The following is a 70,444-nucleotide window of genomic DNA, read 5'->3' on the forward strand; positions in this document are numbered from 1 at the left end:
AGGGGCAGAGCGCGCGCCTGCGCTGCCGCTCCTGGAGCCGAGCCACACAACGGCGGCGTTTTCCCGCGCACCCCTGCTGCCCCCGCCGCCCGCCCCGGCAGCTCTGCCGCCTTCGGGGACTCCGTCCTCCGTGTCTGCGTCAGAGGCTGCCCTGGAACCGGCGGCATGTCCGAGCTCGGACCGTCCGGGGCCGTTTGCCCTTGCGGCAGCGGCTCCAGCAGCCGGCCTCTCCTCCTGCCGAGGCGCGGCTCGGCAGCTGAGTGCGGGCGCGGCCCGGCTGCCGGCTTTCAAGCTCAGCGTTCTTGGCGGGTTGGGGGTGTTTGATCGGTGGTTTCCCTTTCGGGGTGCAAATCTCTCTGCCGCCCCTCGCGTGCCCCAGCGGCGAGGGGGAGGCGGCTCCCGAACGTTCTGCCTTTGGTCCCCAGCCCAGAGGGGGTGGGGGTGGTACCGGGAGGCAGATGGGAGGAACACATTTTGCATTTCATTGCAGAGGAAGAGGGAACGGCGGAAACCCATCAATCCTTGCTTGCTGTGGGGAAAAAACATTCCCAGAGCCGAGATGAAGATTCTCGGGGCAGCTTCAATTCCCCACTGCTGGCATGCCTCGGTGGGTTTGGGGGCAGGAAGCGTTTGGTCACCCATGCTGCGATTGCACTGGCGGCAGAGCGCTGGTCTGTGACAAGGCAGAGCCCGCCTGGCGGGCTTGGCCTGGGCTGTTTGGCTCGGTTCCCTGGGCCAGGGCCACCGCCCGGCCTCCTGCTGGGTTTGGGGGCTTCGCTTCCCCCGTCAGAACCTGCGCCGCTATTTTGTGGGCCAGGTCTGAGGTTCCTGATCCATCCAAGAGGGCCAGGGTCCCCCAGGGCCCCTCAGGCTGTCTGCTGCTGCTGCTCTTTCAGAAAAAAAAAAAAAAAAAAAAAAAAAAAAAAAAGGATTGAAATAGCTCAAAAGCATTGACGAGCCAAAATTTAGTGTCAGCCCAAGATGTTCAATAAAGGGCTGTGGCAAAGACATTCCAGAAATTCTCAAAAAAATTGCTTGAAATTGTTTGATGACTGTCAGTGGATTTTTGATAACTATTGATGGATTTTTCTGTAGCATTTGGATTTTCTTTGCATTGCTTTTGTATTTTCTTATTTTGTAAGATTGTTTTAGTGATATGATAGAATTTTATGTTCTACATTCCACACCAGCACTTGACTGAGGCTTTGATTGGCAACAGATAACCTGTCAAGTGTTTGTTCTTTCCTCTGCATGAGCCCAGCAGAGAAAATTACAAACACTTTTCTTTTTAATTTAACTAAATAAAAAAAGGTGACATGTCGCAGACATCTTTGTGAAAATCCTTTCCTTAGGATTTTTTTTTCCTTCTGAGAAGCTCAGGCCTTAGAAACAAAATGTAACCAATGGTTATCTGCTGCTGTGGAATGCATCAGGTGGATTTTTGATTGGCCCATCTTGGATGTTTATAATTAATGGCCAATCAAGGCCGAGCTATCTCAGACAGAGTCCAAGAGAGCTGCCTTTTGTTATCATTCTTTTCATTCTATTCTTAGCTAGCCTTCTGAGAGGAAACCTTTCTTTCTATTCTTTTTACTTAGTTATAATGTAATATATATATAATAAAGTAATAAATCAAGACTTCTGAACGTGGAGTCAACATTCTCGTCTCTTCCCTCACCTGAAGACCCCTGTGACCGCTGTCACAGAGGGTCCTGATGTCTGAGGGAGGGGTCCTGAGGGGGGATCCCAGTGCATGAGGACAATGAAATTTGGGGTTCCCGGTGCTCAGGGGGGTCCCAGTGGGTGCCCAAGGGCAGTGTGTGACACAGAGAGAGACCCCGGTGACACCAGGGACCCGCACACGGGGGCTGGGCCAGTCCTGGTGATACTCAGGGGGCTCTTGGTGGCACAAGGACCCCCCAGGATCTCCTGCATGAGGTCCTGGTGACACGAGAAGCTGGTGGCACCCGAAGGGCTCTTGGTGACATGCAGCGCTGTGGCACTGTCATGGTTTAGTCCTGGCACAGAGCCAGTGACCCCATGAGAATACCCTCTCCCTGGTGTCTGCTGTGAGATGTGACCAGGAATAAGCAAAGCAGGCTCCTGCTTAGAAATAAAGAAAGCTTTATTAACTAAACTACAAGAAAAGAAGAAAGAAAAAAAAAACATAAGGAAAAAAAAATATGAAAACCTTACAAAAGCACTTTCCTCCTCCCCCCCACCAAATTTCCCAATGCAATACATTCCCCCAAAATTACCAACTCTCAGTCCGGCACCACCCTTTAGAATACTCAGCCTTCAGTTCATCAAGAGGAGAGGAGTCCTTCTTGCACCACAGGCTTCCCCTGGAAACACGTTGAAACCTCGTGTGCTCCCATGTCACTCAGCACCGCCCGGAAAGTCCTTTGCCATCGTGACATCTTCCTTCCATGCCCAGTGCTCTCACCACTGTGCATGGACCAGAGCTGCTTCTAGGGTTGTCTTTCAAGAGTGCCTTGTCTCACTCCAAAAAGGCACAGTCTCTCCTTTGGGACATCTATCCCCCCCCAGTTTTTCACCCCCTGGGGCCGAGGGGTCCCCACACTGAACCCTCCCGGTTCTGAGGCACTGCCTCCCCCTAAATGCAGTCTCTGTGTCACAGGAAAAAAACTGGTTCAGTCTATGGCCACACAAGGAAAGTCCAGCCAGAAGGCCACTCTGTCATCTCTCCCCCCACTCAGTCAGTTTTCTCCACTTCCTTCAGGCCTATCTTTTCTTATCCCATCTCTTATCTCTCTTCTCATTCAGCTCCAGGAGGATCAGCATTTTGCAATGTCTCAATCATGCAAGAAAACGGTTAAAAATTTCAGTCTCTGCCTGTCCCAGAGCTCTGGAACTCCCACCGGAACTCCCACCGCTGTTCTGGCCAGGCACTCCCCCCGCTTCTCCTGCTGGGCCAGCAACGCTATCGAATTCAGACACCACTATCGAATTTAGACGCTGCTCTCTCTCTCTCTCTTCCCTGGGGGGAGCTGCCTGATGTCTCTTCCTCTTGGCACTCCTCCATCCTTGGGCTGGGCCTACCTCATGGCCGCGTGGCTTTTCCCCTCCCCCTGCCCAGCCGGCAGCTGGGACAGGGGGAGAGATCCAAAGCCTTTCCCAACGGAAGTCCAAAGAGAGCTTGCCAGGGGTGCAGCACCCATTGGCCTGATGGTAGTGACCACAGCATCCCAGAAATCCCATTTCCGGTCCAACCACCACAGGCACTCAAGGAGCTGGTGGCACTCAACTGTCCACAAGTCTCTCCAGTGACATCACTGCACCGATGACATCACAGTGGTGACATCACTGTCTCTGCAGCAGCCTCGGGATGTCCTTGATGGCTTTTTGGCACCGCTTGGCCACTGCGCGGCTGCCGGGGCCACCCAGGCCACCGGGGCCACCTGGGCCAGCATAGGGACTCAAGAGGAGGTTGTGGATATCCCACAGCGTCGGCAGCAGGTGATGTGTGGCTAGGCGGGCGCTGCCCTCCCAGAGACGCTCAAACTCAGCCACATCGGCCACCAAGGCCTCAAGGATATTGGGGGACATCTGCTCTGGCCACTTCAGGGTGTCCTCAATCTCCTCGAGCTGGGTCTGCATGTCCCAGGTGAACTCCATGGCTTTGTCACACGCGTCCACCAAACGCTTCAGCGGCGCCAGGGCCACCACTGCCCAATGTCCCCACCAGGTGGCCGCCCTCGCCCGGCTGGTGGCCACCACGGCCTCATCCATGGCCTCGCTGGTAGCTTCCTCTTCCTCACTGGTGGCCGCTGCCACCTGAGCATCGTGCGTGGCCCCTGCCGAGGCCCCCTCGACCCTGTCCAGGGTCTCCGGCAGCCACCAGGGTGTGGCCTCCAGGCTGTCCCCAGGTTGTCCCCTCTCCCTGAAGGTGGCCTTTAACCACAGGTGCTTGGCGCAGGAGGGGGTCGCGTCCCAGCAGGTCTTGCGCAGCTCATCTGCCTCCTCCTGCAGCCGGTCCCATCTCTCCCTGAGCGTGGCCACCAACTCCTGCCAGGCCTTGGCCGCGGCTCTCACATCGGCCCAGTTGGTCCCAGGGGTGGCCCAGAGGGCGGCCAGGGCCTGGCCCAGGGAGGGGACACCACGGTGGCCCATGGAGGCGACATCGCCGTGGTCCAGGGTCTCACGGAGGCTCTGGGTGAATCTCCTCAGGGCCGCGGGCAGGAACTTTGGCGACACGCGCTGCCGCACGTCCCTGTGTGACCCGGTCACGGTGGCCGCCACCTTGCCCAGGGTGGCCACCACGGACACCAGCGCCTTCAGCAACTGGGGAGGGGACAGGGGACGTGTCAGGGACCTGGGGGCACTTGTGGCCGCCTGCAGGGGCCCCTGTGACGTCCTGGGGTCCCCTCTGTCCCTTTGTCATCCCCTCGTCCCCACTGGCACCCCCGTGTCCCCCCCGTCTCCCACTGCTCCCTCCTCCCCCGTGCGCCCTCCCCCCACCGTGTCCTTCTCTCCCCACCCCCGCGCCCCCGGTCGCACCTTCTGGTTCTGCTGGCTCATTGGTGACCCGGCGGGGACACCTTGGGGACGCTCCGGTGGCGAAGGAGGCCCGGGACAGGCGCCGGCCCCGGCCCAGAAACGGCCCCGGCGCTCGCGGAAATGCCCGAACGGGATCGGGAGGCGCCGGAAGGGGCCAGGGCCAGAGGGACTGACGTCACCGTCCCGCCCATCACAAGTACCGCCCCAATCCATGGGAAGCACCAGATTGGATTCGGGAGCTTTTTAGGCTGAATCCCAGGGGGTTTAGGCTCCATCCCGCCATTTCCAGGCGGATTAAATCCGCCATTCCCGGCTGGATTAATGAGGGAACGCGGAGGGCTCTGAGGAGCGGGCGGAACTGCCCTCAACCAAGATGGCGGCGCTGCTTCTCTCGCGAGACCTCTGGCGAGAAGCGGGGTGGGGGCGGTTGGGAGGGGATTTGGGTGGTCCTGAGGGAGAATGGGGGGTCCTGAGGAGATTTGGGGGGATTTGAGGGGATGTGGAGAGTTCTGAGGGGGTTTGGGGGGTTCTGAGGGGGCGTGAGAGGGTTTAGGGAAATCCTGAGGGGATCTGGGGGATCCTGAGGGGATTTAAGGGGATCTGAGGGGAGATTGGGGGGGTCCTGAGAGAGAACTGGGGGCGCTGAGGCGATGTGAGGGGGTTTGGGGTTCGTCAGGGAGAACTGGGGGTTCTGAGAGAGAATTGGGGGTATCTGAGTGTTATGAATAAGAAGCTTGACTAGGCCAATATTCAAGCAGCAATCAATTTAGTAATTAATATCGTAAAGTATGAGCAATACAGCGCTGGGTACAGTGGGGGAAGTTTTCCCTCCAACTGCACACCAATAGTTGAGGGTTACAGGTATTTATAGGGGTACTCATAAGCTTTCTCACCAGTTTCTATTCCAATTTTTACTCATCAGCAGTTTCTACTCCAAATTTTTACATCACAATTCTATACACTATTGTGATTTAGTTTTTCTCAGGATGTATCCCAAAAGGATTATCCCCAGATGGTGGTGGTCCAGTTTCCGAAAGAAGAAAGATGTATCCCATATGGTGAAGTGCAGCTCCCCAGGTGTGGGTCCACCCTTTAATTGCAAAGACTATAAATCTCATAACAGTGATGTTCAGCTTCCCTTGGTCGAAACTATAAATCCTTCAGTTGATGTTCATCTTCCTTTCTCAAGCTACTTTTCTCTGCTTTATTAAGGCATGAGATAAGCATGTTTCCTTTATATATATTCCAAAGCTATAGTTTCAAGGATACACGCAATGTTCTAAAATTATACTTCAAAAGTTTATTTTTGCAGAAGTCTTTGAGGATTAACTACAAGCAAAAAGCAACATCCTTAACACTTTAATTCCAATGCTCCTAAATCAACCAAGGTTAATTGCAAAAAAAAGAGAGGTTCAAAGGCCTTCTTCCATGCTTTACTTTCCTCAGTTATTATTAGAATTCACAACTGTTCCATTGTCGGTCTCCACACATAGCACAATCACAAATACACACATTGCCTGTATGTACCTGACACGAAGCACAGCTTTGTATTTCACACCCTGACAATAATTGCCCCATCATAAGAATCGCAGAATTTGCATCTCCAAGCTCCCACCTGAGGTTTCCACCTGCAGTTACATCCCAGGCCTGTTTTGCTACATCTGGAGACCAAAACCTATTAAAAAGGGTTCTAGTTCCATTCTGGTGTTGCCGCTTCCACTGATACTCACAGACTACATGTGTCCTACTTGTGGAATTATCTTGGGGGCAGCTTAAAAATAAGGCGTCAAAAAACTTATCCTTCCCCCCTGCTTTACAGCCTTCAAAATCCTTTTGGTAATTATGGAAGGAACACCTTACCCAGCTACCATTAGTGAGCTTAACATGTGTTTGATTCCATCTGCCTTGATATCTGGAACGATCATAAGGAGAGCAGCTGGGGGTCCAACAATCTAAACCTAAAGTCTAGTCACAAACGCTTTTCCACCACATACATGTTTCCTATTCTATTTTGGACAATAAATGCCTCTTTCAGAAGAATGAAGCTGCCATGGGCTTCCTTCTGCATCCCAAAATCCTGTTCCATTATGGACCTCACTCAGGGTACTGACCCACCATTTAGGCTCGACTGGGCTGGCCACCCATGGCCAGCAGACCCTCCGCAGACCCTGGCCCTCTGCAGACCCAACAATTGCTAAGGTTAAAGGTTCTTGCTGCTTCTTCTCCCAAGGTTAAAAATTATTTTCCCACTTTTGCCCCCAACCTAACTGACAATATAAGTGTAAGATTATTAAGAGAAACATTCTAAATGTGTAGTCTAATCTCCTAACGGAATTTTCACTTTCTCATTGTCTTCCACACCACCTGTGGTGAGAGAAGGCACAGAAACAGCTTAACATAAAAACAACCAATGACAGTGAGGATTGGCCCCCAGTGACTGGAGATGGGAGAGGAGGGATGCCCACACAAACTGTTTCAGCAGGCAGCCTGTGGGGAGGCACACAGGGCTTCCCCCGATGTTGCCGCAGTGGCTGCTGCTCCATTCCGCCCCTGCGGAGTGTCGGTCGCGGCTTCCCATTCTTCTCCTCCAGCTGAGATGTCCAAACCTCCAGGGCCTCAGAGACCTTGACCCGAGTGTGATGGGTCCACCCGTGTTCAGCTGCCTTGATGGCTGTTTCTGTGGTCAGCAACGCTTGGAAAGGTCCACGCCACTTCACCACCAGGGTGCTTCTTTCCACTCTTTAACTGGGACCCAATCTCCCGGCTGGATGTTGTGAACAGCAAAGTCCAAAGGCAGGGTCTGTGCCAGCTGAGCTTCCTGTAGAACAGATTTCACAAGAGACAGTATCCTGGCCACATATTGTTTCAAATATACATCACTTATCTCTATCCCCCCACTAGGCTGGGAACTACAAGGGTAAGGAATTCCAGACATTAATTCAAAGGGAGATAATTGAATATCTCCCCTGGGTCTGGCCCTTATTCTTGCCAAAACCAGTGGCGAGGGCCATACCCACGGCATCTTAGTTTCTATCACCAGTTTCAGGAGGTGTTTCTTTATCTCTCCATTCATCCTCTCAACCCACCCGAACTCTAGGAGTGACAGGGGGTATGGAGGCTCCATTGTATCCCCAAACCAGTCATAACTCCTTGAAGAATTTTTCCTGTAAAATGAGTTCCCCTATCTGAGTCTATTGCTTCCACAATCCCATATCTTGGAATTATTTGTTCCAAAAATACTTTAATAACTGATCCTGTAGTTGCTGAAATGGCTGGAAATGCTTCCGGCCACCCTGTTAACTGACACACTATTACCAGAAGATATTTGAACCTTGCCACTCGAGGCATTTCAGTAAAATCCACCTGGCATCTCTGTAAGGGAGGTACAGCCCAAGACCTCCCTCCCCTGGCGAGTTTCTTTGTAACTCTGTTATTGGTTTTAGCACAAATCAAACAACCCTCAATAGCTTGCTTTAGCCAGAATAAAAAGACCCACAGCAGCACACGTTTTGAGGAAGGCTTCTGCCAGTCCTCGGGAGCCCCAGTGACTCTTCATGAAGTTGTTTTAACAATTGCAGGGCCAGAGCTTTTGGTATCCACTGCTTACCATCCCTTGTAAACCAATTATCCTCTCTTTCCTCTGCCCCACTCTTTTAAATTATCCCAAGTTCCTCTGGTGGAAAAGACAGTTTATCTGGCAGTGGTGCAGTTACTGGGAGCAAAGGGAGCTCTTAGAGCTTTTTGGCAACAATGCAGCTTTCCCAGCTTCTTCATCAGCTCGTCGGTTTCCTGTTACCTCTTCTGAGCACCCTGCCCCATGCCCCTTGATGTGTATTATTGCTAACATTTTTGGCAAGTTCACCACCTCCAATAGGTGAGAGATTAAGTTCTCAAGAGATAATGTCTTTCCCCTGCAGGTTAATAAACCTCTTTCTTCCCATAATTTTCCAAATGCATGTATCACCCTGTTATCTTTGCCCATAAAAAACCCCCAAACAATGTTTAAGGTAGCAATTTAATTCAGTAGCTTAGAAAAAATATAAAATTGGATACACTTGAAATATTGGCAATATAATTTGATTAAAAATAAGGGATAATTCAGTTCCAATAGTAGCGCATAAGCAAAACAAAAATAACCGCGCCGGGTACGGAGTACAGGGTTCTGGGACCCTTGCCACTCACGTACAAACTTGCCAGGTGAAAATTCCCCCTTTTGTGCCATATGTCAATACTATCTTCTACCAATTTTGATTCATCACACTTCTACCTCCACCCTCATCACCACCTTTACCGCGCATGCTCCGCCACTCTTTTGGTGGTCACACCCGTCTTTGGGGGTCGTTTTGGATGAAGACCTCTCCTCTTCCTCTTTGTCTTTTAATTCAACTTTGGGCTCACCTGCGCACCAAGCCAGTACAATGTAAGCCAAAACTATCATAATATAATATTTAAGCATCAAAGCAATAAATCTCTTACAGCGAGCATTTTCCTGGGACCCAACCAGATTTTCCTTTCTTTCTGTTAATTTTTAATAACTGTTATCTCATGCTTTTTCCTGCCTTGAACATCTGCAGGGGAGGGCGGGGAATGGAAACCCTGCTCTCCCTTTCTTGGCATCACACCTTTTAACTGTTTTATTATTTCCAAATATTAATTACTGTATCAATATAGTTTACTGTTTCCATTTTGTCAGCACGAAACATACCTATTACCCATACTTCTCATTATCCTGCTCTGAGTTTTTGGAGTTTTCCCCCAGAAATCTCTCCCCTCCCCGACTCATACACAGGGGTTTGGAGTGGTTTTCCCTTTTTGGGGGAAATCAAAGCGATGCCCTGGTGCTCCTAATTGCGGACAGGAGAAGTGAGGCTCCAGGGCTTCCCGCTCAGCCGGAGCCACCGGAGCCGCAGTGCCGGGAAAGCCGTGGCGGGAGGTGCGGAGAAGTTTGTTTGTGTTTTCAGCTCAATCCCCCTCGGGCCCGGGCCCGTTCCAGGGCTGTTCCTCAGCTCCGGCTCTGCCCTCACGCAGCCCGGGGCGCCCTGAGAGCGCGGGGCGGGGCTGTGCCGTGTGCAGAGCCCGCCCCTGGCTGGGATTGGGCGATGGTGCCGTCAGTCGAGGTTGTGGCGCGCTGATTGGTGGGAGCGGGGCGGAGCAGGGCCCCGGTGGCGGGCTGAGGGCGGCCGTGGCTGGGCAGCGGCGGCGTTGTCGGAGCGTGTGTGCGGTGCCGTGAGCGGCGGCAGCGGCCGGAGCGCGGTGAGGCGGCGGCGGAGCTCGGAGGCGGCCGCAGCGCAGGTGGGAGCCGCTCTGGGTTGTGCGGGGGCTCGGGGCCGGCTGCGGGCCTCGGGGGCGGCAGGGGGCTCGGGCGGGTTCGTTGTGCCGTGTCCGGCGCGTGTTGCCGCTGGCGTGAGGGCGCTGCGGGAGCGGCTGCCCGCGGTCTCCTTGCGGCCGCTGCCTCGGCAGGAGCCGCTGCCGGAGCAGCGCTGGCTCGGCCCGGTTGCTGTGGCTGGGACAGAGGGGGCTGCCCCGTGCCCGGGGCTTTGCGGGGAAATTCCCGTGGCCGGAGGTTTCTGTGCGCAGAGGAGACAGAGGAGTCCTGTAAAAGTGACTTTATTGCTGAGCAGAGGGAGAGGCCGTGGGGCATTTGCCGTGCGCTCTCTGCCATTGTTGTAGATCGCAGCCTCCTTTTTATCCTCATTTTCCCGCCTGTGTCTCCGTCTCCCTTTGCCCACTGGCTGAGGTGCTTGGAAGGTTCAGACTTCCCGATCCGTCAACTGCATGTCCTCGTTAATGTGCGCCCTCACTTATGCAGAACAGCCGATATTCATGGCTCTGTTAAGTCTTTACTCTCTTGGAAGTTTAGGAAATCAGCGGGACTTTGTCTGAGTAGCAGTCCATGCTAATTAGTAAGAGTTTTTGAAACTGATGGTTTCTGCCTTCCTTATCTACGATTCCCTGACCCAATCTCCGGGAAGATTCACACAGTAAATTTTTTTTTTTTTTTTTCCTTACTGAGTCTTCTTTGGTTTTGGGATTATTCTCAGTGCCCTCATTCCCTGTCCTTCTGTAGCCGTTTCTGGATCAGAGGCCTGGCTGCCACCTGCATCCCCTCGCTCAGCTGCTGAATGAGCTGCACTCTCAAGGTGTGGAGCATGGTAAAAAGATGAGAGTTGCTGTAGCACATCAGAGGAGAAACAGCATTCGTTTAACCCATGGTCTGCCAGGGAGCCACAAAACCGTGTCCCATTCCCATTCTTTCCGCATTTGAATCCGTACATGAGCTACTTTCTTCTTTCCTTTATTATCTGTTTCATCACTTTTCCTTTGTCATCTATTTGCCAACAGCAGTTTGCGTCATTTAATTTTCCACAAACTCCTCCTTTTTCTGCTAACAGATGATCTGATCCCATCCCATGGTTAAGTGTTGTGTTCCTCATTTCAGTGGGTTGGTCAGCAGGAAGGTCAGGAGCTGGAGCTGGCTGGTTGGTTATTATTGCGAGCAGAGCTTGTAATCGAATGATGCCATTGAAATGAGAAATGGGTTCTGTGGCTCCTGATATGAATTGGTTCGGGTTCCCAGGGGCTGGTCCATGGTGTTGTAGGATTTGTTCTTGTGGCCGTTCATCTTTTCCCCATTGTGGGCGCTCCCTTCAGCCAAGACTTCATCAATTTACCACTTTTCTCTAGTTGAATCATTAAATACTTGGATTCCCAACTGATTTCCCTGAACTTGTGGCAGCAAGAACATCTGTGCTCTAATACACCCTATATAACACTGACAGTGACAGCACATGTTGGAGTGGGCAGAGGGATGATTCCTCCCCCCTTATTTATAGTGAAGTTTTCCCAACATTCTCCATTTGCTGTTTCCCTTTGAAGCTTCACCCGTTTCTGTTGCAGGGTCAGATATCCTCCCCCTGGGCTCTGCCTCGAGCTGTGCAAATTCCATCAGTGCCAGCAGGCAGAGCTTGGGGTGAGGGGCAGAGGGAATCAGCCCAATTCCTGCCCCAGGCAAGAGACCCAGGTGCATTGTCCACACTTTGCCCAGCAGTGTTCCTTTGCATTTCTAAAGCTCCTCTCCAGCCTGACTAGAACCAAAGCTTCTCTTCCAGGACAGTAATCTGGTGACCTCCTGTTCCTTTACCACCCCCCTTCCCTTGCTTTTTTTTTGATACCTTTTTTTTTTTTTTCCTTTTTTAAGCAGTATTCTGTTAACTGTCGCATCGCATTTAAATCTTTTCTAGTTTTTCAAAATGCATTATAAAGGTGAACATCGAGAAACCCGACCAAAATTGTGCCATCACTAAGAGACAAGCACACACATACCCAAAAAGCCTGTACTTCTCCTAAGAATAAAAATTGGTTCTGACACCCCTGACCCAAACCTTACGGACCAAAAGAAGGATATTAAGAAAAAAACATTCTAATGTAATCTTGTCACCAAAACGGCGGGAAGAGCCAAAACTCTGCAACATTTTCAGTGTTAGAGTGTCAAGGCATTACTTGATTCTGGCCAGGATCTGCAACAGAAATAATTTATTTCACAAATAGCCCGGCTGTGCAGAGAAAATTGTGCAATGATATGTGAGGTTTACTAGATTTTTCCTAAACTTTATGTAGTCTGGACCTATCTAAATCCACTGCTTTACTGTTCATTGCTTCCAAATTGTGTAAGTTTTTAGTATTTGGTTTCCTGTTGGACCGGGATTTCTTCCCCTCTGATGTGAATTCGGTCTCCACACTCCTGGATTTCCTTCTCAGCCTTTTCCAGCCCAGGTGTCTCCAGCTCTGCCCGGGCAGTGTCTGGGGTAGCTGTTGGTTGCTGTTTGCTGCTGGGCAATGTTGATGTTTTGTTGCTGGTCCTTATCTCTGTGGGTGTCTTTTGGGCTGTTCCCAGTGTGTTCGGATTTTAAACTCATCTCCATTGAGCAGTGTGACACCCCTTAAAAAAAACCTTTAAAATTCATTTCCCCAAGGCAAAGAAAACCAAGCCCGAGCAGAGAAATAAGGTTTAAAAGAACCAAACTCGGTACATTTTGCAGCAGTGCAATGGCAGGCAGCCCAGAGTGTGGGTGTCAGTGAGCCCCAGAGTGGAATTGTGCCGTGGTGTTCCCCAGCAGCTGTGGCAGTGCAGGCCCAGCCAGCGCTGAAGCTGCAGCAGTGGCAGCAAGGCTTGGCCCCAGTGGCTGGAGATGGAAGAGGAGGGTGGCCAGGATTGCAGAGGATTCCAGGTGAGGATCTGTGGGCAGGCGCAGGGGCTTGGCCCGCTGTGGAGCCCTGGCTGCTGCTGCGTTGCCTTCAGGGCAGGCTCAGGGGCGGCCTCCCATCCTCCTGCTGCAGGCGGGAAGTGCAAATCTCCGGGGCTTCAGAGCCCTTGAGGCCAGGCTGAGGGGTCCCCCCTGTTTTGAGCTGTGCTGGCGGCTGTTTGTGGCCTCAGGGACACTTGGCATGGGCCCCTTGGCCACCAGTGGTGCTGCTTTGCACTCCTTAGGCAGGAGCCGATGTCCTGGCTGGGTGTTGGCAGCAGCAAAGTGCCAGGGCAGGCTCAGTGCCAGCCCAGCTTCCTGTGGGAGAATGTGCCTTGATATCTGCTCCAGTGGTTGCTGAAGCAGTGAGAATTGCTTTTGCCCCCCTGTTAGGTGCCATGGTGTCAGCAGAAGATGTTGAAGCCTTCCTGCTCAGGGCATTTCAGTGCCAGGCTCTCACAAGCACCCACAGCTGCACGGGTTGAGCTGAGCATGGGTCGGTGACCTGCGCTGTGTCTGATTCCCCTTCCTTAATAACAGCCTGTCTTCTAGCTCTTTTCCCTTCTGCTGCCCTTGCAGAGCCATCCACAAACACATTTTCTCCCTCAGGCCAGGGAATATCCTATCAATCTGTCCCAGCCTGGGTCTGGAGCTCTGTCCCTTGAGTGCAGTCGTGGGTTCCTTGCCAGCCCCTCTCCAGGCTGTTCAAACAGGAGGCTGGGTTAAACCCTTGCCCTGTCCTCAGTTCTAAATCCTCCTGTGCCATTGAACAAGTTTCATACTGGAATAACTGAGCCCTGCTCATCCATGTAGAGGCTCTTTTGGTTGTCAAACCTTTACCTTGATGCCAGACTTGAACTATAGGAGATCCTATATAGAATTAAACATTTTAGCACAAGAATTCCTTTGGCAAGACACTGTTTAACATCCACCTCTAATTCAAATTATTTTACCCTGTCTGGAAGGCCCAGGCCAGCCGCCTCACTTAATCTTCATTTTAACCCTTGTAAATTCTGTGTTTCGTCCTTGTGTCCATCCAACCAGTTTGTTGACTGGCTGGATAGGAGTCTTGTAGGGAGGCATCCTTGGCTCCAAAAGCCCTGCCTTTAACAGGGACTCAATACCAAGCTGTTAGCCCTTCCTTCCGTCTCCTGGAACAGGGTATTGCTTGTTCTAGTTGCTTTACAGTAATTTGTATAGGCTCCACATCTAATTTTCCCTCTTTCCCTGGGGCTGCTCACACTTTTGGGTTCACTTCAGCGTAGGCGTTGCTAGACATTTGATACAGTGGTACCACAGAACTGGCCTCTGTATCACCTTTTATAATATTAATTTGCCTTCCGAGTTTAGCAATCACATCCCTTCCCAGTAAATTAAAATCCCAGTAAGGAGCAAATAAAACTTCATGCATTTCAAACTCATCATCTCCCAGATCTACTAACAGTGATTGAATAAAACCATACATGTTTCCCACTTATCTCCTCACTAATCAAACATATTTTTATAATTTCCCCCCCTTAGGTCTGAGATTCAGAGTGGATTGAGGGCCCCTGTGTCCATCAGAAAATGCCTCCTCTCAATGCAGACCCTGCCTGAATGTTCTCAAGGGCTGCAGTGTGGAGGGTCCCTGGTGTGATGGGAGCTGTGACAGCCCTGCCAATCCATGTGCATCAAGGGGTGGACTTGCTGGTGCTGAGGGTGCTGCTGTCTGTGCTTGCAGTGTCCTTGTGCCCTGCAGCTGGAGCCCTGGTTCCTTGCCCGGGGCTGTTTGGGTGGGCTCTCCCCTGCCGAGGAGGGCAATGCCTCTGCCAGGTGCTTGTGGCCGAGCCGTGCCCTGGGTGCTGGGGCCCCCTTGGGCCCTGGTGTTGATCCCTCAGGGGCTGTAGGAGCTCTGCCCTGGCCTCTGCTTTCAGCTTGGCCTTTTGCTGCTCCCTTCTTGCATTCACCTGCTGTGCCTTGTGCCCAAGTGCTGCAAAGCCTTCTTGTGCCCCTCCTGCAGCCCCCCTCAGTGCCTGTGGGTGCTTGTCTTGCTTTACAAGAGAGGTGTCTGCTCGGGAAGGCAGAAAAAGCCTCTCTTGGAATGGAGAATGCAAAACCCCTCCCTCTTCATTTTTAGACTAGTAAAATCAAGGGGCTCTTAGGCAAAGATATGGGAATAGGAATACCAGTTCTTTACTAGTGTGTATAATAAAGCAAACAAACACCAACAGCTGCGGCACTGACAGCAAACAGAGCCCGGACCCAGTCCCGGCCTTTGGGCTGCGGCGCTTTGCCCTTGGGTGCAGTTCCGGGCACGGCCGGCAGGGGCACTGGTGGCTCCCGCGGGGCGGGGCAGCGCATCCCTCCCATGGGAACCTCTCTGAACGGAAATAGAGCAATCCCTTCATCTAACTCTTTCACATTTTTACCTTCTCTAGCCTTTCTCCCATGTTTTGAGAAAGAATTTGGAGAGGGCTGCCTTTTAACTGAGCTCCTAGTGTTTCGATAAGGTGCTTCCTGTAGAGAGAGAGAGTTTCCCTGAACAGCCGGAGCTGTGGTTACCGAGAGGACGTAACTCAGAGCAGGATGGGGTCAGGGGAGGATATCCTGCCGAGGCTCGGTCGCAGTGTGGGCAGGGTCTGCTGCCGGAATCGCCAGAGGGGGATCTTCCCGTGGAGCCCAAGGCGGAGCGTGGGTAGCCCCCACATGGCTGATGGCGGCTGATCCGGCAGCTGCCGGCAGAGCAAAGGCAGGTGGGAGAGCCCGGCAGCAGTGGCGGTGCCCAGCGCAGGTGGCACGGGCAGGGCAGCCGGGGATGGGATGGCTGGGACCCCCCCTGGGTGCGGTGGGCGCGGTGACCTCGGAGCAGGCGGCAGGACAGAGCAACCCCCATCTTCCCCAGCATGGCCGGCAGAGCGGCCGCGGGCCAGGCAGTGGGAGCAGGGCACACAAATTGAGCGACAGCGCCGGGGCAGGTGGAGCTGCCCTGGGCAGTGAGGCCGCACCTGGGATGGAAACCAGGGCAGGCGGAGCTGAGGCGGGCAGCGAGCCGGGACCCAGGACAGGCGCCTGGGCTGCGAACGGAGGGGGCAAGACCTGCAGAGGATGCCACTCTCTTAATGTTTTTTCCTCTTGTTCCCCTCCCTTTCACTTCCCCTTTTTCTTTTCTTGTGTTTTCTTGAGTGTTTCTGATACTTCAAAGATTTTTTATTCTCTTAAAATCTCCTGTTTAACATATGGCATATTCTCTTTCTTCTAGATTTCACGGGGTTTTTTTAACAAATGAATCCAGAACCTAACAAATCTAAACTTCTGCTTGGATACTTTGAATTGGTCAATGGTCTAACTAACGACCTCCTAATGTTGTTTTTCTCATCACCTTTTCATTTATCCTTTGGCAAATTAAGCATCTTTCAGTTATTTGATTTGCTACTCCAAAAATGCCGGTGTACCCATAGTTCCTTAAAAAATGATCACACAAAGCTTGAGTACCCCAGTTCTTTTTCTGATACCTGTCTTCTAATATTTTCCTAGTAAGGACATTTTATGACGTCATTGTCTTCCATCAAGAAGTTTCCATTTCCCTGATTTATCTTGTTCACTTCCTGTCTTGTTTAATTCTTTTTTCTCGGCTTCTCTAAACTTTGGAATTTCCAGTTTTTCCTGGTTTGGAGTTAATATTAACATAACTCTTTCCGATCTATCAGCTCATTAGGCTTCTGTGGCTTGGGGATAAGCCATGAGAGCAGGGATTTCAGAGGGATCACTGAGGGGGCCAAGGAAGTACCTTCATACTGTTTTTGGAGAGGTGCAGCTGTCAAAACTCATACTGAGAATGCTTTGTGGCTGGATTTTGCTTCTTTGCCTTTCTTGGGAGATCATGGCCATTTTCTGTTACGCAGTGTTGGCTGGAAAATTCTTCCTGACTGACTGTCCTTTGTAGCCCAGGGCCAGGTACAGCAGGATGAGAGTGCCTTGCTGCTGTGCCCCAGCCCTGCCATCAGTCTTGTGGAAATGTGGGAAATGACTTCCAAAGGCCAGTTTCATCCTGTGCTGTTTTCTGGCTCAAGCCAAGTTGTGTTGTGGCCATGCAAGGGTGAATGGTGGAGAGACTTAGAGCTGTGTGATGCTTGCTGCCTTTAGGATGGCATGCTGTCCCCTAAACTGTCACCTGCAGCCCCATTACTAGGAGTGATTCTATCATGAGTAATGGTATGTGGGTTTTGAAATCAGAGGGTCTGTGTTTGATTTCTCTAGGCCTTCAGCAATGAAATGGAGATGTGTCTTATTGAATTTAAAGAGAAACAGTCAGGGACCAGGTGTGTGGAAGAAGTTCTCACAAACTGGGGAAATGGTCTGGAAACCAAGGCAAACAAAGGCAGAGCAGCTTGGTGTGAAGAAGCTCAAGGCAGCTGGGTAGTAATCTACCTACCTGCACACTGATGAATGGAGAATGGCTGGGAAAGGGAAGCACAAGGAGATGGCAGCGGGTCACAATAGTGTGGGACATAACCAGAAGGGTCATGTAAGATAAGTACCTGAGTTATTTGAACCCCCTGAGGAGAGCCTCAGCTGCAAAACAGGTTCCAGTTTTCTCCTGAAAAGACAATGACAAATTAGAGTAAACCTGAAGACTGGCATGAGAATATTCAGAGAGGTCTGTGAAAAAAGCCGCTGGAAGGACTGGGGTTGTAGAGTGGACTGACATCAGTCTTCAAACATAAAGAACAAAGGAATATGCTTAGGAAGGGCAGGAGGTACTGAGCATTCAAGTCTCCATGTTTACTGGTCAATCTGTCTTCACTGTGGGCTTAAACTCTAGTATCATGGTGCAGACAGTTATTTAGTCTCCATATTTGACTATTGTGTACTGTCTTCTTTCCTTTTCTGCAGCCTCTGGAAGAAATCTACTCTGCAGGGGATTCCATTGTGATTCGATTCCATACAGATGACGCCATCAACAAGAAAGGATTTCATGCCTGATACATAAGTACCAAATTTCAGGATGCATTGCACATGAAAAAATAGTTTGACTGCTCCTCACAGATATTCCCCATCTGAAGATTGAGACCTTTAACTGTGATCTTTGTCTTTTATTTTTAAAGCTTCTGTGCACTTGGCCAAAAGCAGTGTACATTATTTTCTAACTAAAACTAAATCCAGTCTCAAAGGTTTGCCTCTGCAATTATTAGCATGACCCTTTCTTGTTAACCTACCCAGGACCAAAAAACTGTCTTTTAATCATACCTGCCAGGGCATAAACATTGTATTTTGCACCACTTGCTATGGGGCTGAATGAAGACTGAACTTGAATTGAGAATAGCCTTCATCTCTTGCATATCTTGTTTCTAGGTGACATTTTCCAAGCATCCACATGAGCTGTCTGGAGCAAGTGTTTTGGACAGACATCCAGTAGGATTTTTTCAAAGGACTTTGTGAGCCACACCCTACCTGCCCCAACTACTCTGTGCAATAAGAGACCAACCAGATGGCTGTGCCTGCATCACTCTTTCTGTCCTCTCTATTATTGTCTTGCTTACTTTGAGTGGAGAGCAAGGCAAGGGACAGGGACAGTCTCTTCTAGCTACTTGGATTCCAGGGAATGAGGAGGACCCAGTAGTTGGTTTGTAGTAATTGTCATGGTGTATGTTGAATGGAAATACTTCAATGCAGTGCTCAAGGCAAGGGTGGTGGCTGACAGGGAAATGTTGTGGTGAGATGCAAGACGAAGATATGTGATGGTGGCAAAGCTTAGTGTTGACAGCCTGCCCCAGTTATATCACCATGCATGGCAGCTCAGAGGGCGGTGGCAGCAGTCCAGGCCCTGTCTTAAATAAGGAGTCTCTCCTTCTCACTCCACCCATGCTTGCTTTCTCAGCCTTCTTTACACTGCTTCCTTTCCATACTACCACTTCCCTGTGAGCTCTTCCTTTACACAGTGGAGCTGCTCTCCCCAGGGCTGCCTACCACAACCTAGGAGTGCTGTGCAACTTCAGCTGGCCAGAACATCTCGCTGAAGAAAACACTGGGGCAGGGGAAGTCAGGGTGTCCCTGAGGCAGAGGGACACAGGCCATGCTACAGGTCAGGTTTGGTGATCTCTGGGAACCTGTCAAACTTGCAAGCTGCAGGTATGGGGCTAGAAATGGAAGAGTTCTGGTTTCTGCTTCCTCCCCATTTGTCACTGGTGCTGGCCCAGTCTCTTAACTTCATGGCAAGGGTGCAAGTGAGATGGTGACTTAAGAGTTATAAGGCTCAGACATGTTCTTGTTTGCCTGTGAGAGCTACCCAGCCACAGGCTTGAAGAATTAACAGTAGCTTGGTGCTTCTTTCAGAAAAAAAAAAAAAAAAGGAAAAGTATGTTTTGGGGGAACCACTGTAACTGAGCAGTTGGCATGGGAGGAAAAAAAAATACTTCATTCTGAATGTTTCGTTAAGGCACTCATGGGCAATTATGAGCTAAAAGCTGAGGTATGTTAGCTTTAATAAAGTATTTATAATCCAAGGATTGCTATGTTTACATGACCATTGTGCTGTCAGGCTTAGGAGTGGCACCTCTTCTCTTGCATATGACTGTGGAGAGGTGTGGGGCCAGTGCCACTGTCTGGCACAAACAACATTCCTGGAGATAAGGGCATTTTCAGATGGATAATAAATAGACCTAGCCCTCTCCAGAAGTCCTTGAATAGAATATGGGCCAAGTATTGTGAATACTAGGAGAAGCAAATGCATGAAAATATTTTCTTGCTTAGATCAAGAAAAGTAAAGTAATTTATGCCTACTCACAGAGGATTATTTGTATATAAAATGTGCATGTAGAAGACCAGTAGTCCAAGCCTTTAATAAGTGTAATGTGAACAATACTGTACCATGGACTGTAGCTTTATTGCAGGCTGTATAAAATCATGTTATCTCTGTTTTGATTTTGGTTTTTTGGTTTGATTTATTTTAGCTCTGCTTTGTTTATCTTTTCAAATTTTCTGGCCTTTTTACAGTTAAGACCTCTGATCTCAGGCTTTTTGACCATGCAGGTCTGGAGAAGTAAGCTCTGCTAGATGGGGTGTGCATCTCTTCTTTGCTTCAGTTCAAGCAAAATTACATTAACTCAGGTCTGGAAATAAAAGTGTGACATCAATCCCTGTGAAACAGAAGCAAAGTTTCAGGTGACAAGCAGCAGTTCCAGTTTCCTGACCTTTTAGTGGCAGCAGTGACTCTAGAGGAGAGTGAGTGTAGCAGGTTCCCATGTACTTTAACATCTTTTTTTCCATGTTCTGGTAATTTCCCATACAACCCAGACTGGTTGGATGCAGATGCTTGCAATGTCGTTTGACTGATCTATGACACTTGTTAGTGTTCATCCAGGTGTCTTTTGTGACAGTGTGTTCACAAATGTTGTTCTGTGCATTCCAACCAATGATCCATGTAGAATATTTCTGCTGTACTGACTGGACTTTACAGTCAATAATTCTAAACGAGTGAAATTTTCTTAAGAAAAACAATGTCAAACCCTCTGATTGTCAAGATGTATTCTGGTCTTTGTGTGGTTTTACATTTCACTTACTGAAATAATTTTTAGAGGGGGAGAAGAAGAGGGCGTGGGGACAATCACAAAAGTACCTGTGTCCAGAACAAGTCTCTGCATTCATTAAAGACTGTGGATTCAGTTGTGCATTCTGTTGTATACATGCATTTTCCACTTCCTCAAGCGGAGGAACTCTCTTACTGCATTCCTTGTTTTGCCAGCTGTTGTTTGGGTCTGCAGGTAATACCAGGAAGGAACTTTGCTGTGATCCTTTAGGTTTGTATTGGCTATTGCAATCAAGGGAGCATTTAGAAAGTGGGGCAGAGAAAAGTTGGCCAGCCAAAGGGCTACATTGTCGCATGTGTTGCTCACACTTTAGGGGGCCTAGATGCAGGTCTGCAGTGATAAATATCAGGGATCGGGGAATTAGTCTGAAAGCATTTTTTAAAGGATCAGCTCATTTGCTACACTACAACCCATGGCCTTCAGCAGCAGGTGCCAAAGATCCAGAGACTTGAAATTCCTGTGTGAAGGACCAGAGGATGAGGTAGATGTTCCTTACCGCAAGGTTTTAGTCCACAATCCGTGGCAGCAAAATGCTGCTAAGGCAGCACCTAAAATGTTTTTCTTCCTCTTTCTGTCTGTTGCTTGATCTCTGCCCTGCTTGCTAAGGACCATGTCTGAGTTCTTTCCCCAGCACACACCTAATTGATTAATGTTCCACTACCCAGAACAGTGCTGTGGTGTGTCACAGCTACCCAAACCTTCATGGTATCTGAATTTCCTCTCAGCTGTTCCCAAAGGCAAAGCAGGAGATGAAGTAAGGAATAAGGATCCCCATGTAGCCTCCTGCACCTGAGTACCATGGCACAGTATGGCCCAGGGGCACTACTTACTTCAAACAAAGAATCATGCCTCAGTCCAGACAGACTCATTTGTCCCAGCATCAAGCCAGGAGAAATCTTCCACTTTGTCCTGGCATTCCAGCAAATGCTCTGGCAGAGGAGGTAGTAGCCTTAGAAAGCAAAAGCAGGATTCCCCTCTGTGCCTCATAAGTGCAGTCTTAGAGCCAGAAGCTGCCTGATTTGTCATGCTGCTGTTAGAGAAGATATGGAGGCTCCAGTGCCCTGAAGCCCAGCTTCCCAGGTGTGTGCCAGAGCCTGGATGTTCTGGGACCTAGACAGTTTGTCTGAGTCAGCCCAAGAGAAATGCCATCATCTTTTCCACTTTGCAGGTCCTGCATGTGTTAGCAGGAAAAGAAGTTAATCCTAAAAGGAGCACTAACCCTGACATTGGGCAGTCTGCTGTTATTGCACGCAGAGATTTTCCACAGAGAAGCATGAAATGGTGAGTGGGAGTTGGGTCTTTGGATGGGAGCAGCAGGGAGAGGTCAGAAAGGAGGAGAGGTGAGGCACTGGACCACCTATCTATTGGTTGGAAAGCTCCTTGGGGGTGTTTAACCTCCCGTTCTCTGCCCCAACCACAGCAATCAAATTCACTCCTTCATTAGCTCTGCCTTTCCTTACCGTGCAAGAGATGGTTTCAAATACCTGCTTGGATTTTAGCATCTGCCCTCAGCCTTTCTGTCCTAGAGGTATTGTTGGGTCTTAGGGCACTTGGAGGAAAGAGGAGGCTGGTGCCCTAGATTATGAAGCAGACCTCTGCGAGGTCATTCTTGTGAGTGGGTGTCAAGAGGATGCTGTTGCATTATTGCATCCAGCTTAGGATATGTTGAATATTATCCCAAATATTATCCTTTGTGTGGTTGGTTATCCCCTGAGCATGTTCTGTGTTCTGGAGCTCTTTAGGAAGAGAACATTTTCTCACTGCCCTGTGCTTCTCATGCAGTTGTTGGTGAATTGTTGAAAGATGTTGTTTGTCATGGTTTTGTTCATTGCCTCAGATGAATCAGCATGCCAGTGGGCAGGAAGGACATGAATATGAATCATCCCCTCCAAGACCTTCAGATGTAAGCCATGTTTAACTTGTTCTGACCAAAGCACACATGCTGCTGGGTTGCAGGACTGACTCTAAGGGCAGCCTTAGACTAATGGAAACCTCAAGGTAATCTCTTCCCCACTGTGCCTGTGTCTCATACGTGACTGCTGTTTCTGCTTGCACACCTGTCCATTAGATGCAATCCCAGATGAGCAGTCAGCAATGGTTTGCCGTTGTTTTAGAGTACACAAGCAATAGAGCTGCAGTCCTCATGGGAAAGATTTGAGGAACAAGGAGGGATGGACCTGAGCTATGGGCAAATGTGATATCTCTATCAAAGTAATTCTAAACATTTCCAAAGGGAGGTAGGAATGTGGCCAGCGAGCTTCTGCCACAGTGGGAGTTCTTGCACATTGTTTTCTCTGCAGTACTCACATGGTCTCTGAGTGCTTTGTGAGAACCAATCACAGAAATTATATTTTGCCGCTATGACTTTTGTATGACCATGATGCAGGGGACAAGAAGTATCTATGTAAATGAAGATCAAGACAAATACAAAAAACTGAACACAGACACAACCAAAGGCCACAGGAACAAAGAAGCCTAGGAGAAAGTAATCTGTGGTGGAATATTTTTATGAAAACCATCTGGCCTCTTACTGAAAGAATGGCACCAAATTATAGCTGGAGGCAGAAATAAGAGACACTACCCTTTTCCTAAATGAATGAATTTTAGTAAAGAGCATCTAAATCCGTGCAGTGATACTGATGGAAGAAATGAGGTGCCAGAGAGTTGGTTGCAGTCTCCAATGCTCAGGTAAGTGATCTTGCAACAGGCTGCAAAAAGCATGAATGCGTTCTTTTCATTAGGCAGACAGGCTGCAGGACACCCTTCCCCTCCAGCACCGTGAGCCTTCCCGACTTGTGGTGTGCTGTGACTGCTCTGGAGCTCCCTGCAGGCAGCAGCAGGGAGCACAGTGGGTGACAAAGGCAGGATCCTTGCCCAGGAGGGACAGCCCTTCCCACAGGGTGCTGGCCACAGGCTCTGCAGACCTACTCTGCAGTGCAACAGCTGATGTGGGCACTGCCCCAACCCAAATTAAATAACAGCTCAAATCGTCATAAACAGATTTTTGTTTATTGGATCATGAATGTACACGCATGCAGCACTATCCGTCTGCAAAGCCAGGTCTTGGAGGGACACATGCTGTGGGAGAGTCAGGGGAGCTGTGCTGGTGAGAAAACCAAGAGTGGCTGTTTGATGCAGCCACTGCACTCAATGATCCTGTGTTGTGGTGTAGAGCATCCGTGCAAGAGGCTGCAGTGTCAGCCAGAGCCTCCTGTGGTGTGGTGGAGTTCTGGGAGGCTTCAGAGGTCTCTGCTTTGTGCCTTGTGTTTGGACTGCCTTCCTGAAGGCCTGGTAAAGGTGGGCCAGTGCTCTTGCTGTTGGTTTTAGTAAAGAACATGTAAAAGAATAGCCAGTTTCAGGACACAGGAGAGTGGTTCAGTGCTTTTCAGCGGGGGACAGCACAGAGCTGGTAGGCAGGAGGTACATTGCCTGCCCCACTCAGAGTTGGGGTAATGTTGAGCTCCTGGGGGTTGACAACAGACTTCAAAGTAAAGTTCTGCAAGATGGTGGCTATGAGTAAGAATATCTCCATTCGTGCCAGGCCCTCTCCTGGGCATATTCGTTTTCCTGAAAGTGAAAGCAGCAAATAGAACTCAATGGGAGTTTCTGAGTAGACCTGAGTTTGTGCTAAGCAGCTGTGTCACACAGCTTTGTTTACTACACACAACCATAGCAGTGAGGCAACTGTCAGAGTTACCAAGGACATTTTCAAGAGAAGAATTTGTTTGCAAAAGACCCCTGACAGTTTGGATGGGTGTGTGAAGGAAGAACAGCAGGGAAAGACAGGGTGATCACCAGAGGAGGAGGCTGACAGAGAGAGGAAAAAAGCAAACCTATGCCTTACCTGCTGAGAAGGGCATGAAGAATTTGCTCTTCTTAAAGCTGCCATTCTTATTCAAGAAATGTTCAGGATTGAACTCATGTGGGTTCGGAAACTCTTTACTGTCATGGAGGACAGAAGTGAGGACAGGGAAAATTGTGGTGCCCTGGAGTAACACAAGAAGAGCAGAACATGAAAGGCTGGCAAATGAGGTCACTCAATCTGACTGCCTGCCAAGTTGAGACTGTGCTTCCCTGTATAACCCTACATGTGCCTTTGGTTTCCCTTTGGAGACCCTTCTTTAGAGGAGGGAGATTTAGGGAGACCCTACTGAATGTCACAGCAGTTGTTGGCTGCTCTTCCTGAATTCTCCCTGTCATCTCCAAAACATTCATTCTGGCCTTGCTCTGGTCATCAGGGGATACCCCACCTAATTCTTCGCTTTCTTGGTGTTTCACAATAATTACTTTGTAGATGCACCATGTCCCTTCTTTTCTGTGAGTCCAAAATACCAAAAGCACACAAGGTTGTGGAAAAGAAGTTCCTGTGGAATTCCCCTGTCCTCACAAATTTGTCCTGCCACAATCCTCTACCTTCCCACTTCCTGGCCAGCCATTGACAGCGGCTGGAGTATTCAGCAGCGATGATACAAGAGTTCTCTGCTGATGGCTAAGCAGTTCTCTGGGTCCTGCCTGATGATTTTGCACAGAGAGCTGGAAATCACTCCACCAGCAGCCCATGTACTGCTGTTTCCCAGCTGCCCACATTCACCCAGAAGAGCAACAAGCACTGCTGCAGTGGTCCAGGCCAAGCCAGGGCTGCTCTGGCCCACTAGCCTGTCTCTGGCAGTGGCCAGCAGAGACTGCCTCAGGAAGTGTGCTAGAACAGAGCCAACAGGTTTGGCTTGTTCCATTTAATGCAAACATCACCTACAGCATTTTGTGGCTCAGTCTTTCTGTGCTCAATAACCAGCAACTGACTTTGCTCCCAAGCATGTGCCCAGGCTATCCTGGGTGGTGGTGAGCTGCTCCTCGACTTTGGTGTCTTTTGTGTGCAGAATCACTGCTCTAGTTTGTGAACCTAATGTGCTTCTGCAAATATGTAAAGCTTCAGAGCAAGGGAACAAAAGTGTTGATCAGAGCTACTGTTTTAGTGTTGGCCCACGGAGCATCAAGAAGGGAGTGCAAGTCAGCTCCAGCTGCCTGAGGATAAAACCCTCAGAAAGGACTGGGTGAAAACAAAATCACGCCACAACAGTTCTAACTTGTGGCTTGTAACTGACAGCCTAAGAACTGCTGAACTGGAGGGAGCTCACCTTAGGAATGACGTAGTCTCTGAAGCTGGTGTCTTTGGTCACAGTGTGAGGGAGAGCCAGGGGGACAAGAGAGATGAAGCGCTGGATTTCATGGACCACAGCATCTGTGTAGGGCATCTGGGTCCGGTCAGCCACACAGGGTTTTCTTGATCGTCCTACTACCTGGTCAATCTCTTCTTGAATTTTCTCTGTCATGAGAGGCACAAATCATGAAATGGGTAAATAAAACCAAACCCATCTAAATAGGTTGCTGTAAACTAGTAACAAATCTCAGATGGCAGGAGCATTAAGTTGGTTTTGATGTTGACTGGAACACAGCTAACACTTTGCCCATGCAAAGAAACTTGCATTGATTTGGCTAAATAAAGATGTGGACACAGTCAGGTCTCAGAGAGAGAAAGAGAGAGAGATATGAAGGGAAAATCTGGGACGAGGATGTGGTGTTAGTCATGTGCCCAGCCCAGGGGAACAGCTAGAGAGGAAGAGGTCACAAACTGGTACCTTGTATCTTTGGATATTTGAGAAGAAGCAGGAGCCCATATCGTACAGTGATGCTTGTTGTCTCAGTTCCAGCGAGGAACAAGTCGAAAGCACTTGTTATCAGGTTCTTCATGTGGAAACTGGAATTGGGACGATCTTTCTCCTAAGGAAAAGGCTTTGTTTTTGCTCTGGCTGAGATGAGAGAAAGTGGCCCTTTCACGTGTCATCTCAGACCTTCCTTTACTCCTAGAGCTGTGGCATTTCTCTGCTAAGGGGCCCCAGCCATCTGGGGCATTGCAATGCAGCCTTGAGCAGTAAACTCAATACCAACCTCCTTTTAGGCTGTGCACTGAATGGCACTCTACTGCTTGTCTGCTGTGTCTAATGCTTTCCAGTGAAAGAATTGCAAGACCAGACTGAAAAAGTCCCTGTGTTTTGGTGAAAGCAGAGGGAGCTCTCGCTCTCCAAACAGTAGTGGTGGCTGGTGAGCACGCAGACCCAGAGCTATAAGCTCTAACACAGGCAGTATCTGGGGTATTGTTGCTGTTTTTCCATTGCACAGCTGACTGGGAAGGGGTCGTCCCCATGTCTGTGTTACTTATGAGAGGGAAAGACTCAGCATAGGTGTGTTTGGGGACAAGCTGGGGCCATCTTCTCCTTACCTCCTGCATTTTGCTGAGGAAACAGTCGATGAAGTCCTGAGGGGAGTTGGGATCTAGGGAGGCTTGGTGCAACTTCACCTCCTCTGCTACAAAGGCTTTTAGAGCATCAAATTCTCCAAATATATTGTTGTGTGGGCCAGGCAGGTAATCCATGATATTTGAGAACATCTGGTAGAGCTGGAAGGAAAGAAACAGGAAGGTCCCTAGTATGACATTTGCCCCATCCTTTGATACTAACCAAATGCCCAGAAAAGCCACAACCCTGTCAACTGAGCCAAGCAGAAGGACTATGAGGCTGAGCAGTCTGGCAGGACTTGCATAGTAGTAGTAGTAGTAGCAGTAACCTTAGAAGTGGAGAAGAAAGTTGTCCAGGGCTATTGGGAACTATTGTACTTAGCTGGCAAAGCCAATTCCAGCTTTGGCGAGGGAGTTTGTTGCTCTTGAATGAAATGCCTTCAGTGCAGTAGAGCATTGATGGGGTCCTACTTAGAAGACTGAAATGGAACTTCATTGGGAAGGAGGCCTCCTGCTTCCCTGGGAGAATGTTGCCACTGTGAAATGCCTACTGAACCTACCTGTCCCCAGCGGGAGTTGATCATCTCAAAGATATTGTTCACGTTGTTCATCAGAGCCAGGAACTTCTTGTCTTTATAATCATATCGTTTCCCAAAGACAATGGAGCATATGACATTGGAGACAGAACAGCTCAGCATGAAGGTTGGGTCAAAAGCTCTTCCTGTGATTTCAGAAACATTACAGACTATTAAAAAAACCCCCATGAAATGTTGTATGTGTACTTATGGCTACTGTGGGTAATCTGATCTCCAGCTGTTAGTGGAAATATCAGATCAGTCTCTGAGTGACACAGAAGGGTCCTCCAAACAGAACAGGACATGATCACAAAATTATTTCAGCTTCATAATGAGGGGTGGCTGGTGCATGGACCAAATCCGTAGGAACTTCATTCCATGCTAAAGAAGTGAGCTCCCTTAATAGAGCCTATTTTTTCAAACATAAGATATATTAAAAATGGACTGTACCCTTTGTTTTGTTGATCTCTTCCAGCAAGTAGTCAGATTCCTCCTGTATCCTCTCTTCAATGCTCCTCTTCCCCATTCCAAAGTTCCGCAGAGTGGTGAGAGAAAACCGCCGGACTTCTAACCATAGTTCATTGTTGCTAAAAACAATCCCTGCAGAAGAAGAAAGAAGAGGAAAGACATGTCCTGGGCATGCTGGCTGTGAGATGAACAGTGGCTCATGGTGACAGTGAATCCTGTCCATGGAGAGCACTGACATGGCAGCGTCACAGCGTACTGTTGTTCTGTGGTCCAACTGCCTGCTTTTGGCCTTCTCCACTACATGCCCAACATCCTTGTGAATAATTCACACTCACCCATACACAATTTCCCTTGCTGCAGCTGCTGGCTGCTGCCCCTTGCCATTTCCCTGCCCATCTTTGAGAGCAATCTGGCTCCCCTTCTCTGCCACCTCCCACCCTCTGAGTTGCAGTAGCCTTCTCTGGCTTCCCCTCTCCAGGTGGATTGCACCCACCCCATGCAGTTTTCCCTCACGCAAGGTACGCTCCAGCTCTAATCTGGATCACATCCACAATCCCTTCCCTTCTCCTTCAGAAGGAGCTCAGTCAGCAAACATACCTAATCCATTGTTAGCCCTGTCTCCAATTGGCATGTGTCCCCTGGCAGCAAACTCATCTGCGCGATCGACCAAGGCTTCTTTCACCACATCGTATCCATGCAGCACCACCACTGGGTCAGAGCCCAGGTGCACTGTGAACACAGGTCCATACTCTTCACTGAGCTGTAAAAATGCAAGAGAGAACATGGCCATGGAGCAAATAGTGAGGAAGAGTGGGAAAGTCTCCTTGCTGCTGCCTCCCACAGCAGGCAGTTAGCCTCACACATTGGTAACATCAAGATTTGGGTCTCATGATAAATGTGGCTGTGCAGATGGGTCCCACTTATCAGGTCCTAAACAACATGGCAACAGCAGTGAGGGGAAGCAGCTGCAGTCCCCATGACTTTTCTGCTCCTCTGGAATTGCAAGTCATTGAGCCATAGCCACAGGCTGACCCCACACACAAGTCCCACAGATTTCTCACCCAAAGCAGAACAACAGAAGTGGCCTTACCTTCTGGAGGGTTTTGGCCAAGTTACTTGGTTTCACCTGCAGCAAGTTGCCTAGAATGGGAAGGGGAGCTGGTCCTGGAGGCATCTTCCCCTTCCCAGACCTTCCTTTCCATGCTGCAAAGGAGAGCAGGCAGGCAATGCAAACCAGGAGGACAATAGTGGCTCCTCCCAGGAGCTCCATTTTCGTCTGTGGCTCAGGAGGGAGTGACTCTGGCTGTCAGAATCTGAGTTTATATCCCAAAGGTCTGTGTTAGTTTAAGAGCAGGTTTTGAGTCACATGGCTGTCAGTCAATATTTACTAGTCAATCATTTGTTAGATTGCCCTGTGTTGTGAAACTAAGACTTTTATTGGTATTAATTATTCATTGAAGTCACACCTTATCTCAAACAACTGCAGAAGCCAACAGAGATTAGGAAATCTGTACTGTGCTCACAAAATTTGTTTTCTTTTTCTTTTATCTAGACTTAATTGTTAAAGAAATCATGGTAGGGGGACAGTGTCCTTCTGAGGCACTCACAGATATTCACTGTCACAAGAACATCTTCCAAGTACTTCAGTGACATTTGGGTTTTCTGCTCTTCTGTATTGATTGTGCAAGCCCTCAGTGCTGTGAGCCATCCTTCATTGTTCCTGAAATCTTCCTGATGTTATTAGTAAACTTCATACTGCATGTTATTTGCTAAAGGACAAGCCATTGTGTTTTCCTCAGCAATTGCACAGCAATAACCCCAGTCCCTCTCCCTAGGGGTGTCTGGCCTCACAAGAGAGGAGAGTATAAAATATCTATCCAGCAAGGCTAGAAAGGTCTCCAGACATGACAACTGACAAGAAGGGACTTGCTGGGTGAGACTAAATGAAGATGTAAGAAAAGAGGACAAAACCTTGAGACTCTGACCTCCTCAAGGGCTCCTAGAGGAAAAAAAGAGAAAAGTACAGAGAAGAGAGAAACCCAGAACTTGAAAGAGTCTCTGGGAAATGGCTTCCCAAGCTAGGACAGAGATGTACTTGTCCAAGGCCGGTATAGGCCATTGCAATCTGGCAACTTGTCCTTGCACTTACCAAAGCAGCTCACCCAACCTACAGCTGGAAGCTGGCACACACAGGTTCTTGTTTTCTTGATGTCTGACTCCACTATGAGGAACTAGTGCTCTGGAAGTTCCCTAGGTGCTCTGGGAGGCAGCAGAGCGTGTCGGCTGTGTTGCAAGGGCTTAAAAAAGAGCTGGAGGCTTCCTGCCCAAGACTGCCCAGGGCCTGCGTACCAGTGGGGTCCCAAGAGCAATGGCAGGGGCTGGTAGAAAACCCTTGTTGCTGTGCTCATCTTGTTCAGTCTGACCTTAACCCTCTGTCTCTCCTGAACTGTGACACATTTGCAGGCAAAACTGATTAGAAGGTTTTGCAAGGATAGGGGATGTGGGACTTGGTGGGAATTAGCAAGAGGCCTGGCTGAACTGAGTGCTTCGTTGGGGCATACTGTTTACTGCACAGCAGTGTGTTAAGGTGAGTTTCCCTTCCACTCAGAGGAGCTAGTGAAGATCTCCATCCCTTACAAAAGTTTTTGTACCTTCGCTACAGAAGGGAGTTCTAAGTCATCCTTGTTCTCTTGGATGGGTGCAACAATTTTCTAGTTGTTCATTTTAAATCTTATTTTACTTCTTCGAGAGCCATACTCAATGCTTTGGTGGAAAAACCAAACTGCCAACAACTTTTGGCTAGTTGCTGGTCTGCTGGGCAGAATTCCTGCATCAGCTCAGATGCTGCCAGGGCAGTTTATGGAAGTTCATGTAGGTTCATGGACTTTCATCTAATGAATGTAAAGTTTATGAGAGTTTGCACTTTGACATGAGGTAGCTGCCAGCTAGCAGCGTTCATGACCTTACCACCTTGTCTACAAAGTTCCCTGTTGCCCATGGCACTCATTGATCAGACTAGTGGTCCACAGAGAGTTTTTCTTCACCTACCTTCATCCTCTGCATGTCCTTCCTGTCTGTGGTGGTCTTGGCTGCTGTCTAAACTGGTGATTACAACTGGGTCACTGGAATGCATGAGAATGATCAAATGGGTGAGGAAAAGATTTCTGAGGAAGAGAGACTTGCTTGTTTCATTTCAGCTAGGCTGCTTTCCACTTTCCATTTTCCATAACAACTTCTTTCAAACAAAGCATTTAATTTCCCTGAAGTTCAGGCTCATCTGAAGAGCCTTCCATCCCTACATGATCAAACACAGCTATTTGGTGTCTGTGTAGGAACTAGGAAAGGGCAGTTACCTGAAACTGTTCTCAGCACAGGTACTCCTTGGCAGATCTACAGCACTTCTGGGGTTCTTTCGTGTAGAATTATTCTTCAAGTCCATGTAGACATTCTTTTTTATTATCAGAAGTAAAGTATTGATGGGTTAATGTATAATAAAAGTACTTCCCTTTAGCTCCAAAGTACTTTACTGATTTTTACCCAGCTATCAGCAGGTAATGCAGTCAAAAGAAGCATTTGGCTGTCATACAGTGATGATGTGATTGGGGCATACACAGTTCATACAGGCTTTTAAAGAGATGAAGCCTCCCTCCTTGCTGAAGTCCAAGTGTTTTCCCTGGTGTCTCTACTCTGTTGCTGCCTGGTGCCCTGGCAGGCACTGTGGGGAGCACAGTTGGTTCATGAGGGCTGCTCAAGCCTCAGCTACGCAGGCAAGCTGCCAAGATCCATTGCCTCCATCGCCTGTTGTGCACAGCTGCTGACAAAGTCTTACACTTTGTGGAGCAGCCATCCTGGCTGGTGCATGAAATTAGCAGAGGTAGGCACAGTGACCTTCTTGACCAGCTGGGATCATGGCATCTTGCACAGGTGTGCAGCAAAGATGGGCTGTGGGCTGAGGTGGAAGGGCACAGGAAATGCCTCCCTCAGACTCAGCTGCTGCCCACCCACCATGCCTGTGGTGAGGGCTGGCTGGGGCCAGGGTACTGATGCTGTACGGTGCTGTGCAGACATCAGGAGCTGGAGGATCTGCTAAAAGGCAGAACTGTAAAGACATTCACAGTTTCATGGCATGAATGCAGAAACATGCATGGAAAGATGGACTAGGAGGCATTCGCTTGGTGTGGCTGCCTGATGTGTGGCTGGGGAGGAGACTCTCCATGACACCTTGCACTTACAGGCAGGCAATGGCTGCTGGCAGACAGTTTTCTCTGGGATCACAGAAGCTCCCCTTGCCTGTGTTTCAAGCCCATCTCAGGGGCCCACCTGCCACTTTTTGGGGGTAGGGATCCCAGAGAGCATCCTGCCACTTAGCAGCCAGGTCTGAACCAGTCCTGCAACCATCCCCACACAAACACACTGCAAACAGGGCTGTAAGTCCACAATCAAGAGTGTTTATGGCGAATCACCACTGTTAGGTGTGCAAGGCCTTCTGAGCTCCATGATTTCTCACAGATTTTATGTGGAGGGCTCTTTCTGTGCTTTTGTGTCAGCAGCCTGTGTCCGGCATTTGAACATGTATAATCTTTAAAAGAATAAAAGAGCATTGTCACTGTTTCTTGCACTCATGCCATGTATTGAGCAATTAGAGCAGCAATAGGGTGCATGGGGAGAAGCAACCAGATTTCCTATGTGTTCCAGCTGTGGGAGGAACTCAGGGTAGAAAAGAAGCTTTGAAGACCCTCCTGGGGCTCTACAGTATGAATACCGACCCGTCTCTTGACATTAGTTCAACTCTTGCCCTTTGTTTTTCTTCAAAGAGCACCAGCAGACTCTGCTGAATTCAGGTGAGGGCAATGGAAGGTGTTAAACTCTTGGGCTGTGTCCACCTGGGCACTTCAGGAATTTCTGGTCCCAGCTGGCTTCACAATTTAAAAGGACTAGGCTAAGAGCCTAGCAAGAGAGCAGGATGGTTGTTGTAGGGTGGTCTTGGGCTGCATCAGGAGCTATGCTCTTCTGGGTGTTTCTTGGCCCCCTGACTTTGGTTCTGGGGGCTCCTATCAGTGTTTTTTCTGATCCTACCCTGCTGACTTGTGGCCAGAAAAGCTTACAACTCACCTTACCACAAGGCTGGGAAGGGAATGTTTCATTTGTGCTGACTACATGGGGTGAGGCAATATCAAGAGGCATTTTTAGCCATATCTTTGCCCAGATGCAGAGCTGCATGGAAGGAGAGGAAAGGAACAGATTTTGATGTGCAGTGCTGTTGTACTTTACTGAAGTTCTGTGCATCTTGCATAATCTGGGGGATGTTTATATGACACAGCAGTCAAGGACTTGGTGAAGTGCTGTGCCTGGATCTAGATGTCTTGGCTGCTGGATACTCTCACTGCTGTTCCAGACCCTAATATTGTCTAGGTCCCTATTTCCTACAGAAAGGTAGGATTGTAGTGGGTCTAATCTGCAATGTGGGACTCTGAAGCCCCTGCTGCTGTGTCCTCTTTCCCTAGATACTGAATGGAAGGCACATGCTCTGCAGAGTGACTCTGGCTGTGGGCTCTTGGTATCTGGGACTCCAGAAGGCTCCAGAAAAATACCAGTCTCTTATGCAGGCTGTTATGTCTTTGAGTGGGTGAGTGGCTTTAGGGATTCTGCTGGGACTGTAACTACTACTGCTCTGGCTGTCCTGACTGGTGTGGCTTTTCCCTAGGATCACAATTACTTTATATTGGCTGGGCTTGAAGGAATAGATGCTGCTGGGCAAAAGGTTCTTCATGAAGAGACTGCTCAGGTGCCCTGTTGACCTTCCTGGTAAGATACAAGCACCTGTCAGAATCTTCTGGTGATCAGTACCATTCCTTTCAGATGCTGCTCCTAGTCAGTTTGGGGGCTAGGAAAGTGGACTTACTGCTGTGCAGAAATTTCCATGAAAAAAGGTTTGGACATAGGGGCCACCAAATTGCTAAGGACTTGTGCCTCTCTGCAGGGTCAGCAGGTGAATATGTACATCATGTCTCCCAGCCATATTCTGGCTACATGAGTTCAGCAAGTTTAGTGAATTAACTGGAGACTAGGTACAATGGTTTTCTTAATTACCATGAGTCAATCTAGAATGCCTTATCTTGACAGATCCAATGTAGGTCCAGTTTCCTGTACATGGCCTCAGGGGAAGTCTCTGCTCCATGGAAATGCAGGTCCCTCCTGAGCAGGCTTCCATGCCAGATCCAGGCTGTGCGGCTGACCCTCACCTAACTCTCACTTCCCTTGATTTGTATGCAGAATCACCAGGACACCTTCAGCCTGTGTCCTTCATGTCTTTGTCCCCCTGCTCTTGTGCTTTATCTGCAAAGACCTGCTGGTTTTTCCAGCCCTGGATGCTCCAAGCACCAGTGTCTGTCTGGCTGTTCCCAGCCAGGACCGGCTGCCGTGTGCCTCCCTGCCCATCAGCCAGGGAGACTGTGAAGCACGAGGCTGCTGCTATGACCCCAGAGACAGGGTGAAACCTTGCTACTTTGGTAACACAGGTAAGCCTGAGCACCTGTTCTCTCTCCCTCCTGAGCTCCTGCAAAACAGGATTTCTGATTTTACTGGCAGGGCAAGCCAGTGGTGTGTACCACTCCTGCAGGTGGCTCAGGGCCATGTTTTTGGCTGCCAGGAATATCATGTCCCAGTCAAGTGTCCAGCATTTTCCACTCTATTGCAACACACCTGGTTTTATGCCCAGGATTGGTGTTGTTGTTGGAACTGGCTGCACTTGTCTTGCCATACTTAGCACTTGTTTTGTGGGTTAAAGGCAGGACATCTTGCAGGACTTGCTGGTCTTGTCTTGGTTGTGATTTTAGAGCATCCTTCCCATCTCTCTTATCTCTGAGGCTGATTCCATCTTTTTCTCCAGTGACAGCTCATTGCACATCAGATGGCCAGTTTTCCATTGCTGTTTCTCGAGATGTCACCCTGCCACCTGTTGCCCTGGGCTCAGTGCAACTGGCCAGTGGACACAGTACTGGCTGTGTCCCTGTCCTAACAAACAATGCCTTTGTTGTGTACCAGTTTCCACTCTCTGCCTGTGGCACTACTTTTCAGGTAAGAGCTGCAGCTGTTGCTAGGCTGGAAGAGCTGGAACAGCCTGACATGGCTTTGGCTGCTCAGTGGACATCCTACAGACTTGCACACGCCAAATGCTGTTCTCCAGCCTCATACTGTTCCAACCTGACTTTACCACAGTGATGGTTCCTGTCTGTCATTCCAGATGAATGCAGACCAGGCCATATATGAGAATGAGTCGGTGGCAAGCAGGGATGTGAAGACTGGGAGCCTTGGCTCTGTCACTAGGGATAGCACTTTCAGGTATTACCCTGGGGCTGATGTTGCTGGGTGTCCCTGGGTTCAATGTCACTAGAGAAATTCCTGCTTGTCACAACCTCTGATTTCACATGAGGGCCCTGGAGTAGGTTAAAGACCAGTGTATCTCTAATTAGTAAGAATAAAGCTGGAATTGATCAGTAACAATCTGCAGATTCTCTAAACACTAAAGAGAATTTCAAGTATTTGTTGAAAGGAAGTGACAGAAGAAAGGGGATATAAGTAATTAAAGCAGATGATAGGTTGCCATATTAGAGAAAGGGGATATCAGAGTGGCTTTTCTTATTTGCCTGATTTGGAGATTTCCTTTCCCACCAGGCTGTATGTCCGATGTACTTATTCCATCAGTGGGAGCTCTGTTCCCTTGAGTGTTCAGGTCTTTGCATTGCCACCACTCCCTGCTCTGTCCCAGCCAGGTCCTCTGTCTTTGGAGCTGCGTGTTGCCTCAGGTAGGAGAGGTTTGCAGGACCTGCTCAAGGCTCTCGGAGCAGGGCTCTGGTCTCTGATGTCTAACAGTGGAGTATTGATGGGTTAACCCAGCACTGCTTCCCTGCCATGGTGGGAACTTACTGATATGGCTCTAAAGGATGCCTATTCCTGCTCCTTGCTGCTCTTAAATGGCTCTTGGGTTTCTTCTGTCCCAGATGGAAGCTATACTTCCTACTATATGGACAGTGACTATCCTGTTGTGAAGGCTCTGACAGACCCTGTTTATGCAGAGGTCAAGATCCTTCAGAGGACAGACCCAGACCTGATTTAGTTCTGCACCACTGCTGGGCCAAGCACCAACCCCCAGCAACAGCAGCAGTGGCCAATTTTGGTGGATGGGTAAGTGACTTGTAAAAACTTTGGGTCGATGGAATAACTGGTTCTTTTTCATTGATTACCTTTCCAGACACGGCTGATGCCTCCAAGTTTCACCTCAGGACTACTGTTGCCCTCTCATTACCAGGGTTTCACTCTCTACACATTCACCTCTGTGGACTCCACTTCCCATGAGAAACTCTCTGGGCTGGTAAGATCCTGTCCTGCCTGCCTAGTTTCATACTGAAGTAAAATGTGTGAGCAATAAGAACCACTTCATGACTATGAGTCTCTTGGCCTCCTTGGGGGAATGGGGCCAAGACTAGGAAGATCCCCTGCTGAAATAGAAGGGGAGAGGTTAATGCCAAAAACCTCATTCCCTGAAGTGAATGTGATAGAAGTAAGAGACATCACTTTTGGAGTGTGACAGAAAATGTGACTACTAGAAGGATAGTAGTGTACCTAAGCAAGTGCTAGTTTGTCTGGTGAATTAGCTTAGGATGTGTGCTCTAGCTACACTAATCAATATTCTCTAAACTACATTTCTTGCCCAAAATTACTTGGAAATAAACTTTGAGTACATTTTTAAGCATCTGGGCTCTGAATCTCATTGAGCCCCTCCAATTAAGTCACATGAAATTCACCCTGCCATCTACTGTTTGCTTAGCTCTCCTGGCATCGACTAATACTCAAAATTGGTCTCAGCTGTACTTAACAAGGTTCCCAGTGAAGTGGTGCCCGGGCAGCAGTATTGCAGGTGTCAGGGAGAAGCGCTGTAATGCCGGATTGGCCCGAGCTTGAAAGTGTATGGTGTAAAGGTTTCAAAGCTGCCTCGGAGCGGACAGCAGAGGGCTCCAAGGCTACGGGCTGGGTGTGAAACAAGTGGAACAGACCTTCATGCTTTCCCCCTTAAGGACCAGGCCCATGGTATGGAGCTACCTCTCCTCTTAGCAGCCCATATGGTGCTGTCGCTTTGAATTTGTCCCTAAAACAGTGTTGAAAGAGATATTCTTGCTGACTGCTGAATGGCACTTGCAGAACACCAAAACTTTATCTTCATTCTGCTGTTTCTCAACCCCAAGTGAGTAGGCATGGGACAGGCTAGAACTTGGGAGGCAGCAGAGCTGACTCAAAGTGCCAAAGGATTGTTCCATGCTGCATGATTTTATGCTCAGCAGTGTAAACTTTGGGGGATTTCATCTTCCAGCATAGCTGATGCCCCAACTGCCTGGGCACTCACCTGCCTGTAGGAGGAGAGCAGGTGACTTGCTTTTACATCACTTGTGCTTTAGGTCTTTTCTTCCCTCTCCTCCTCTCCTTCACTTCTTTAACTGTCTTCTCTCTCCAGCTACAGGTTTTCTTGCTTTTGCTCTTCCTATTCTTTTTCTGCCCTGCCGGGACAGAGTATGGGGAGTGAGTATGCAGCTGTGTGGGCGCTTAGCTGCTGGCTGGGGTCAGTGCAGCACACTAGGATATCACCAGGCCCCAGACAGTGCCTGAGGGATTTCAGGCTGTGTTCCATTTCTCTCTAGGTGTACCTGCACTGCAGTGCTTCCGTGTGCCATCAGTTTGTAAAGGAGTCCTGCATCCCCTCTTGTCCTTCCAGAGTCAGTAGGTGCCCTGGCCTTCTGCTCCCTCGCCAAGGGGCAGCAAGGGCCTAGTCTCCAAGCTGGGGAGGAGGAGTCATGTAGCCCATGGAGTAATTCCCTTAAGGCATGGACAGCTTGAGAAAGCATTTCCTGCTCCTTTCCACTGACTAAGGGCTCTTCTTATGCCAAAAAGTCAGAGGTCTTCATGGCCTCTTAGCTCTATGTGGGCTCACATGGAAACTGTGCCTTCAGCACTTTCCATGTGTTGGGAAGCTGACCTGGACAAAGTTTGCTGACCTTCAGAACTCTACCTCTTCTTACCTATAACCTTCATGTTGCTCTGTAGGGGGTAAAAGGGGTGCTGAGCCTCCTTTGCAGGAAGGTCCTTCCCATGTCTCCAGCAAAGGCCCTGTGATTTTCCTCCAGCATGAGCTAAGACAGGACGCAGCCAAGGATGGCCTTGGTAAGAGTGGTAGCAGGGCAGGGAAAGGGGCCTAGTCTAAAGCTTTTCTGCAGAAAAGCTGAGTCCCTCAGGCATCCCTGTGCTCACTGGGAGCATTCATTGGGGTGTCTCTCCCCACAGGAGCAGCTGTGCATGCTGCAGCCCCTGGGCTCTGGGATTTGCTGCTGTGGCAACTGGGACAGCTCTGTGTGTGGTGCTCGTGGTTTCTGTGCTCTGCCAAAGGAAGGTGTCAGCCATGCTTGAAATCAATAGATTGCAATAAAGTGACTGTCAAACCAATTTGTTTGGTGGGACCCCTTCCCCTGGAGACCCTACCTGTAAGAATTTATTTGCAAGGCAAAAACTACCCCAGTGGCTGTGCAACCTTTCCAAATGCTCTGAATTCATCTCACTCTGGAATTCTTCTGTGTTTGGTGTTACTTGTCTGCCATAGACAAACTGGAGACCTTGTCAAGGCCTGGGCTGCAGACTGAGGCAGGATTGCTGCTGGGAGATGTTGACATTTCTGTTAATGAATATAGTGACTTTCAAAAGTAGTGACCCAAGCTCCAAGCTCACTCAATGCAGATCCTGCAGCTGCTGCTCTGGAGATGCAGAGCAGTTATTTCGACTCTGCTGAGGAGCTGGGACTTGCCCACTTGTCCCTAAGTCACTAGGTAAGGTAGGGCTGTGCTCATGTGGTAGGACTGGAAAGCAAGGATGCCAAAGCACTACACAAATGGGCCTTGCTAATGATGCTGTGCATGAACTTGCCTTTCTTGCCCTAGAAAAAGAAAAGGGTAGGTGGCATTTTTCTGGTGAATGAGAACATGGAATCTTCATATCAACTGGAAAAAAAAATAAAAGGGCCTAGGTGGTCAGAAATTCAGGGGGAAGAAAATCTAACTTTACTTAGAGCTACTCTTAAGCTTTAATGTGACAACAGGTGGTTAGGAGTCTTCAAAGGTCTTGGATCAAGGCTAATTTGACATCGCTGTTAGCATACAAGTGTTTTTCTTAATTTTTAACTTGTTTCTTTTAGATGAGAAAAAAGCCTTGCCTTTTCGAACATCAGGGGTGGTTCAGTGTGCTGTTGTCAGTCCCAGCAGCTGGGCAGCATCCCTCTTGGCTTTCTGAAGTCCTGGCTGAAAACAGTACAGCAGAGCTCTCTGGGCAGTAGAGCTCCACCTCCTCCTTCCTGCCCAGCCTGGGGCAGCTCTGGTGCTTGCACTTACACCAAGATCTGCTTAAAGCTGATGGGGTAGTCCTTGAGGGGAAGGAAAAATACTTTTCCCTTTTTTCCTTTAAGGCTTAATTATAAATTCTTCCTGTTAAGGGCAGGAGAGAAGCCTTAATTGTATTGCTTTGGGGCCTTTAAAAGGGAGGATTAGCACTTATATGTGGAAGAAAAGAACTGATCAGTAACTTGCTTGAGGCAGTAGATGTTGTTCTTTTTAATTAGGTTCTGTTGATCCTGTGTGATTGGAGCGTGTTAATGAACGGTGGGATCTGTGTTTTACCTCCTTTCCTATTCCAAGAAACTTCAGGAGTAATGTTATGTTTTTATTTTTCCAGTAGAAATGCTTTTCCCTGCTACTGTCAGGATAACCAGTGATCTTCTTCTTGTGTGCTTTCAAAATCTAGCCAGATGAAAAGACTTTTCCGAGTTGTATGGTGGGAGGGAGAAGGAGATCATGGGCAGGAAAAAAACGTCATCTGAAGACAGGTCAAACAGCCTCTTACTTTGGAGCAGGCTTCTGGCAACTAAATGACCTTGGTACAGGTGGAGGTCTGTCTGGGAAAGCTGAGTGTCAGCTCATAATGTGCCTCATGACAAGTCTTTAGTAGCAGTCTGTAATGTTATTTAACTGGGCAGTTAGAGGAGTAATATAAACCACACCTCAGTGCACCAGGCAGGGTGCTCTGGCACTGGTCTTAACTGCGTGGGTGTGAGCCAAGACCTGAACACCTCCTGTTTGCTACTGGAACTTTCCTTTGCCCCAGTAAGGGAAACAGAAATAATTGCTTAGAGAGCTCAGATGACTGTGGGGATGCTGAAGGGGCTGTGAGAGTCAAGCCTCTGCTGCCCTTTGTTGGGTTACTGAACCATCCCAAAGTGGCAGGGAGCTCTGGGTGTGTATTCTGTGGGAATTGCAGAGTCCCCTGCAGGCACCGTGCCTTTTGGTGCAGAGCTGTGCATAGGAGGCTGGTATGATTCTTAGTGTAGGGTAGTGTAGTGAAAGTTACAGAGACAGAACTTTTCTGAAACTGAAATAAAAGTGCTGGTTCTATTCAGGTTTAGAGGGAAGGTTCACAGGAGTTTGTATTTTTTCCCCAGCTGGTTCACCATCTATTTTAGATGGAGCTGTTTGATCTCTCTCTGCTTTGTGTTTCTTTCAGTTTCCCAAACAACAGGAGGAAGCTCTCCTGTTACATATGCTTGGGCCCCAACCAACCTTTTCCCAGCTGGAAAAATCACTCCATGTATTACAGAGGATTTTTTTTTTCCAGCTGTAATTATAAGATTCCCAGTTCCCTTATGCTTTTTGTAAAGTAGGTAGAGGCTGTCTTAAGGGGAACAATAGGACATTCCTGAGTGCTTAAACAACTGCTGTTTCCCCACTATCACCCCCTCTAAAACTGGAGGAGGACTTAAGCACATTTGAGCTGTTCTGCTGGAGGTTACTGAGACCTCAGCTGAAAAAACATACAGGGAGGTGCACAGTTCCATGTAATGATCCTGCTTGGGTGACTAAGATACCCAGGCTCTTCCTGTTACCTGATTACATGCACAAACACTACACATTCACCAGACTAGCTGGGAGGATTTGGCAAGTGCACAGGGAATATCTGTGCAAGCAGAACTGTCAGATGGACGTGCACAACACAGTTTAGTTCAGAGGCCAGGCTACAGCCAACCTGCTAGACAAAGTTGCCCAAGGGAGGAGCATGGATCCCTTAATCGAAATAAGACCTCATATTTGACCCAAATATTCATCTACAGCAACAAACGGTCCCACCCATAAGCACACACTCAGCAAACTTCATCTCTCCTTCTTCTGACAAAACCATCCAGCTGATCCTGACTGTCCCATCCCAACACACATCAGGTACAATATGGTTGGTCCCACTGGAGGAAAGGTGGGAAAGTGGACAAAAGAGAACATTAGTGCTGACTGCAATGCTTAGGAGGGAGAAGAAAGACAAATAACTAGGCTATAGACAGCTCTGGCTAATTGTCATCATCCCCTTGCCCTGCTGGGGAGAAGCTCCTTATTTTAGTGACCCTAATGTTTCCATGATTTTCACATGGGTAACATCCAGTTGGGATCCTGGATCATCTGGGCACTAAGGAAGCACACACTACTGCTAGCCAGGACCAGCATATGCAATGGAAATAAGGTAAGGAGTGGTCTTCTCCAGACAGCAACAACCAGAGCTAAAGCTTCTACCACCTCCTCCCAACGCTAAGTGAAAATCTCCCAGAGTATCCTCTCACCTATACAACTGTGGTCAGGATCTCTTCAGAGTAGGAGAAGACAGCCCCAGCTTGTTCTGGTTTGTCAACCTTGTCTTCCTCATAAGATCTCTCATTCTCCTCCAAGCATGGCTCTCACTCTAGGGAGCAAAAAGAAACCACAACTTAAAAGACTAGAGGCAAGTTGCTGGCAAACTTCATCTGGTCAACACATGATGCCTTGGGATATTCCAGGGTGGTGGGAAAAGGGAAATTTCTTTATTTCAGACAGATAGGGGTCAGGGCCCACAAAAGAATTTTTAACACTGCAGTGATGCCCAGTGGCCAGTCTGTACCTGTATATGACAAGGAGACAAGATTGATGAACTCTGAGTAATACCATCTTTTTCATATTTTGCTTGGTAACATTTCTCAGCCTAGGACTCTGCTGTTCTTTCTGATCTAGTATTTAAGAGAGTGGGGTGCCCTCACTGGTGAATGCTGAGTAGCTGCCTAAGAGCACATTTTACTCTATTGTTATGCTATGCTAAAGGAGAAAATTTGTTTTGTTTCCTACCTACTCACCTGCATGCAGGGGGCCTTTACAATGAAACCCAAAAAGGCAGTTTGACTGTCTTATCCTTTCTACTAGGCCAGGTGCATTGGTATCGGCCTTTTTTAAGGTGGTAGCTTTTGTGGAACACGAATTAGGAGATCAAGCCTTTGTTTCCCTGTCACTCAGCAAGCCACAGCTATTGGCCTTACATTTGAAATGCTAATAGAGATTATCAGGAGGTCAGGGAGTCTCAGGAGGCCATCTCTAATCTTTGGTCTCTCCAGCCTGGGCTTATCTGGACCTGTGAACTAAATGGAGCTCTGAATCAAAAAAATTAATTTCTTTTTTCCAATATTGTTTTAAATTTCCTAAAGTGATGACTGGAAAACCTGGAGAACAGAACAAAAATTATCATGTCCCAGAACTAACATAACGGAGAGAAATTATTCCCATTTCAGTGAATTTCTCAAATCATTGTCATGTTCCTGACATTGTTTTGCCCTGTCCCGAGGTTCCTCCTCACTGTGTGCCGGTGCTGCTGTGCCACCAGCAGAGCCATTACTACAGGAGTTGTGGCCACCTTGAGAGCACAACCTGGCAGCTGCCCAGCCACACTTACCAGCCCCAGCAATGCCTATTGCAATAGTTCTTCTTGGGAATCTGCAAAGTTTTCAGTTCAAAACTTCAGATGAGGCCATGGCTCAGCTGAGAACTGCAACACCTGATTCAGTGCTATTGAGTTAATTGCCTGTAAGCAAGACTGTTTACTCAAGGAAATAGCAAACCTCTGTGTTTACTGCTAGGATTTATGTATGCTGTTGAAGGGTTTTGAGGCCTCAGCAGTTAGTCCCTCGTTGTGCTGGTGATGTCTTGGACAAGCAAGCACTGCTGATACCGTTACAGCAGTGTGGTACTTTCCATTATCAATATCTTTGGGAGATGCTTAGCAAATCTGATGAAAGATGCTGGTTTTGGCCCATGGTATTATAGATTTCCCTGTAAAGAATGGATGTGGAGCAGCAGTGTTCCCTTTGTGTCCCAGGATCAAAGCCATCATTTCTGTGGTGATGTCTGTGCACCTCTCAAGAACAGCATTGCGAGTATTGGGTATCTACAATCCTCGTGACCAGCTCTTAATACCATGCCAACCCCATGTTTTGGGGGTTGTGTCTTCCCTAGCCATGTCTGGGACATGGAAACCTTTCCATGCTCATAGTCTACATGGAGAGTGAACGTGGTTTGCAAAGGAGTCTTTGGACCCCTCCAAATTATGGATGGCAATCTTCATGTTTCATGGCCAGTGTTCCTCTTCAATTCAGAGGGGCTATGACTGAAGAACAAAATGATGGAGAGCTGCTCAAATGTAGGAGATCTAGGCTCCACAGGATACCTGAGAGTGTCCAGTTTTTTAAACCATGCTGCAAGCATTGAATGTTACATCTGAGAATACAATTCCCCACTGAACAGTATGATACAAATGCATCTGAGTGGACACTGCTGAGAGACCTTCAGAAGTACCAAAAAGATCAAAGTTTCAAATATTTAAATGAAAGCACAATGCCTTTTATTTCAGTGGGAGCTGGGGAGGGGTCACGTACACCAGATGATTTTGCAGCTTGGAAGAGTTACTTTGAGCAATGACTCACAGTTGTAAAGCTTCAGGAAATGTGTTAACAATTCCCAGGCTCTATGTAGTAGGCTGCATTCCTCTGAGTGTGAGAGATGGGTACATGGAAATGACAAGCTACTCTGCTCTGCAACCTGACTCAGAACTTGGCTTTGGCTCTGAGGAGGAGTCAGTCACCTACTGCAGATCCAGTCCCAGCAGGTGGGAGAGCAGCACCAGGGGAACAATGACGCTTTCAGGAGAATAAAAGACTCACCACAGCACAGCTGGGAAGAAATAGCTGAGTGTGATAAACCCTTTCTGTTCCTTTGGGGAGTGTTAAAATAAACAAAAAGGCAGAAGAGGAAAAAAGATGAAAATCTGGTGTGATGGCTGAAGAAGAGGTGGGGTAGAGTTTAATAAAATATGCAGGGACTAAAAAATGCTGATGGAAATGTTGGAAGACCCTGAAATTATTTGCAAATTTCAGTCAGATTTTCCAGCTACCTCTGGCTGATTAAAATGACAAATGGGAACACTTGTGGAGAGCATTATTAATAATTGGTTAGCTGAGAAAGGCCACACTGATATAATGCCACTGGTTAAACTGAAGGAGAAAAGTCAGCAGTCAGCAAGCTAAAAGGAAGAGTCAGCAGCGACCTTGCTGCAACATGAGGATAGGGAGTTGAGATTAGTCCTGAATACATCCTAAGAATATGTAGAAAGTATCAAAAGTAGAACCATAGGAATGTAGAAGTAGGCGTAGGTGCTGATATGTAAGCTGACCAATCCTGAGCTCAACTTTTGCAATATGTATGAAGCTCATTATTAACTGTATTTAACCCGCCGTACTGATCAATAAAATTGAGCCTGTGATGATCAAACTGATGTCCTGGTTCCCTTCCGTCGACAAATGGTGGAGAATGCGGGCATAACCGAATCTCTGCCCTTTTTCTCGGATTAAAAGAAAAAGGGATTACGCCACGGTCCGGAAGTTGGGTTTGGGTCCCAGCAGCCGGGACGGTGCCGGAATTTGAAGCACCCTTAAGGTTCACAACTGTGACTTAAGCCAATACGTGTCGCCGGAGCCTGGAGAGCTGCAACAGCGCGCGCTGATTAATAGGTATGGATAGGCAAGCGGCATATGATTTATTTACCGCCTATTTAGAGCGGCGTGGGATAAAAGGGATAGATTTAAAAAAGGAGTTACCAGGGTTATTAGCTTATGGCCATGCTAAGGGTATCTTTTCTAATCCTCATACAGTTCATGAGTTATCAGAGTGGAGAAAGTTTGGGGAAATATTGTGGGATACAGTACTAGATGATGATAAGTCAGCAAAGAAATTCGGGAAGTTATGGCGGGTGGTGTATAACACGTTACTTCAGCAGGTCTCTGAGAGAAAGGCAGCAGAAAGGGCAACAGAAGCTCATAAGAGGAATATAGGGTATGGTCGTGAAGATGATCCCCTGGCACCTTCTGTAACTAAGGTACTTATGCCTAAGAGTCCCCAGCAAAGTGGTGTGGAGGATTTCTCTATAGGCGCAGTGGAACCGTCTGCACCTTTCCTGTCAGAGGGGGAGGGCGAGTCGGATGGTGGGGGTAGGGGCAGGCCAGCTTTGCCTCCGCCACCAGCTTCAGGCGGGTCGGATGGTGGGAGTAGGAGCAAGCCAGCTTTGCCTCCACCGCCAGCCTTGCCTCCGCCGCTACCCCTCAGTGAGCCGGCTCCGGTTACAGCTTCGGTGGGGGGGTCACCTCCCCCGCCCGAGCCGGCTACAGCGGGGGGGCGGATTGCCCCCCGCAGGCTGGCTCCGCGTGAGCCGGCTCCGGTTTCACTGTCAGCTCCAGCGGGGGAGGGGGGGCTCCCGCTTCCCCCGCACGAGCCAGCCCCTGCTTCACTGCCCCCCCCGCGCGAAACCTCGGTGTCTGCACCGAAGCGCCAGCAGCATAGCACCCTTAAAGGGCCAGATCCCATCCCAGGGGCACACCGTGATCCATGGGGGGAGATGGCTAAACAGAGGAGGGAAGCTTGGGCTGCTTTGGCAAAGGAAGTAATGCAAATGGGGGATGGTGAGGCGGTGGAAATAGCTTCTAGTCTTGCATGTCCAGTTACATACACACCACAGTATGATGCACAGGGGAACCTTACGCATAATATAGCAGAATATACTCCCTTAGATTGGAAGCTGTTAACTCAGCTACGTTCTACGGTTAGTCAGTTTGGAGTAAAAAGTGAACCTGTTAAGCAAATGTTAGATTATCTTTTTAATACTCAAGTTTTATGTCCTAATGATTTAAGAGGAATAGTTCGGTTGATATTCACTCAGCATCAGCAGTTATTGTTTAATGCACATGACCCATTACATGGAGTAACAGTAAAGGAGCTGATGGGCTTAGAGGCATTTTTACGTACAGAGGCACAGATGATATCGGGAGAAGATAAACTTACAGAGTCTATGTGGTTAGTGCGTGCTGCAATAGATATGGTTAAAGAGCCAGGAGGGTTACCGGCTTATATGGGCATTAAACAAGGTAGAGAAGAATCATTTGGAAATTTTATCGATAGAACAGCTACAGCTATAGATCAGGCTGGTGTTGCAGGGCGCTATTGAAGCAGGTGTGCTTTGCAAAATAGCAATCCAGCAACCCAAAGAGTGTTAGCTACTTTAGGGGCAAATTGGACTATTGAGGAAGCATTAGAGCGAATGGCATTAATGCTAACAGCTTCACAGGCATTTATAGCAGAAGCCTTAAAGGAATTAGGATTAGGGTTGCAAAAGCATAGTCTACTCAAAATCAGGTGTTAGCTGCTCTTGCTCCTCTCCAAAGCGGCTCACTGGCAGTCACGTAAAGAGGCTCGAGACCATTCATCAAGTGTTACCGATGCGGCAATGAGGGACAGACACAAGTTACTGCCGTGACATCGGAGACACCAGCTGCTGCCGTAACATCGCTGCTACCTCCTGTCTGCAACCCGCAACAACAGGGAGCCTCGGCTTGGACTTATCAGCAGCAGTAGACGTCACACTAATGACGAACCGGCCTGAGAGGATACCAACTGGAGTAAAGGGTCTTCTTATATTAAATGGACAAACATGTGGAGCATTATTGCTGGGACGTTCCTCTATAACTATGTTGGGATTATTTGTTTTGCCTGGTGTTATCGATGCGGACTTTACCGGGGAAAAACAAATTATGGCTTACACCCTTTATCCTCCGATTAAAATTACAAAAGGACAACGCATTGCACAATTGGTACCACTGTCACAAATGACATCAGGAATACAATCATTTACTGGGCAAGCACGGGATGAAAAAGGTTTTGGCTCTACTGGTGTTACACTTTTAACTGTGGATTTACAAAATAGACCAAAACAAAAGGTTGAAATTACCTATGGGCATCAAAGCATAACCCTTTATGGATTATTGGATACAGGAGCAGATACTAGCATCATTTCTCCAGAAGCATGGCCACAACACTGGCCTCTATTTCACTCATCAAACATGCTCACAGGAGTAGGAGGATTTACATTGGCAAGCAGGTCGCCGTCTTTGTCTGTGTGCATTGAGAATCAACAAATATCTGCTGTGTTTTCAATTGTTCAACTGCCTCCTACAGTTTCCTGCTTAATTGGAAGGGACATTTTAACACAATTGGGAGTGGTGTTAACTAATCAGCACCCTTTGGGGTAATTGCCATTGCTTGGACTTTCCCCATTCCACTCACCTGGAAAACGGATACACCGGTGATGGTTAAGCAATGGCCATTAAAAGGGGAGAGTCTTATGCATGCCCATGAATTGGTACAGGAACAATATGCAAAGGGACACCTGCGACTGTCCACAAGCCCTTGGAATACACCTATTTTTGTAATCAAAAAGAAATCAGGGAAATATCGTTTGATACATGATTTAAGGGCTGTAAATGACCAAATGGAACCAATGGGGGCCTTACAGCCTGGTCTTCCAAATCCAGCTATGATTCCAGAACACTGGCCACTTTTAATTATTGACCTAAAAGATTGTTTTTTCACTATTGGCCTGCATCCTGATGACATGAAGAGATTTGCTTTTACTTTACCAGCAATAAATCGTGGGGAACCAGATAAAAGATTTGAATGGACATCTCTTCCGCAGGGCATGCGCAACTCTCCCACTTTATGTCAGCTTTATGTTGATGCTGCATTACAGCCACTACGTCGTAAATGGCCAGCAACTATAATATATCATTACATGGATGATATTTTGTTTGCACAGCAACAGCCATTCTCCTCTTTACAGATTAACACCATTATAAATACTCTTGCTGCATATTCACTTGTTATTGCTGCAGAGAAAATTCAGACTACAAAGCCCTGGAAATATTTGGGATGGACTTTGACGGATCAAATAGTGATACCACAAAAATTGGAATTACAATTGGACATTAAAACTCTACATGATGCACAGAAGTTGCTGGGAGACTTACAGTGGCTGAAGCCTATTGTGGGAATACCAAATCACTTATTAGAAGCCCTACGGCCTTTGTTAAAAGGTGTGGACCCTACTACTCCTGTACACCTGACAAAGGAGCATCATCTTGCCTTGCAGCAAATTAGTAACTGTGTACAGCAAGGGTATGTGTCTCGTCGACAACTCGACCACCCCATTGACCTTACTATTTGGAATAGCCCTTGCCACTTGCTTGGTGCTCTCTCTCAGTTGCAAAAGAAAACGGGGGAGATACGGGTGTTGGAATGGTTGTCACCACCACTACAGCATAAGAAAACAATATCTTCAAAAGTTGAACAATTGGCTGCATTAATCAAAAAGGGGCGTCTCAGAATTCTTGAAGTGGATGGTAGAGAACCTGCTACTATTAGATTGCCTATGGAAAAAGAAACCTTGGACTGGTACTTGATAAATTCAAAGAATTTACAAGAAGCATTATTGATGTCACCTGCTAAAGTAGAGACTAGTAAATTAGTGCCTAGAGTTTTGCAATGGATGACAGAATGGAACTGGATTACTCGACCTTTGAGAGAAGAAAACCCCATAGAAGGAGCTATTACAGTTTTTACAGATGCAGGAAAGAAATCAAGGCGTGCTGCTGTTACCTGGCAAGAAAAAAGGACAATGGAAGCATCAACTCCTCACAGCAGACCCTGCAGATAGCTTACAAACTTTGGAATTGTTAGCAGTAGTATGGGCGGTGTCCAACTTACAGGAGCCTTTAAATGTGGTCACAGACTCTATGTATGTTGCAGGAGAAGTCAAACGAATAGAGGAAGCAGCAATTAAGGAAGTGAACAATAAACGATTGTATGAGTTACTGATACAGTTAAGGAAAGCTTTATGGGAAAGAGCAAATGGTACCCTTAAGCAGTATATTGAGAAACATCAAGATTTGACAGATCCACAAGCATGTTTGGCTAAGGTTTTGTATGTGATTAATCATTTATGCATTTTTGGGGAAGATGATACCCCCCCTGCAATGAATCATCATCCAAGATCAGGTCAGGAAAATACTAAGGAAACAGAGGTCTGGGTTAAGTATAAGAACCCAAGTACAGGATTATGGGAAAAACCTGCAAAGGTATTATATTGGGGTTGGGGGTATCTTTGTGTTTCCTCACCTACAGGGCCTTTGTGGGTGCCTGCTAAGTGGACTAAACCTGTTTTTGATGCAGCCTCTGGTGGATCGCCTTACGGAGGAGGACAAGGAGCGACTGGGGAAGAAACTGCTTCTAGTCCTACAACCACTACTGTTTCAATTGAAGGGGTACTCGGAAGCAGTGGACAGAGCACTGACATGTCACTACTGGATGGCCCAGGAGTTGATTGGTTTCATTGACTCATTATCAACTTTTCATTTAACAGATCCAGCGAAACTACATTGCCTTGACTATCACAATCCACATTGTGCTGCCTGGATAGCCCTACGTTGTGGGGGTTGTAAAAGAACTTTTTGGACAGAACAATCATTATTACGGGATTTGTGGTGTCATACTTGTGAACACGAGCATACGTGGGGAAAAAGCTGGCAAGATGAATTAAGGAGACAAACGGGGCAAAACGCATATATAGCCTTAAATCTTTATGAGTCTCCTGAACAGAAGGTTCTTGCTTATTATCGATGGGAAATACAATGTATTGTAAATAGAATTAAGGTTCAAAGTAAATCACGTATAGTTTCTATAAGGTGTAGGAAATTAGTGCCTTTAACACAGCATTCAGTTGTAGGACCCTTCCAAGGGAATCCTGATAGAGCATTAGATTGCTGCATTGATAAGTTGCAAAAATTAAGTTTGAAAGTGGCAGGACCAGTGAAATTAGGAGCCGCAAGATTGAAGACAGATAAGAAAAAGAAGGCAAAAAAGGGAACGGTCTCATTTGAATAGGGGTATCAGTGATTGCTAATTAATTTTCTATGATTAGAACAATTTTACTGTTGTGGGACCCTCGGGAGGATATAGTTGTTGAGGAGGATAACGAACAAGAACTACGATTACGAAATAAGATACACCTTGTGTTAAAGAAAGACCTTGAGCTGTTAGCCTCATATAGTAAAAAGGCTGAAGAGGCTTTGCGATCACCACCATTGAATTGGTTGCTTTGGGTTGAAGATACACAATTTTATACTGGTCCTTACTTACATTCGCTTCCTTGTTATGTTTGCAAAAAGGATAAAGATAAATGCTATGCATGGGTAGCTTTGCATTGTGCAGATTGTAATCAGGTTTATTGGTATTCACAGAAGTCATTGGGATATTTATGGTGTACATCTTGTTTTGGAAAGTGGATTCGAAATCATATCTGGGTTAGAGCTCTTGAACAAAGTACTGGCCTGCCAGGACGGACAGGATTACAGCTCTTTGAGAGTGCAGAACAAGTGGTTATAGCATATCTTAGGTGGAAGTTACAGGAAAACCTTAGAATATTTGAAATTACTAAAGCCTCACGCATCATAGCAGCTCGCTGCAAAGCTGATTTGCCTTCAAACTTACCTCGTGCTATATTTGTGAGCAAGGATGCTGATTTAGAATTAGATCAGTATATTCAAGAATTGACTCAGCCTTACAATAGACAATCTAGCAAACCAGGGAAAAGACAGCGAAGAAAGAAACAACAACGTAAGCAGAAGGAAGAAAAGGAGAAGCAAAGCAAGCAGAAAGAAAAATGAGGTTTGTTTTTGTAATACTGCTCAATGCTGTAGCAAGTGAAGCAGTAGGAGTAACACACTTTAGTCAACCAAGGGAAAATTTATGGGTAACACTTGCTAATCAAACTAACCAATCATCACTTTGTCTTAGTCTTGGAGGAGTCACTAACCCATTTCGAACATGCCTGGTGGGACTTCCGGTGTGGTCTCCGGGAGAATTTTGCAGTTTGATAAACAATCAAACCTTATGTATGTCTAACATGTCAAACATCACATTGCCGGTGCAACAAGGGTATACTGCAGGTCAGAGTGATGGCTATCGTCAATGCTTACTAATCCAATCACTTAACACCTCTTTGCACTCTCCTCCTGAGGAATTGGATCTTTTTGGAAGTACAAATGCCAGCATATCTAACACTACAGCTGGTGGATGGTTTAGCTTCAAACTTTCGGGTGCTCAGAATTTAAACCAACCTAAAGAAACATGGGCCACCCTAGATTCATCCCTGAATGTGAGTGAATTCTCTCCACAGCATTACAGTCAATGTAACGGCACAAATATCACAGTACCAATGAAATTACCCACAGGAATATTTTTGATTTGTGGAGACAGGGCATGGAATGGTATACCAGCTAAACCACAGGGTGGACCCTGTTTTTTGGGAAAATTGTCACTGTTTCATCCTAATGTGTCCTTGCTAATGCAGCTGAGTCAAAATTCAAACAGGAGAAAACGTAGCATACATGACTTAGACTGCAGCAAGATAGGAGATCCACGGTTTTGGGGCACATTCAAACAGGTGGTGGTTTCAGCTATCTTACCAGGAGGATCTGCCAATAAAGCCATGAATTTAGCAAAACAATTAGGATGCTGGGCAAGGGATGAGCTGAACAAGACATCACAAATTCTAGACATGCTAACTGCAGATGTGCAAAGTGTTAACCATGCTGTTTTGCAAAATAGAGCTGCTGTAGATTTTTTGCTCTTAGCACAAGGGCATGGATGTGAAGAGTTCGAGGGAATGTGTTGCATGAATCTGTCTGATCATTCAGTGTCCATTCACACTAAGATAAAAGAATTACAACAGGGACTTCACAAACTTAAGGAAGAAGACGGTTTAGGAATTGACGAATGGCTTAAAGGCCTGGGACTCGGACCGTGGCTGAGGAACCTTGTGATCTATGCTATAGGCCTGCTGGGTGTAATTTTACTGTTTTTGCTTATTTTGCCTTGTATCTTTAACTGTATCCAAAACATGGTCAGCCGTACAATAGCAAAAACATGGCAAACTAATCTCCTTGCACAAGAAGAAAACGGGGGAAATGTGGAGAGCATTATTAATAATTGGTTAGCTGAGAAAGGCCACACTGATATAATGCCACTGGTTAAACTGAAGGAGAAAAGTCAGCAGTCAGCAAGCTAAAAGGAAGAGTCAGCAGCGACCTTGCTGCAACATGAGGATAGGGAGTTGAGATTAGTCCTGAATACATCCTAAGAATATGTAGAAAGTATCAAAAGTAGAACCATAGGAATGTAGAAGTAGGCATAGGTGCTGATATGTAAGCTGACCAATCCTGAGCTCAACTTTTGCAATATGTATGAAGCTCATTATTAACTGTATTTAACCCGCCGTACTGATCAATAAAATCGAGCCTGTGATGATCAAACTGATGTCCTGGTTCCCTTCCGTCGACAAACACTGAAATGTTTTAATGTCAGAGATTTTTCATCTGTTAGCTTAGGAGCACAGGAAGTGAAAAAAAGCATGGAGCTGGGTCATGGTATTGCTGCTTCTCTTTCCCCTTGTGTCTGTTTTGTGAAAAATTCTGGGATTTTGACAGTTTGAAAACAGAAGGAAATGTAAGATCTTATAAATCAAAACACAATTGCTAAGGAGCTCTGTGGATTTTGTTTTGGTAGCATTGAGGAGAGGAGATGCATTCTTGGGAAGTTTACAGCTTAGAGAAGAACAAATTACTGACTTAGAACAGCCCACTGTATGAGGTGAGAAGTGTGCTTTTTAACTCAAAGAGGCAAGCACATTTGGGAAACCAAATTGTATAATACCAGAAACTCAGGCCCAGCCTCAGGAAAGTAAACCCACTGTGGTGTGTGAGGCCTCCCTAAAGACCAGAGTGCCCAGTCCAGGTGGGTGCTGGATGTGGTAAATTGGCATCTTCCCGCACACAGAACTTTCTGTTTGGGCCTTGAGCTTATTATTTAAGATGTATTACTCAATGGAAGATACTATGGTATCTGCTTTGGATACTATACTATCTGCTTACCTCTTTTATCTGACTCATCTTCTGCTCTTTCTGCAACCTGCACACTTGTTTTTGGAGACGCAGGTTGTGCTCCTGAAGCAGCCCAATCTTCTCAATCAGTTGGCAGATGTGTTTTAGGTATCCCAGACCAGTTCCCAGGGCTTTGCTGTTACTTTGGTTCACCTGCAATGGCAATAGATCTTGAACCATGGAGTAACAAGAGAGCAATTCTTACTAGGAGCTGAGAGCCCTGCACACTCCTTACAGGCACGTCCTGTGATAAAGTCAGGCTTCCTCTTGCAAGGCGCTTTGGTCTTACCACAGTTTTGAGCTACAGCATTACTTGCTGAAGCTCTTTTCTGGATTACTCAGCAATTTCCACTGTCAGAGGGACTCTTCTGACTGATCACAGGCTGATGCAGAGGAAAACCTCATGACAGCATATTTCTAGTTCCACCTCCCAGGTTAATTTTTGGGTTTTACAGGCATCAGAAATCTTACAACAAATATGGTTCAACTGTATGCAATAGTATGGCTCATTAGCCCACAATCCTCAGTGCAAGTCACACTTTTGTGTACTGAAACTGGGCTTAGCTCCTACCCAAAGACATGTATCTGCAGGTTGCATTGATTTGCTGAGTTTTGACCAACTTGGGAGTACACTTTGTCTGCTGTACTCTGGTCCTTATCACTGGTGTGTCTGTGAGAGAAACATACTTGAATCAAGCTGCCAAAGTGAAAGAGTATCTTTCCATTCATTGTTAGTGGATCCCAGCTTACATCCCTGCTGCTACTCTCAGTCTTGAAGAGATGCCTGAAGAAAGTTTGCAAGAGTGACTTTGCTGTCTGGCTGCGGAAGGATAATCTCTGCTGCTGATTTTTTTTAACCAGGACCTGACAGAGTCTCACTGCTGCTAAGCCAAGGGCAATGCTGGACCCAGAGAGTAATCCTATGGCAGAAGAAAAGCTATGATGCTTCCCAGCCTCCTGCTCTGCACCTCACCATTTCTGGTGCCCAGACCTCCCCAAGCACAGCGAGTGTCCTCCCCTGTGCCGTGCTCAGGCTGCGTCGAACGGGCTGCTAACGAACACACACAGGGACTCACTTCCACCTTGGTGCTGCCTGCTGATGTGCGTGTGATATCAGTGAGTAAAATAAGCCTCGATCTTTACAAAAGCAGCGCTCTAAGTTTATCTTACTTCAAGAAATAAGTTCCCTCTACATAAGCAGGAAGCTTACTCTGTCTCCTTTCCCACAACAATCTACATTTTTGGGGAAATGCCAGCCCTGGGACTCTTCCTGTCTTTTCATTATGACAGAAAGCTCATGGTGTGTTCAAAAATAATCAACATTAGGATTTACTTCTTTTTAAACAAATGATGATACAACGTTATTTATAAACAGGTATTATTAAATCCAGATGCTTTTGTGTCTGAAGCTGGGACAGAGGTTGTTGACTCCAAGTCAAGCAGTCATTCATTTAGTGACTTTTATTTTCCTCTCAAGCAGAGCCTGCAAGAAGTGGTGGCAAGACAAAAGTTACTCAGCCGTAAAACTGAGTATTTACTGTGGCTGTGCAATGGGAAGGGACACAGCCCCAGGACCCAAAGGGAGAACAAAGCCTATGTAGTATCTGGTGGGAAAAGCTTGAATCAAAAGCACTATAACCAACATATCTAAAAGCAGCTAGAGATTTGGGGGTGCCCAGCTTGAGAAGCATAATTTTCAGGAAGTACATGGGTATCAACTTCTGAAAATTTAGCCATTTTGAGCTGTCTCAAAATGAACAGTCATTTTTATATACTGTTCCAATAGACAGTCAGTAGTTCCTTATTATCCCAAAATATAGGATTTCTGCTACACTGCACCCTCTTTTTGCACATCTATCAACTCCTCTTCCTTCCAGTATGCTACTGCATGACTGCTGGCATGTCTGTACTGCCCTAAGGAGACACTGAGCCAAATCCAACACATTATAGCTGTGGAAACACAAGGGGAGGCTTCAAGGGACACACAAGATCTTAGATGGCGTAAAACACTTGGCCCTAACTTAGCTTGGAGAAGAAGAATGAAGCATTTGATGGTGACCTCTTTCACTTAGAGACCCTCTTTTTGCTCTGTATTTGTTCTGTGCTTAATGTTGTACAGTCCTGCTTCATGTCTGTGGCTGCTGGGTTTGTAGGCCAAAATGGGCAGGGGGAGGAGAGAAGAGGGTCCTGCTTTTCCATGCTCTGTGTCTAGAGCTGAAAGCTCTGGAAAGCACAGGTGTGTTTGGGACAAGCATGGGAAAAACGTGGCTTTTAGCAAAAGTTAGAGTAAATTTCTAACTCCTGAAAGTAAATACAGGTGCCCAGAAAATGAGAGGGAAAAGGTGTAGAGTGGGTGCTCCAGGTCTTGGGGCAAGGGGGATCTACCCCTGTAGAGGACCTAAACCAGACTGAAGGTTGGACTCAATATGCTGAAGATCCCTGCTTCACAGCCAGATTTCAGAGGCTGCTTAAGGCTGTTTGGGCTACTTAATGACAAATTAATCTGCATTTTACTGAAATTATCTCAGAAAGCACAACTTGGGCAGAGCCTCCAGTGCTTGCACATTTCTGCATGGCCAGCCTCCTCTGTGCTCAGAATGTAATGGTGAAAACTTTTAGGGGTGTGCTTCAGCCTGCCACAGGGCTGGTTAGCATTAGGATTGCTCAGATATGGCAAGTGTTCCATACAGAATATTTGTGTAATTTAGCTGGTTGCCCCCAAAACAATTGCACAGAGAGAGTCTTTCTAGGAACCCTTCAAAGACTTTGTTTTTTCATAGACTGGAAATACCTAAAGACCCCTAGCTATCTTTTGGTGATGCCAAGTGCATACAGACTCTGGTCTGTCATATTCTGGTCTAAATATTTTCCTCTCAGCATCTGAGACAGTTTTATGCAAGTGTGAAGAGTCAGCAACCACAAGAAAACTGCAGACATTTTCCAGGATGTCTCTTCCATTCTCTGTCCTCCCAGCTGAAGCTTCATGACTGAAATTTATCCTGCTTTCCACATGGTAATTGTCAAATAGTGTTGGAATAAAAGCTGTGTGCCCATTTTTGAGATGATGAAGCCTATGAAGAAGGAAAAATATCTTGCCTACTTTTCTGTAAGATGAAGATGTGGAGAACCATAAAGATAATTTATGAATCACATGGTTAAAGCTTCTCTAGGAAAGTAAGAATGTGATGTACAAATATGTGCCAGATTTTGCTTTTAGGCATGAGACTGAGCCAGACCCTCATCTGAAAGAAACAGAGTTAAGGGCTCCCAGTTATGCTATGCTGAGTTACTCATATTATGGTTTTTTGACCCTGAGGAGTTAAGATGTACTACATTGACTGCACACCTGTGTAACCAAAGAGGGATCTCTGCCCTTGTCAGTGCTCACCTGACCAAGTTTTGGGCACAGGTTTTCACTATGTGTGTCCCTGGCAATAAATCATGACAGTTGTGCAGGCCCACAGATTTCTTAGGAAGATTAAAAATACAGATCAGCATCTGCACTGAGTGTTGAAGTGAGGGGAGAACGACCATCCTTTGATGCATCGAACTCAATTTATGGATCGATCAGCCAGCTTAAATAATAGTGTTAACGAACTTCATGCATATTCCGAAATACAGGTTTATGATAGGCTAACAGAGAAAACTCTAACCACACCTTTTGTTTTACTACACCGTTGATTGTTTACACAAAACAAAACCAGTGTTCTCACTGTGTTATGAACGGTTCCCAAAACTTCCACATCTGTTCTCAGGGTGCCATCTTTTCCCAGAGAGAGTGTTACACTTGTTATGGGAAGACTGCCTGAGAACCTTATTGTTTATACAATGATGCCTCAGAGAGTCTAATTGTTTATAGAAGTCAGGCTGGGAACTGCTTTGGAACTGCTTTACAACTACCTTTTACTTTTCTCTCAATTGTATGCCTTCATGGCCTTTTTCTTTAAGCCATGCTTGAACTAAACTCCCGACATTTCCCCTGCTTTTTTCTTTAAGAGAAAGGAGTTTAGTTTGCCAGGTTTTCTCTATCATCCTACTAACCATCTTTTGGATACAGCTACAGAAACAAGGTAATATAAGTAATAGCAATAAGAGTACACTTAATATCTCTATAGCATATATTACAAGGTTTCTTAGCCATAGTCTCAATCTGAAACTTTTAAGCTACTCATCAATACTTAATCTTTCTTCTTCCTTAAGTTTGTTGAATCCTAGCTGTAGCTCTTTTAACTTAGCATGAATAGATACAGAATGATCAGATAAGTTCATGCAACACATCCCTTCAAACTCTTCACACCCATGGCCTTGTGCTAATAATAAGAAATCTATAGCAGCTCTATTTTGTAGAACAGCGTGATTAACACTCTGTACATCTGCAGTTAACATATCTAATATTTGTGAAGTTTTATTCAGTTCACCCTTAGCCCAACACCCTATTTGTTTTGCTAGAGTCAATGCTTTGCTTGCAGCACCCCATGGTAGGAAAGCTGAAACCATCAATTGCTTAAATTTACTCCAGAACTATGGATCTCTTATTTGACTACAGTCTAAATTATGTAAGCTACGCTTTTGCCTGCTTATCTTATGACTTAATTGCATTAGCACAGATATATTAGGGTGGAATAGAGATAACTTGCCTAAATAACAAGGTCCACCCTGAGGTTGGGCAGGTATACCATTCCAGGCTCTATCTCCGCAAATTAGAAATATACCCGTAGGTAATTTCTTAGGTGTTATGATGCTAGAGCCTTTACAATGGTTGTAGAGTTGTTTAGACACTATGTTTGGCTTTAGAGCTGAATCCAGGGTAGCCCACGTTTGTGTATGTTGATTCATCTTTTGAGGATTAGAATAATCAAAGCTAAACCACCCACCTTTGGAAGTGCTGGTCATGCTAGCATTTGCACTTCCGAAAAGAACTAACTCCTCAGGTGGGGAATGCAAAGGAGTATTAAGTGATTGAATTAGCAGGCATTGGCGGTAGCCGTCACTCTGACTGGCAGTATACCCTTTTTGTGCGGGCAATTTAATATTTACCATATTGCGCATACATAAGGCACAGTTATTAATAAGACTGCAGAATTCTTGAGGAGACCATACTGGAAGTCCTACCAAACATGTTCGAAAGGGGTTAGTAACTCCTCCAATGCTGAGACAAAGCGATGTCTGATTAATCTGCCTAGCAAGTGTTATCCATACATTATCTCTAGGTTGACTAAAATGTGTTACCTTTAATTCTTCAGCTACCACTACACCAAGTAATATAATAAAAGGAAACCTCATTTTTCTGGTTTTACTTTGACCTTCTTCTTCTTATCAGTTTTTAACCTTACTGTTCTGAGACCTGAAGACCACACCTTTGTAACCTTCTAATGCAGTTATCTAATGCCTGATTGGGATCTCCTCTTATAGGCCCTACAACGGAATGTTGTGTTAAAGGCACCAGTTTTTTACACCTTACAGAGATTATATATGATGCACTTTGAGCTTTAACCTTTTTCAAAATACACTCTACCTCCCACCGATAATAAGCCAAGATTTTCTGCTCATGTGACTCATAAAGACCTAAAGCTGAGGCAGTGTTTAGTCCTGTTTCATTCCGTAGTGCCCACTCCCAATTATGTTCCCAGGTATGTCTATGATTACAGGTATTACACCATAAATGAAAAAGTGACAACTGATCCACCCAAAAGGTCCTGTCACAACCCCCACAACACAGTGCAACCCAAGCAGCACAATTTGGGCTGTGACATTCAAGACAGTTCTCTTTTGCCGGTCCTTTTATATGGAAAGATGATAATGATTCAATAATGTCAATCAGTTCTCTGGTCGTCTGGCAACGGCGTTTTATCCCAAAGGGTTAAACGCACCCCCAGCTGAGCCACAATGTCCGGCCTTATCAGGCATTGCAAGGTAGATGGTAATTGGACTAAGAAAAGACAGCTGTTAGCTGTTTTCATTCATGCGAACCTGGAGAGGAGGTGAACGGCAAGTCTGAAAACAATCCTTTTTGTCCTTGAGATTTTCACATCCACCCCTTCCCTGGGCCTCTCAGAAAAGTTCAAAATCAGTTTTACAGTCTGTAATCCTTTAGTCATTCGGCTGAAATGGCATCAGCTGGGCGATTCTCAGTCCTTTGTTGATTTGGAGTGGTGAGAAAATAGTATACACTTAAAGCACTTAAAATATTTAACTTAGCAGACTTATTTGTAAATTAACAGAACTTAACTGGCTTCAAAATTCTATGGGCTAGCTGTGTTACACTCTTTGCAACATAAGAATAGGCAATTCTAATAATTAAATAGTATTTTCAGCTAGCAAGGTTTCTCTGAAGTTCACAACAACACTTTGCACACAAGCCATAAAATAAACGTCTATCGTAAAAGCATAAATCTATCTAACATCACTTAAACTTAATAGCACTTATACTTAAAATACTTAAACTTAAAATATTTAAACTTAATAGATCTTAACATTACTTAAACTTATCTTTACTTAAACTTAATAGATTTTTAAATCAACAGAACTTACATGTAAATCTCTTAATTCTAATAAAACTTAACTATAACAAAACTTAACTGACTTTAAATAACAGACTTATTTGTAAATAATGTAAGATCAAACTTAACAGAATCTAACTTAACTTAATATACAATTTAAACTTAACAGACCTCGAACTTAACAGAAAATAAACTTAACAAACTTAACCTTAATAGAACGGCACTTAATAAATAATTTAACTTAAACTACTTAATAACAGATAACTTACTATAAACATAAAATATAGCATTCACTATCACTCACCCACAGGCCTGACTCCAAAACACTAAATCAAAACAACCTTTCTCACGTTTCTGCTGCAGCATTTATACCAAAAAGCACACTCATACAATCTCACTCATACAATCAATCCAACACATCCCAACATTTTTAAACTTTTCAAAATATAATTTTAGAGTCTGATGTTCCACTGACTGAACCATCCGGGCTTCTGATGTTAAAGTTTATGTTAATGCAGGTGATTTCAAGACAGCATAACTAATGCCGAGCCAAATCGGCCGAAATTTGACCCATGCATACAGTACACTGATTCCTGTTTCATAGTCTCTGCCAGGAAGAACAAAAGTGCCTTTAACTTTCTTTGTTTACTATCACTTGTTTCTTAATTTCAACAGGGATCTTTTCCTTTTGTTGACAAAAGTTACATCCATTAGGCTGTTAGGTCCTAGACCGAGGCATCCATTAGGCTGTTAGGTCTTAAACTGAAGCTTTTGCCGGCTGTGGGGGGAGGGAGAAACGCTCCCGCTGCAAAAAGCGCTCCAGTCCCGTGGCGCGTGTGTCGGAGCGGGCGAAAACCCCCCCGCTGCACTGGGCTCTTTGCTTACTCACCGGCAGGCTGACTCCGCTGCAGCCACCGCTGCACCCGCGGCTCCCCCCGCGGCGGCTTCGCTCTCTCCCGGGGCGGCGAGCCTCGGCTCCCGCGGCGGCGGCTCCGCTCTCCCCGCCGCTGCCTCCGCTCCCGCGTCGCTCGCCGCGGCTGCTCGCCATGGCGGAGCGCCCGTGCCGAGTTCGGAGTAGCACAGACTCGGAAGCTCCGCGAGCTGCGGCCGCTGTCTTGCACTCAGAGAGATAGTAAAACAGTGCACCATATATCACTCGCCATGGCTTGCCTAGCTTCTTGGCAGTTTTACCACTCTCTAAAGCAGCCTCTGACAATAAATCACCAAATTCACGCAATTCCGTTAAGTCGTAAACTGTGTGGGGATTCACGAAGACTCCCCATTCCAGACCATAAGCCAAAAGACCTTGCAATTCCCTCCGTAAGTCTATTCCCTTAATTTGCCTTTTTTGCAAAAACATAATAAAAAGTTCATATGTGGCTTGCCTTTCCATACCTCTTTTTAAGTGCGCACTTTTACCTAGCAGCGTTTTCCAGGCATCGGCCACACGTATCGACTGGTCCCATCTATATGGTCGCCAGGGCACGGCGCGTATCGGCGGCTTTTTTTTTTTCCTCCGCTTTGGTTTCGCGCTTATTTGCCGCTCCCGCTGCTTCGGAGCCTGAACCAGTCCTCACTTCTCATGGTGTTCGCAATCCCCGTGGTGTTCGCGATCGTCGTGTCCGCTATCACGTCCGGGTGGTCACCATTTGTTGAAGTGTGGGGAGAACGACCAATCCTTTGATGCATCGAATTCAATTTATGGATCGATCAACCAGCTTAAATAATAGTGTTAACGAACTTCATGCATATTCCGAAATACAGGTTTATGATAGGCTAACAGAGAAAACTCTAACCACACCTTTTGTTTTACTACACCGTTGATTGTTTACACAAAACAAAACCAGTGTTCTCACTGTGTTATGAACGGTTCCCAAAACTTCCACATCTGTTCTCAGGGTGCCATCTTTTCCCAGAGAGAGTGTTACACTTGTTATGGGAAGACTGCCTGAGAACCTTATTGTTTATACAATGATGCCTCAGAGAGTCTAATTGTTTATAGAAGTCAGGCTGGGAACTGCTTTGGAACTGCTTTACAACTACCTTTTACTTTTCTCTCAATTGTATGCCTTCATGGCCTTTTTCTTTAAGCCATGCTTGAACTAAACTCCCGACAACTGAGGACTTTGGCTTATCTAGAGTCCTCTAGTCAATATTTTGACTGGCATAAATCACATCTTTTCCTCTGTGGCTGTACAGCTCACAGAGCTGAGAGCCTGTCCTCTTGTTTCTGGGGAATATTGTGCTCACTGCAGCATCTGATCACTACAAAGAGTTGAAGTTCAGTGGGAGCTGCAAGAATAAGAGTTGCTTTCAAGTCTCTTGTCCAACTCATGTATAATCAAAATCTGCATGTCTGATCATCTGGTCAGCACTTTGTCCAGCCTCATTTCAGCCACTATCTGTTACTTGGATGCATGTGATGTGTTTTTCTACAATTGGGCTCAATGGATAATTGTCCTGGGCTGGACCTGGCAGCAGGAGCTGAAGATGACAGGCAGTTTGCAGGGGAAGCTTTTCTTTGTTCAGAAAAATGCTCACTGATGTATCTTGCATTGCCTTAGGTTTCTGTGCTTCACACAATGCTCTTCACTTTTCTTGTGCATAGTTTTGGGTTATACTGGGCTGCATCTTGCCATGCATCCCTCACTGTGCACTCTGGCCCTGTGAGCATGGCTGGTACAGGCAGCACGGTGGTCACTGCACCACCTGACAGGGAACAATGGAATTTCAACCCTCCCATCCCGGGCCCAGAGCAAACAAATAGTGACACAGCCACAGGCTGAGCTCAGTGGGAAGCATTTGTCACTGGTAGCTGACAGCACCAAAAGGCTTGTGAGTAACAGGAAAGAGAGGGATCATGTTGTGTATTTCTGATGCCTCCACCCTGCTGTCCAGGAGGGGCTGTGCTTGCTGATAGCTTCTGGTTTCCTCTGAGCAGCACTCACAGGCTAGGGGGCTGACCATCACAGGTAGCCCTATCCTTCCCCTGAACTGTACCACTCTATAGAGAAACATTTTGACTGCTTTGGCCCAGGATAAATGCACTGCATGAATAATGATTCTTTTTTGTCACTTAATGCTGATGGTGCTCCCATCCTTTTTCTTCTAGGAGGTTGGGTTGGGCTGGGCTGACTTTAAATGTAAACTTTATGGAGTGTGAGGAAGTGTTTGTAAAGCAAAAGCATCAAAAGCTATGTATCTTCAAACTTCAAGCTTAAAAGGAAATGTTTTTATTTAGGCTTCAAAGTTCTTTCTCTTCTTGTTGGACAGCTTCCATTTTCTTTCATCTTTCAAAATGTAGGCAAATTTCAAAATAATGACAGTTCGAAACAAAAGATCAGAAAGCTTTGTCTAAAAATCCTGCACTGAAATGATTTGATGTATATTTTCAGCCAAAGCCATTCACCAACTGAATCCAAGTGGTCAAAACATTTGGTCATTTCCAGTCTCTCTTTGTCAGCATTTTCCTTCCTGTTCTCTTGGAATTGGCCTCAGCAGTGAGGGACGGTCAGGAGGACATCAAGGGACACCTTCATCCAGAGACTGAATCCTTGTTTGGCTGTGGTGAGCCAGTGAGCACAGTTGGTGCTGCAAGCCAGCTGAGCTGGGGAAACTCAGCTACTCTTCTGTTACTTCAAAGTTCCCAAAACCATCAATAGAACTGAGGAAGATGGTGTCACCTGTAACTAAATAATGCTCTCACTGAGTATTAATTATAAGCCAGTGTAAGCACTTTTGCCTTTCTATCAACATTAATTTAATGCAAGAATTGATTTGATGGAATAATTTGGTTTGTCATGTTCTTGCCAAGGAGGGTGGGAATACACTGTGCTGGCCTGCTTTCTTTCAGACAACAGTGATTCATTTCCAGGGAAATCTTAGTCCCTCAGAAGACAACAGGCCATAGCAGAGATTGGTTTCTAAGTACCATTTTGTGTCTTGGACAGACAAATGTGAAAACCACAGAGAAAGCCTGGAGCGGACCCTCAGATGGGATGAACTGAGATGCATCTGTCAGCTGTATGGTCAGATGATCATCTGGATCTCACTCCTGAACAGGTCTCTGTTGTATGACAGTGAGGACAGGTCAGCCTGGTGTAAGCTTAGTGAGGGCAGAAGACTCTGCACCTGCCAGAGGCTGTCCTGGTGCTGTCCTGGTGCTCTGAGGCACACAGTGCAGCAGCTGCTGCAGGGCTGTGCAGCAGTGCATGGGCATTTCTTGTCCCAGTCAGCTTCGGGCTACCTGGCATCCCAGGAGTTTGAGGAGTGCTGCTCTTGAGACACATCAGCCTGCGGGTGTGCTGTGAAGAGGGGCAAACTTTCCCCGGCATCTAGGTCACAGCTGTATTTACACAGCTCAAAAAACAAAGAAAAGTGCTCTAGGGCACAGGGCTTTAGCACTCAGCCTGTGGGGATATTAAAAAGGAGGGGAGATAAGCCACCAAGAGCTTAATTTCCTCTTCAGCTTCTTTCTAATTAATTCTCTTGTTTATTTAAATGCTTTGCTTTGGTAAACTGAGGCTCCATTTCACTAAGGGTTTAAAGGAATTTCACAGGCATACAGAGCTGTTGACAAGACCAAATCTGGTGCAAACTCTCCAGAGTACAACAGAGAATTTAGGTAACTTTTTTATGAAGTTTCCTTATGGTCAGATTCTGCTGCTCCCATCTTTTCTTGAACTCTCAGCCAAATGGCCAGATCTGTTTGGGATCTGTGCAAAATAGACATCTGTCTTCTGCCATGTTTGAGATACCTCTGGGGAGGAAAACACTGCTCAGATGGGTTGTGTGTTGCTTGTACTTCTTTGATAAGCAGTGTTAACAGAGATGAGACATCTCTGACCTTCCTCACTGCTCAAGAGGTTTTGGCATGCTAGAAGGAAGTCCAGTGCCCAATTGTTCAGGGCAGCATGGTCATGGTTAAATTATTTGCACAGCACACATCACTTGTTGCTTGGCTTACTCCCACCCATCTCCAATTCCAATTCATCACCATTACCACAATGGACACCCCCAAAACAAATCCCTGCTAGGCACCATTTGATACTTTTGTCTTTGTGACCCTCTTCACCTAGTCTGCCTTTCTCCTTTTTCCTTTCCTTTGCTCATGGGGCTCTTTGGTCTCTCTCGCTGTCAAGAATCAGCTCCCCACTGAGATCTTTGCTTTCCTGGTTCCTAGAACCCACTGCAGTGATCTGTCCTTACTTCAGCAGCATGAAGCTTCAGGTAAAGAGCTGGGGGGAGCCCTTACCAGCACCTGCTATGGGAGAAGGTGCACAGAAGGACTTTTTATTCTCTTGTCAGTGGCACAAGGTACCAGCAAGGGGAAAGAGAGGGAGTAAGGAGTGAGACAACCTGCTGAAATTTGGTCTTTGCAGTTTGGTCCATCACAGCTATGCTGGCAAGTTAAAATGGCATCTCCAACTCCAGCCTGACAAAAATCTGAATTTATGAATTAGCTCCCTGCTTGTGCATTATTTGAGACAGTTGACTCAACAGGGCACAACAGGCCTGGGCAGAAATTAATTAACCCTCAGACAAATTCTTTACAAATTTCAGTGCCCCAAAAGCAAGCCAGCTATTCCCAGAGACAAGAATAACCTCGTCTTGAAAATAAACCTATGTTCTGACCCCCACCCCATGTATCAGAGGATGATGACTTAACTTCATAATCTTCATTTTGAGACCAGAATCAAGTCCATCCTCTTATCTAGAGCTTTTATAAATACCAGATCTCAAGGAGTCATTTTTCATCCTTACCCAGACCTGATATTCACAAATTAATTCAGAATTTTACTGGTAAGAAAAGAAACCTTTAAAATCAAATACCATTTTTTTACTGCTTACAAGTTTCAGGGGAGATATTCTAAACTCACTCAGATGTGTCTAATTTGTGACAAATAGGACTTGAACTCTGACTGGGGTGTTTGGACAGGCCTAGATTTAAGATTAAGTTCACATGTTTCTTACCTCACTCAGTCTACAGCATTCATCCATGTATTCATCCAGGCTGTCACTTGTGGGGCACTTCTTCAGCTGATGTTCATGGATCTGAAGGTCTTGCATGCTGCCAAAATTCTCTGGAAAATTGTCAGTAATTGTCTTTGGCTCTTCTATGGGACCTGGTGTGGAAAGAGTGCTTTCCCTGGAAAGGTCCATCTCTGCAGCAGGTTCCTTTTCTGGAGACTGCTTGTCATCCTGGTGAAAATGTTCATCAGGACTTTCTTCCTGAGGGTCATTGAAGTCTTCAAGGGAAGGTGTAGGATCCTGCACAGCATCTGCCTCCTGACTATAGTAATCATCTTGCTTTTTGCTCTCTGGATCTTGCAGGCTAACTTTCCTGGCATGTTCTTTACATGTTCTCATTAACTGATGGTCAATTTCTGGAGAAGAAGAGGTGCTAAGCACACCCGAGTCACAAAATGGGTCTCTGCTGTGAAGCACAAAGCTCTTCTCTGAGCCTGTAGGCGTTGATGGAGAATTAGCACCGCTTGGCAGCTCAACCCCCGAGTCCTCAGATTCGAATTTGGAGAATCTGTGGAGCCGGCACTTGGACCTGAGGGCGCTGGGGTCAGGCAGGGTGGCTGCGCAGTCACGGCTTGCCGGGCCATCCGCATCTGCTGCCGTGGCTGCTGCACCTGGACTTCCCAAGCAGTCTGGCGGGACACTGGCACCGGGAAGATGGGACTCCTCTGTGCAGGCTGTGTCGGCTGGAGCCTCTGGAATTAACCCTGGGTTTTGAATTCCTTCATTGCTCATAATCTTCATGTGTGTTAACACAACTTTGTCCTCAGCAGGTGGGCTCTTCTTACCTGCTGAAAACAAGTAGAAGGTCACAGGAGGCTGCAAAACTCAAGTGTCTTATGCATCCCCTGAGGGATGTGGAATGTAAAACTGCCTATACCAAGGTGGTAGAGGGGGACAGCCCTAATTTGTTTTTCTTGAGCTATATGAAGCTTTCTTGTGGGCTTTGCTGCAACAAAAAGCTTGTGTTTCATAGCCTCAGAGTCCTCCAGGGAGGCTCATAAAAGCACAATTCTGATTTGATAGGTAAAAAACAACATATGTAGGCAGGTAACATTTTAGTAATTATCTGCATATAGATGGAGAGATGGACATGTTCTTTCAGCCTGATGGACATTAATTTAAGACTCAAATATTTTTTTCCAATTAAATGTATTCTGAACCAGCAGGAAAAAGAGTAAAATGAAATCACTCTTCCCAGAGGCTTAAGTGAATTTTGGGTTGCAACAAGCAATTTGACAACTCCCTGGTATTCTCTGCAGTATTCTCTGCTCACACACACATGACAAAAATCAAGTTCTGATTAAAAAAGCAAGTGTAAAAAGCACTATAGATGTTTTCACTTCCTATATGGTTTTATCTATGAAGTAACGTCTTTAAAGTGAGCTCCTACCTTATTTGTAAAGACAAAAGAGATGGGGGCAGCCTTGCTCGAGAGCTTTTGCACACAAACAAGACTTGTTTTCAAGTCACAATTATTTTACAGAGTAATGTGATAGAACAGTCTCTGGATGAAAGCTTGATCTTCAAGGGTCAGAGATCTGCTCCCAGGTTTTTGTTACTGTTTTTCTGAATATAATATTTCATAGTGCAAACATTTGGGTCACGATGGCATGAGAGCCAGTGTGAAAGTTCTGCATCTACCTTTTAGCAAACTGCAGATCTCAGCTCCAAGTATGTATGTTTGTGAATTTGGAACCAAGAATTGATGCAGAACAAAACTTCAGTTTCCCTGGTATCTTTTACCTTAGTGTTCACCCCAGAGTGCCTCAGAGGGCTACAATGCATACACTTTTCTGGATATCTTACTTTCTACTTCATTCCCTTCTCCTCTTTCTTTTTGCCTGAATCAGACCAGCATCAGCTTCACAAACTCACTGCCAATGATGTAAATGTCCCTAGGTGGGCAGGGAAGCCCAGGATCCACCCCACCAGGAGTGGATCAGGGAAAGCTGTGCTGTGCGGTTCTCCTTTGCGGTAACCCAGAAGCTCCCTGTTTCAGAAATAACCCATCTTTACCTCCTCCAGCTTGCTTTCTGCAAAGATAGGTAAGGGAGACTTGTACTCATGAAGGCCAAGCTAACTGTTACATGGATCATTTTCTACTTTACTTGAATTCCCTTCGTTTGATCTTGAAAATTTCCTGGCATAACAGTGAAACATGCCCTTTGCTGTTCATAGACACCCAGTGATTTAATATTTTACACTGAATTTTTATGAAGGGCAGTCAGTGATAAATAATCTGATGGGCTTCTTGTGGTACATAGTCCTAATACCCCTTATATAAGATTTGTTTATCATATAGAGAATTGCACTGCCTCCCTTAGCAGAATTCACAAGCATCTTCTTAGTGCCAAGAGCCATGTTTGGGACAGTCAGTGCTAGACCTCAGCAATACAACACCAGGATGTTGCTGTGATGAGGGACAAGAAAAAGACATTACCCAGGAAAACTCATCAGGAGCTGCCTGTGCTGGGCTCTGTTGTTATTCTTCTACTTTTGGGATATGTATGAAGGACCCTGCCCTGAAGACAAGGAATAGGGTGACTGGTTTGCAGCTTCACATATAGCAAAACATCAGCTCTAAGAGGGAGCTGGGTGCCGGGGCTTGGAAGGAGGAGGTGGAACTGAGTCACTTTGATTTGGAGTCAAGAGGATCTACCTGCTCAGCTACAAACACCTCTTGGCAGCCAGACACAAAATATTGTATCTGCATGAAAAATACAAGGCTTACAGGCTCTTCTGATGGCATCACTACCCAGCTGGCCAACAAAACCACCAAGAGTCAGGAGGAGAGCAGTTGCATTCCTGCAGTTACTTTTAGGAACAAACCATACAGCTGTCACTCTTACCAGAAATTACTATATGCAATGGTAATTCTTTCCCACAGACTGATTGTTCTCACTTATTAATCATGCCATGCTTTCCTTTGACTGGAGATTCTCTCACTTCTTTCAATCTGCCCCTGTTTTTTCTTGCTTAACTGGTTTCACCCTGGCCTACACAAATATTGCTTTGTCTAAAATCAGGAAGCAGCATATTAAAATGAGGTCTTGCTACTTACAGAAGGACATGTCAGATGCTTTACTGCATATCTTTTGGGACTACAAAAGCTGCAATGTGAAGGTTTGGCTGGAGTAGAAAGAACAGAAAATAAGATGAAATTTTTGACCGTCTGTGGGATGGCCACCTTGATGCCAACAACAGTTCTTTGCTCTCCCCTTACTGTGGTCACTAGCAACATGTTTTACAAAAATTGTTTATCTGTTCTAGGCTGCAAACCATTGCTCTCACCACTGTCAGGTCCTGCAAACCACAGAGCATTTCTGATTTATTCTTCCAACGCCCTATGATGAGGCAAAATGTTATCATCCCCCTTCCACAAGAGCAGAATACTCTTGGGTATTCTGAGGACAACAGGATTTTGCAACATGCTTTGGCACCTCATCCTCATTCATTCAATAATATTTTCCCGTGGTCAGTGAGGTCATCTGTGCTACAGCAGAAAGATCTCCAGTGATTAAGGCAGTGACCTGAAACTCAAGTTATTCTTGCTGCTCACTGAGAGAAGAGTCTCTCTTCTTCCTCTCTATTAACTGGATTATAGAATCTAAACCATGGGGCTTCCAAGAAGCAGATTGTTCCTGCTACAGATCTCAAAAGAGGCATACAAAAACACTTGGCTCTTTCAAGCGTAATGCTAACAAACATTAGAACGGTGCAATTAAAGTTCATCTGCTTAATTGAGGGGAAAAGAAAAAAAAAAGTGACCCAGACCCTCAGTTGCTATAAATTAACTCATTTCCAGGGCCTTAACAGAACTGTGTCAGCTAATTTTGGCTGAGGGCTTGGCCTGTAAGTGCTTTGTTTAGCAGTACCAGGGGCCCTGAGTAAAGCAAGGAAGGGCGATAACTCCTGCCTGGCACTGGAGGGAGTGTGCTGCAGGGGTATGGCTGCGAACAGCCCTGCACGGGGGCTTCTGAAAGGAGGTGTGAAGAACTCCAGAGAGCTGAATGGTGGCATTAACGATGGTAAGATGTAACTTACTGGAGGCCAGTCAGGTTTAATGCTGCTGTTCCTGGGAATCCAGCCAATATTTTTGTTGTTGTTGTTGTTTGTTTCTTGTCCCCTGGACTGGTTTTCCACACCCCTCTAGGGTGGGGGTAAGATAGCAAATGCTGTAGTTTTTAGGAAGCTGGCTGCTATGCTGGTGTGGCAGCCAGGGAAGGAGTGGAGTTTTGTGTGCATGTTTCAGAATCAGTACAGGTTCCTGAAGCATATTCAACATGTGTGCCCAGGCCAAACAATGTCTCAGGGTAGTTTGTGCTACTTGCCTAGTAGCCCTTTCAAAGAGTTACATGGCTCTGTAATCACCCTAGAGGTAAATAGGATTCCCTGGATTGAAATATATGCCTGTAACTGGTGGTGAGTGATCATGTGTAGCCCTGGGAAGCTGGGTTTCCTGTGCCTGGAGAATAAGCCTGCTTCCCCAGTCACAAGAAGGTGGTGACACTGAACTAGCTAATACCCGAGGTAATTGGTAGGGAGTGAAAGGAGCAGATGTGTCCCACCTAAGACTCTAGAACTTTGCTCCGCATAATGTTAAAATTGCTTTCTAGGATATTTCTATGTTGCAGTTAGCATAGCCTAATAGAGAAACTTAAATCTTTCAAAGGTAAATACCCTCCCAATCATCTCCTGTCCCAAGGCTTCACTTTCATGGGACTTTTAAGTCCAAGTTATTTTTCCAGTTGCACAATAACTAGCAGCTGCCAGGACTCAGCCTGGTGTATTACTAACCAGGAGAAGGAGGGCAGATAGATAAATATAAAATTGCTTTCAAGCAATTTCTTTATCCCAAGTAAGTTGGATGCATGAGATTTAACTCAAACAACTGCCCAGGAACAACTCCTTTGCATTTCCAATCCTGCTCGAGCCAAATTCTTGCAAAAGCTCCCACCTTTCTAGTAAACCAAGCCAAAGTCTATATCCAAGTCCCCATGCTCCGAA

General features: G+C 46.6%; 2 protein-coding genes, 1 long non-coding RNA gene and 1 pseudogene across 3 annotated transcripts; 2 read left to right on the forward strand and 2 right to left on the reverse strand.

The window, feature by feature from the left end:
• Positions 1 to 2,107: 2,107 nt before the first annotated feature.
• Positions 2,108 to 4,888, reverse strand: LOC134432742 (uncharacterized). The gene is made up of 2 exons (XM_063181637.1): positions 4,522 to 4,888; positions 2,108 to 4,305 (listed from the first exon to the last, which is right to left on the reverse strand). Exons 1-2 carry the CDS (start codon positions 4,732 to 4,734, stop codon positions 3,325 to 3,327), a joined length of 1,194 nt encoding a protein of 397 aa, XP_063037707.1. The 5' UTR covers positions 4,735 to 4,888; the 3' UTR covers positions 2,108 to 3,324.
• Positions 4,889 to 9,732: 4,844 nt separating this feature from the next.
• Positions 9,733 to 20,412, forward strand: LOC134432836 (uncharacterized). Its single transcript, XR_010031401.1, has 2 exons — positions 9,733 to 9,813; positions 17,637 to 20,412. It is a non-coding gene; the product is annotated as an uncharacterized LOC134432836 (long non-coding RNA).
• A 2,904-nt stretch (positions 20,413 to 23,316) lies between these two features.
• On the reverse strand, positions 23,317 to 28,972 carry LOC134432730 (cytochrome P450 2C9-like). The gene is made up of 9 exons (XM_063181623.1): positions 28,755 to 28,972; positions 28,262 to 28,424; positions 27,647 to 27,796; positions 27,182 to 27,342; positions 26,607 to 26,783; positions 25,966 to 26,107; positions 25,465 to 25,652; positions 24,174 to 24,315; positions 23,317 to 23,896 (listed from the first exon to the last, which is right to left on the reverse strand). The coding sequence occupies exons 1-9, from the start codon at positions 28,932 to 28,934 to the stop codon at positions 23,715 to 23,717; spliced, it is 1,485 nt and encodes a 494-aa protein (XP_063037693.1). The 5' UTR covers positions 28,935 to 28,972; the 3' UTR covers positions 23,317 to 23,714.
• Positions 28,973 to 30,285: 1,313 nt separating this feature from the next.
• LOC134432828 (zona pellucida sperm-binding protein 4-like) lies at positions 30,286 to 38,579 on the forward strand (annotated as a pseudogene).
• The last annotated feature ends 31,865 nt before the right edge of the window (positions 38,580 to 70,444 follow it).

Source organism: Melospiza melodia (genome assembly GCF_035770615.1).
Source record: "Melospiza melodia melodia isolate bMelMel2 chromosome 7 unlocalized genomic scaffold, bMelMel2.pri SUPER_7_unloc_1, whole genome shotgun sequence".
Classification (NCBI taxonomy): Eukaryota; Metazoa; Chordata; class Aves; order Passeriformes; family Passerellidae; genus Melospiza; species Melospiza melodia.

What these genes read in the sequence shown, in the direction of transcription:
- LOC134432742 (XM_063181637.1), bottom strand. Translation starts at nt 4,734, where the DNA reads ATGGATTGGGGCGGTACTTGTGATGGGCGGGACGGTGACGTCAGTCCC. An exon ending in TGAGCCAGCAGAACCAGAAG is followed by an intron (nt 4,306 to 4,521) that starts GTGCGACCGGGG and finishes TCCCCTCCCCAG; the next exon opens with TTGCTGAAGGCGCTGGTGTC.
- LOC134432730 (XM_063181623.1), bottom strand. Translation starts at nt 28,934, where the DNA reads ATGGAGCTCCTGGGAGGAGCCACTATTGTCCTCCTGGTTTGCATTGCC. An exon ending in AGAGATCAACAAAACAAAGG is followed by an intron (nt 27,343 to 27,646) that starts GTACAGTCCATT and finishes CTGAAATCACAG; the next exon opens with GAAGAGCTTTTGACCCAACC. An exon ending in GAGACTACGTCATTCCTAAG is followed by an intron (nt 24,316 to 25,464) that starts GTGAGCTCCCTC and finishes GTGTTACTCCAG; the next exon opens with GGCACCACAATTTTCCCTGT.